Source organism: Poecilia formosa, unplaced genomic scaffold (assembly GCF_000485575.1).
Source record: "Poecilia formosa unplaced genomic scaffold, Poecilia_formosa-5.1.2 Scaffold86, whole genome shotgun sequence".
Lineage (NCBI taxonomy): Eukaryota > Metazoa > Chordata > Actinopteri > Cyprinodontiformes > Poeciliidae > Poecilia > Poecilia formosa.
The window spans coordinates 250,097-303,453 of record NW_006800025.1 but is presented as its reverse complement, the minus strand read 5'-3'; the positions used below and the strand labels follow the sequence as shown (position 1 = coordinate 303,453).

The following is a 53,357-nucleotide window of genomic DNA, read 5'->3' as shown; positions in this document are numbered from 1 at the left end:
GATGGATGGATGGATGGATGGATGGATGGATGGATGGATGGATGGATGGATGGATGGATGGATGGATGGATGGATGGATGGATGGATGGATGCAATAATTTAGCAAAATCATAATGTGGCTGTTTCAGATGGATAGAAGAAGAAAAAGTCTTTGGAATTGAAAAGTCAAAATTCGAAGGTTGGTTCAGAGGGACTCTGTGTTAGGAAAATCACAAAAGTTCCTTAGCCGCTCACATCTTTGGATGAACATTGCCACCAATTTGGAATCCATTACATGCTACAGGACCCCTTAAATAAAACCCAGAACTATTAATTACCCAAGTATGGGATCATGCTAAAGGTGAATGTGCAATTATAGAATTGAATCAAGGCCCTGTTGGGCTTGTCATTCCTGACAGAAATAATTTGGCTGAATTATTAAAGGCTTTACAGCCCTCAGCATCTTCATTGTTAGTATTTAGGAGCTGCTGCAGAGATCCAAGCTTTGCTTGTTTATCTCCCAAGTAAGACTGTGAACTGCACTTATTTAAAAGATGTCTTTGAAAAACAAAGTTAAAATAATACTGAAGTATGCTGCGTTGTTCTTTGAACCATGAAATGAAGGAGGTCAAACTTAATGAGATCATTTTACGTTGTTACAGTTATGATAATCATGCAGAAAATGTCACTTTCATTTTGTGGGGGCTAGAAAGTTTAATAAGCTACCTGCTTTTGCAGTGTAAAGATCTGATGAGATGTTTCACGGTCACAGAATCATATACAAGTTCAACATTAAAGATTTATTTTTCAAACTAAAACATGAAAACTGTTGTTGCACTGTGTGGAAAGTTACCAGAATGAACAAATATTAAGGCTTAATGTTTGTTTCCGACCATTTTGCTGACACTTTACTCAAAATGACTAAAATGAAAATATCTTTTTTGTGTTGAATTCTGATTTGTTGTTTGTTTTGAGCTAATTTCCTGTGATGAAGCAGGTTTCCCTTGTCTGACTGGTTGGCTTCAGGCTGCCATGATTAGCAGCTGTCTATAATTACCAAATCAAGCCGTGGTTTGGGTTTTAGTCTTCTGATCGGCTGCAAAAACAACTCAACAGTGAAGAGGGAGTCAGCAGAATTCTGCTGTCATGGAGATTACGATGACAGTCCAGAAATGTGTGCTCCTCCGGTGGCTTCTCTGGTATGATTTGTTTTAATTTGAAACAATCATAGCTTCTCACAGCTGTGCTTTTTACCTTCAACATTTTGTTTTATTTATTTATTTTTGTCATTTCCAGCACTGCTGTACTTCACTCTGTATCAGCTGGAGGGGCATATTGTGCTAAAACAGCGAGAGGTATGTAATTTGCTTTAATTGCTGTCACTGATTACTAATAATTGCCAATTAGTGGGTATATTTGACATTTTAAAATGACGCAGCTAACAGAATAAGCATTGTTGCCACATGGTTGCTCAGAATGAGGGAATTCTATAAAGTAAATGGCAAAATGCAGTTAGCTTACCTTCCTTGGACATCTTTCTACCAATTAGCAAAACATCATCTGACTATATTGTGTACATTAAAGTTGGCTGATATTTTTTATTTAAATCACAGCATACACTTCAGTAGATTAGAAAATAATTTAGTTTAGAGTAACTCGACTCAAGTTATTTTATACTAATTATCATTAAACACGGTAATGTATACTTGAATTATTTGTTAATTTTTATTGTCTTGCAGTAAATTGAAACCTAAAATGCACTTCTGAGAATTAATGTTACAGAATATTCTTTAAAAAAATCTAATTGATGCAGATATGTTGGCTTGCTGAAACGTGTGCCTGTGTACTGTACAGTAATGCACTTAATTGGTTAGGGCTCCTCTTGAATTAATGACTGCTTCAAAGCAATGTGGCTCAACCTGTTCAACCTCTGTTAAAGTCCAGCTTGCTTTATCGGCAGTCTTCAGCTCAAGACCTCATAGCCCATCTATGCCAACCAGTTAAGCGAGTCAAGCATAGTCGTACCCTAATTTACTTTTGGCCCAAATCTTTTTCTCTTATCTAGGTAAATCACTTCTGACAGTATCCCAGCTTAAGGAATAGCAGAAGACAAGGAATGCAGTAGTTGTGAACATTAAATAATCCAGTCACTGTCCAGGCCTGAGGAATCTCTCAAATGTTTGAATAGACTTTCACAACCCTCTCCATGCTGTAATTATCCACATTATCTGTGACACTTTTTTTACCCCCTGTCAAAATGAGACCTTCCACTCTTGACTTCATTACTACTGGAAATTGCAACCTGAAAACCCAGCTTGCTTAGCAAAGACCTTTTGTGTATTGCCCTCGCCGTGCAGAATCAGTGACTGCATGCTTGATGAATGTCAAAGCAACAGTCTGCCCCCATGACTGCAGATGTTATAAAAATTCTGTGTATTTTTTAAAAAATATAATATGAAAGGTTTCTGAAAAACTGAATTTTGGGTTTTCATTAGCTATAAGCCATTATCATACATTACTCTTTGTATGATGAAGCTGAGTTCTGCTTTTTTCATTATTTAAATTACTGTTCCATTTCACTGAGATGCAACTGTATGATAGTGGAGTGAATTAGCTTTGGTTTGACTGTGAACTAAATGGTCTGGTTTGTCTCGTCCTTTAAGAAGAACTTGGCCTGTATTGACTTTGTGCTCTTCCAGCTCGTGCAGCCGCCTTGGGTTTGGCGTATCCTGGAGTCCATGGAGCCCCTGCTCTCTCCTCACCAGCTATTGGTTTGTGGCATCCTTCAACTTTTAGTTTTGATGACCTGCCTCCAACTGAATCTAATATGAACTCTTATGAAGATGATCATAATGAAGCCCCATCAGATAAACCTCGGTATATAGGAACTCGCGCCAGGTTCCCGTTTAGCCATGGCCCATTCCCAGAAGCCTCAAGGGGACAGATGGCTGACCAAATACTTGGCGTTCCTCGAGGTCTGTTGGACAGAAGGCCTGAGTCCAGCTTGGAGGAGGTCAACCATGTTGCCCCACCGACACTCGTCAAAGCCCCCAGCCGTCCTGACCCGATGAATCTGCACCCTCAAGGTCGCAGAAAGCCGTTTCTGTTCAGTCGCAGCAAAAACAACCCTGCCGGTGACGAGTTTGCCCCAAATAGACGTGGCATGCCTTTGACTGGACATGCCCCGCCACTGACCTTGGGTCATGCCGCTTACCAAAGTGGAATTAACCCTGAAGTCCCCCTTTTGCATTCTGCTCGCTTCTTCCAGAGACGGCATGGCTGGGCTCCGGTGCGCGGCTTTTGGAAAGTGGTCAAGCGCCCTGGCCATCTTGCTAAGAATCCACGCAGGAGACTTGGTGTGAGGCCTCTTATTCAAGGTAGAGCCATCTTACAAGGCTTGAGAAAAACAAAGTAAGGTGCTCTTGAAATGAGTGTGAAGGAAAGGGCCTGACATGTAGCACAGCTGTCTTGTCGGATAGTGTCACTGTGACATGAGTTAACAGGCATTTTAAGGGCTGTATGTGTGGGTGGTGGGGTAACGTAACTTATTCTGCAAGTGTTTAGGCACTACTGCAACTTTATGTGCAGCCATATATCTGTACAAGTTCATGTGCTGTTGCTTTCTCATCTGTAACTCCAAAACAAGTCATGTCACACCTTCTCTCGAATATAAAATTGTTCCAAATTGTCAATGCTTCTTTTCTTTTTTTTTCTTTTATTTATTTTTTTTTCCCTCATTTGAGTCAATGAGGTCTATATGCTACCAGAGTGCCATCTATTGGTTCTAATGGGTACAAATCATTTTGGCTCACAATGTTTTAAACAGGTGTTGCTTAACAGAGGGCTGGTCTTTGACAAATCCTGTAGCCTAACAATCTGTGAGTACTAATGGTACATATCCCAATTTCTCTAAATAGTCCAAGTGGCATTTTTCATTCATCTGGCTTTATTTAAAGCAAGTCAGAAGATAAGAAATGGATCTTTCTACTTTATTTTTAGTGCAGACCAATATTGGCTTTAAATATTCCCTACACAGGATTAATGGAAAACAAGTCCACTCATTAGCTTTTGTCTTTAATTGCCTACAGAGTTTGAGCATGTGAGGTGGCAGGTGGGTAAGGTTATCACTGATCGACCCCCATAAATCAATCAATCAGGCGCTAAGGGAGGGAGTCGGGTCTATGAGCAGTCATTTGGAACGGGGAGTGAGGAAATGAGCGGCAGAACAAAGTAAAGCAATCAACTGTGCATGAGCAGCAGGAAGGCAGGCAGTCGACAAGAGCAGCAATACATCACAAAGGACACTGGGTTGGGCAGGGAGAACGAGAGGACCACTTGGCAGCAGAGGACATAGAGTTTGAAGCAGTGATGTGATGTTGGATTTAATTTAAAGAAGAGAAAAGCTCACATGAAATATTTTGAACAAGGGTTCTAAAAGAATTGGGGAGGGGCAGAACCTCTGTTTGGCGCAGATGTGCTTTGAGATCCGGCGCCACCTTAACCTTGATCAATAATGGTTTGTAATGTGTTCAAAAGGTTTTTGTTTTTTGCTTTTAATGATGGCTGGCACACTAAAATGCTTAGAGAGGGTAAAGAAAAGCAAGCTGCAGCAAGGACTATATTTAGTACAGCAACCAGCTCATTTGTTGAAACGTGAAGTGCATGGTAAACTGGATCTGTACCAAAAGCAGTTTCCTGACATGCAGCTCGACTTTTTAGATGTGATTTTTTACGTACCGGTACAAGTTCTGGAATCTTGGGATCGTTTCATCTTTTTTTTTTTTTCTTTTTTTTCTTATCTAGTTTAAGCATGTAGTTCATGGCAGGAGATTCTCTACAGGAAACTTACAGACACTCTGAATTATTAGGGAAATGATTCTGTCTCTGGGGTCCAGCAGGAGATGATGCATTCTTTTAGACAAAACATTTTACGTGAATAAAAACCACAATTATGTGAATTTCACTTCTATATAAAGTTGACTAGAAGACAACATGCACGTCTTTCAGTTTTTGTTCCTCAGAAGTTGGGTGTATTTTTGAAAAACGGGGTTTTCTTCTCTGACAAAACTGAAATGTGGTTAGCATTTTATTCAGAGTCAAAACTTTAGAGTCTCCTTTTGCAGCATTACAACTTTAAGAATTTTGCATATTCCCACTTTCTCTGTGCAATTATAGGCTGAGGTGTCTGCTAATCCTAAGAAAAATGCTGAAGTTCAGTTGGATTAAATGCAGAAGATCTGAACATCAGTGTTCAAATGAAATGCAGGCCTGGATCTAAGACATTTTACTATAGCTCTGGCTGTATGTTTAGGGTGGCTGTCCTGGGGGGCATGAATCTCAAACCCAGTGCGCCAGACTTGTAATAAGAATTTCTCTGTGGGGACTAATAAAGTATTTCTAATCTAATTACTGGCATCTTCAGATTAATGCTGCTCTTGCCCAACCTTCTGGTTTCAGTGGATGGCCATAACTTATTCTGTTGTGAGATGATGGATTGAACAGTTCTCTTCATGATGTTTAAAGCTTAGGATATTGTTTTATAAAGTAATCCAACCATAAAATTCTTAAGGCTTTTGTTCCTTATCAGTTTGCTGTATTTCTTGATTTTGGTGACAATATTTGTTCAGTAATGTTCTGTAACATTGCCTCTTTGGGCTTCAAATAAGTGGCTGTATTTATTAGAATACATGCAGGTGGACTTTAGTTCCTAATAAAGTGATCTGAGAAGGTATTTGGGTGCACTGGATTTTATTTAGGGCCACTGGTGTGAAGGTGGTTGAATCCAAATGATCACCAAACCTCAACTCTATTCCAGTAGAATCAAAATGCATACGGCATGCCGAGCTTTGTGGAGTTTATGTGAAAAAAAAATGTGAATAAAGTTGAGAAGATATTTATTTTTTCATAACTCACTCCAAGTGTAGCTGCATCTACGCTCTTGCTTATTTTCAGAAAATACTTTAGATTTTCACATTCCCTTTATTATCACCACCTGCAGATGAGCTGTTTCTCTCCTCAAAACACTTCTGTGTTGTTACCTTTTTTTCTCTCTCCAGATTTAAAGTTTTACAGATGCTGTAATTATCTATTTAGAGCCTATTGTACACTGTTCTCCACCAGTTTTTTTTTTTTACTTTTTTTGTGCTGGAGGATTTGTCTGTAAGCCAGGCTAGCATATAGCTTGGGAAAGGACAGGGCTGTTTATCATGTCTGTTGTATAAAGCAGCGTGTCTGTCTGCAAAGTGTGAATGCACAAGAACTGCATTTCCTCAAACCATCCTAAATAATGGTTGCTATTGTGGTTTTTTGAAAGTAGTAAATGAGATGAATTTCTACATAGTTCTGCACTAAAGCCTTGTTGGCAGCTGCACTTGGCACATTTAGCAATGAGCGGCTGAAAATAATGAATATCGCTGCAGACCACACAAACGCAAGCAGCACCAGCAGTAGCAGCCCCCTGGCTCCTTTTGGTTGTTTAATTTATTATTTGAATGAAGCAATCGTTTCTCGCCTGATGGCAAATTTTGGTAATTCAATGTTGACTCTGTGTCGAAGAGAGGGAATTTTAGTTTAAGCAGGAAAAAATAATTGCCGATCAATATTTTTATCTTAGAGTTCAAAATGCGGCTCTGAGTTCAGCATGAATTGTGGGCAATTTTGATTATTAAAATGTCAGCAATAAATCAGCACTAATGTTTTTGTGTGCATCTGCTTCTCCAGCAGTGAACTGAGTGAGGCCATATAGGAGGGTATATGTTGTGCTTTAAGGATATAATTATGCTCTTAATACTGAAGTCATGGAGTTCTGGTGTGAAATGTTCATAAACTCATAATGGGCATGAATGTAATAGTAAATCTGGGGATTGTAATGACGTGTTTGAACCTTTTTTTGTTTGTTTTTTCAGAGTTAAATGATTTGTGCATCAAAACAACCAAGTGTGAAAGTTTTAATTAACTGTTGACTATTTTTTATCCAAACTATATGTAAAAAAAACCCCAAAAAACAACAAAAAAAAAAAAACCCTGTCCCTCAGCATTTTATGTGCAACATGCTGAGGGACATTTATTCAAACATTTGTGGGGGTGTATGCATAACTGTCAATAAGAGAACATCCCCACAGGGAGAATAATTGATGCAAACATTACAAAAACAAACAAAAATGACATTTAGTTGAGATAAATGACTTGTCAGTGCAGTGGTGTTTCTAGAACAAATTTACTGGGGGGGCAGTGTGGGGCCAGAGTTTGTTTTTTTTTTTCCTCATGGGGGCACAGAACAAAAAATAAAACGAATTAAAAAAACCAGTGCTATAGTTCCTCTTTTAATATATTAAGTGAGCCACAGCAGAGACCCATCAGTTAGCAGCTAAAAGCTGTGATCTTATCTCAATATAGCTAAAAGTGCAACCCCATCATTTTTAATTTATTGTTGAAGTGAAACTGTGAATATAATAGTTGAAATCGCTCCGATTAATCAAGTTTGTTTGCATATGTTATGGTCCTCTGAAGGACATGCAGTCTCTTTTTGTTTATGCAGGTTCAGGTGTGGGAGCGCACTCTGCTGATTGATTGCTGGAGCCTGGAGAGTTTTTAGTCTTGATTTAAAGGAACTCAGTGTTGCGGTTTCGGTGCCAACTCGTATCACAATAACAAATTAATTTAGTATTATCTTTTAAGTACGGGGCCTGTAAGAGGGGACAGAAACAGATCTTCAAGGGTGCAGGTTCCTTTTAGCCCCTTTGTAAAACCGCCCATGTTACATTTCACACAATATGTATATCACATGATGTGCAAAATGGCTATCATCATATATGCTATTACAACAGGAACACAAAAATGTTGTGCATAATGCAACTTGCCAAACTATCTGCAAAAACTTTTAAATTAAAGAGTTATGTAAAAAAAAAAAAAAAGCTTTGTGCTACTTAAAGACTTTTCCCTGCTGGTATTGAAATATTAAACTGCTTTTAAATTAAGGGCCATTAGAAAGGACTGGATAGGATTGTGCTTTAATATGCATCAACTCTGGTAATATAAAGTTTTTTTAGTATTCAGCTTCTGTTAACAAACACAGACAACAATATCTCTAACAGCACAACAGGGGCAGCAATCAAATTAGTGTTATCCACACAGGTGTGCTATTAGATTCGTTTATTAAATTATTTCTGGGTTTTTTGAGAGTGAATTATGTTTTGTTTCTAATTTGTTTTTGTCTTTTTTTTTTTTTAGCTGCAGCTCATCAGCTATAATATTATTCACCCTCACCTATTAAGACTCCAAGTTGATGCATCATGGTATTAAAAATACAGATTGCTAACATTGCAAGAGTTGTGTTAGTTAGCAAAACTAAATCAGAGCTCATTTTATGGTGTTTTACTTTAAAGCTTGTTTTTAGTTTGTTGCATTCTGGCAATGTTTTTGTTTGTTTTGTTTTGGTTTTTTGTTTAGTTTTGATCTCAAGTTCACCAATCCATAGCTAATTTCCACCGCTCTTCCAAATGAACTCCAATTTTATCAAGGCTGTACCCAGTCCTGTGTGTGTGCGTGTGTAGGTGTGTGTGTATCTGTGTGAGTTTGTGTATTTAATAACACACAGCTCTTTTAAAGCAATGCTGACTGCTGCCCTTCACACACATTCAGTGAATGAGGTGGTTAGCAACAATAAGTACATGTCCTTGTGTGATTTGTCGTGTGTGTATTTCCTCCTGCAATATCTGCTGCCCTCCTCTTGTTGTCCCACTCGAGGCCCTCGGCGAGCCAGCTTTGGCCTGCCAGCGCAACTGACCTGTGGTAAGGGGGAAATCAATAGTCAATTCCATTTTGCAGCCAGTCTGACAGGTACTAGATAGGAGTGGATTGGGTGCATGTAGGGAGCAGGATCGTGAGTCTGAGCTTGTTTGACCCTCTCCTGCAAGTACACAGTGTCTCATGTGGTCACTGTACAGTGGACACAGCCGTTAAAGCTCAAGAACGTGCTCTACTCCCTGGCAACTTAGGAAACGATGACAAGTGGAGCTCTGTGCTTGCTTTGTGTTACTAAGGGTAAGAAGAAGCAGGAACTAGCACGACTAACGCGTAAGGAGCAGCAGTGTGCAACAATCTGAATTTTGAATATTTACAGCAAAAAACTGTGTACATGTGGTGCTGATATGACAAACGCAGCTTTTTTTAAACTATGGATTTCTACCGCTTGTCATGGCAATTAAATTAAAGGAGAAGAGTGACTAACCTGGTCCTTCACCACCTCCAGGTTTTACAGATGTTAGACATTATTAGGAGTCCAAGCTTACAGAAGCAAAGTCATTTGGCAGAGCACTTTTTTCTTTTTTTTTTTTGTCTTGTTTGACAAAGCCAAAATAGCAGCTTAAACCGGAGTACAACTGGAGCCTTTCCATTAGACTTAAGCATATGTGTGCACAGTTACTCGCATGCAGTAGTACAACGTGCCTCACCAAGTCATGGACACTAAAGTCGACATGTTTTGGGTTAAGACTGTTATAAATTCTAAATCACAACTTCAAAACCATATATATATATATGTGTGTGTGTGTGTATTAAATCCATGAATGATTTTGTATCACATGAGGTAGGTCCCACATATCTCTGCCTTATTGATTGATTTGCCACATTGCAAAAAAAAATGCTGAACGATCTTGAAATGTCTAAGGTAGAGTGTGCGCCTGAATGACTGCTACTCAAATTTGACTGGATGATATTGTTCTGGTCTGTCAGTGGTCTTGATTTCAGTTTTACTGAAACCTAAAGAAGAGAAATCCAGTAAAACGCTCATTTTATGTAGAGAAAAACATGTCATTAGTCACAAGTAGTGGGTTTTGAGTGTGTTGCAATTGTTTTGTATCCAAGTTTCCAGTGTGGGGATCCATTGCAACACTGCAACTTCCTCCATTTAAGCACCACAAAGAAAAACATGCCGAATATCATAATATTTTTATGCATCATGTGTATCGATAATAAAAACCACATTTTATCATTTAAATAAAAGCTAGTGAATTGGACAAAGTCTCTTTTCAAAGATATATCTCCTTTATAATTACCACAATGAAAGCGGTATTTTATATACCTGGCATAAAGTTAGTTGACAAAATGTTAATCCAATATAAATTTTCTTAAGAACAAATTCTAAATTGCTAAGAACAATCTCCTAATGCTTTAAAAAATTTTGTGCGTGAATTAGTCAGTACTTTTCTCTGTCAATAGTCAGTTTTCTTTTTTGCGTGTGGTTCATTTTAAACTGCATCATAATCCCTTTTTTTTAAACTTAACATTAAAAACAGTTTAGTTAAATGACATTTAAACCCAAAAATGACCCTCTGTGACTAGCAGCAGCAATGACAACAGCAGCTGTGATTAAAGTTAACAGGAGTAAGTCTCTGTACAGCATGAAAGGAAAAAGACATAAAATTATGTTTTTAGAAATGACTAATTTTGGGATAGCAACATGTCAAATGTGAGCAAGAATCAAAAGACGAGACAGTATTCTGTTAAGCACAGTACAAGAACTGCAATCAAACCAAGCCGAGCTTCGTCGATTCAGCTTAGCTCCGGGACCCTCTGCTAATTTTACTGCTCACTGAAACGTTGCATGTAATACCCAGTGGATGGAGAACACTTTGTTCATTAGTGCTGATTAGGAAATAAGATCAAGCAAAATATGTCAACTCATGATAACCAGTTAATGTGTTTTTAATTAGGGCCTGCTTTTCTCCTCTCCCAATAATTCCTGCTCCGAAACCCACCGCCGCTTGCATTTATTTCCTCCTCTGGAGGCCTCTTGATTAAGAGTTAGCCCCTATTATGATTTTAAGGGCAGCTTAGTGACGGAGCAGAGATGCAGCTGTTAGATTAAAAGTTTAGTGGTTGAGCTCACTGGCGCGTCTCGCTCACCGTTTGAAATGACTTCTCATCAATGAGATCATTTTAGGACTTAACAAGCTAATAAATGGGATATGGCAACCAGTTTCGAAGCGCCCTTGGGAGGGTTAAGCCACGGCTTGCAATCCCATTTAAAAGCTTGTTCTATTACCATGCAGACAAAAGTGTCAACCTGCTGAGAGAGGGAGACGGTGGCATTTTGAAGCAGCCTCGGTGATACAGCAGATCTGCAGCTTCAAAGGTCACCCTCAACATTGGGGGTCTTCTTGATGCAGAACGATCTCATCCTTTCAGGAAAAAAAAAACACTTCCTGGACTCACAAGGTAGAATAATGATTAATATGCTTTTTGTGAAAGGTACTACGCTAAGTACTACCATATTGCCAACACAACATAAGTACACTTTTTGTAACAAGACAATAACAACAAAGAAATCTGATTTATTGTATTTATATGTCATTTTTGAAGCAAAATTGACAAAATGCCATGTTGGAAAATGAACAGAAAGGCTCTTTGGAATCAAGAGGTAGAGAGAAAGGTCTCCAGCTTCAATAACAATTTCTTTTGGCAATTTGTGTGTGAATAAATCTTTCAGACACCCAATGTAATGTACCACCTCCATGTCTCTTTAATGTTTAAGACACGTACTTACCAGCATCTTTGTTAGCTCGTCAAGCTAATTGACTTCATACTTAGTTTGCAAATAGTTGAGATATTGTAGTTTCTTATGAGAACTGCTAAAAGTACCACCACTAGCAGCTGCAGAGAATTTCATGCATTTCATATCAGCGTCTTGTTAAAAAAATTTTAAAAAAAAACCTGTAGTGATCAATAAAACACCAAGGAGATTTATTGGACATAAGTTGATGGATAATTTTTAGGTTGTGCTATTTTTTGGCAATCGCAGTACATGGTGCAAAAATGGAAAATATTCAAAAGCCATCTGCAAAATGTCCTTTCTTCCATATTTGTATTTATTTATTTTTTTCAGAACCAGCTATCTCCTTTCTTTTGAAACTATGCTGGTAATTTAAACACCCCACTTTTCCTTCCCAGAATAGGGCCCCATCAGTCATTCGTTTCTTCCTGGAAAATAGTGAAGTTTCACAAATCAAATTCAAAACAAGGATGTTAGTGTTGCTGCCTCTGCAGCTTGGCTTACACACACATACGTCCTCCAATCTGAGCCGCTTTGAGTCACACTATTTCATCTGGTGCTATCAGGGTTGATGAGAGCCTCTTGTCTTTCTCGGTCGGCTGCAGCTGCTGTGTGGTGAGTGGCAAGCCTCTCTGATGGCTCTCCTTTATCTTCGCATCAAGCAATTTGCTGCTCCTTTCATTATGATCCTTGTGCCAGATTGAAAATGAAAACTTCACAAAACTTGTGTTTTAAGTGACTCAAGTACAAGCGGTAACGCTGAAAAGACATTTTTAATTTCATTTTGAGGTTGCTCAAATTTTTGTGTCCAGTCTGGACACAAAAATTGTGTCCAAGTGCTTTTGTACATTAAAGATCACAAAAGCACCTTTAATACTTTTGTGACTGTAAAGCAGGTACAAGAAACATCAAGAAATGTTTTATTTTAACAATTGTTTTTGACAGTTTGGTCAGTTTGTTTATCTTTGTGAAAACCGTAAAATTCTCGATTCAAAGCAATGGGATACGTAGTTGAGTGTTGTGGTATGGAAAGCACATTCTTCTTCTTCTTTCATTAAAAAAAGAGGATGTGAAACTGATTGTTTCTTTTCTAGGAATGTGGGACTTTAGAGAATGCTGATGCAAAATCTTAGATTGAATTCAACTAAACTGTGTTTTAACTCATCATTGTTCGGATATAGAGACAACATTTTAAAAATAAATTCTCTATTCAACAAACCAAACCTGTCGTGAGAAATAAGTCCACAAAAGAGGAACTACTAGAGTGAAGGATATTGCCAAATCCTGTGAGTGGGCGTTGTGTAACTAACCCCTGAAAGCAACAGGAAAGGAAATGTACAGAGACAAGAGGACAACATTTCTTTACACATTGCACCATGTCTCTGTGAAACAAAAGGAAAATGCCAAACGTGTATTTGCATTTTCGAATCAGGAGCAACTCATGTTTGTTTGTTTGACAGAATACACTCAAGGTTTAATACTCTGTCCGTCTCTGACTATTTCTTTTTCTGTCTTTTTCTCGCTTGTCTTTTGTTATAACTGCAGGCAATTATCCATTAGTGGAGAGCAGGAATTTTTAAAAAGGCAAGAAGGGAAAGTGGAGGCCTTTTTGCAAAGAGCTGATAAGAAAAATGGGAGAAATTCCATTTCGCTCTCATTGCAAAACAAACATCAAATATTCAGTTATGGACAAAGAGGAGAAATCTCAGTTTGAATGATAGCTGCAAATGACTTAAATTATGAGTCACATTTCTGCAACTTTTACATAAACAAACCATGTTTATGTAAAGTTTTTTTTTTTTTAGCCCAAATGCCTTTAAATAAATCAACATCTTTTAGCTCAGCTCATTCCAAGGTGTTTCCAGACCAGAAGGGACAAATAGGTACTCCAGCATATTCTGGGTCTGCTCGGGTGTTTCCAAAGGGAAATATCTGGGAGGCATCCCGATCAGATGACTCCTTTTAAATCAGACGACAAGCGGCTCTTCAAGCTCTCACTGGATGATCCTAGTATTCAGGATCTCATTCTGTTGGTCATGATTCATGGTTCAAGACCATAGGTGAAGGGTGAAATATTGACAGATCACTAGATCACTATAGGCTGGAGCAGCGCCCACATTACTGCAGACAATGTCCCTCTTGGTCTGTCCAGCTGCCTCTCCATCCGATCAAACATTTGAACTCCTCTGCTTCAGACCGACCCCCAAGGCTAAGAGGGAGAGATGAACACAGCTCTTCAAAACTACACCATGAACTCCACAAACAGTGTCCTGGTCTGGACAAAAGGCATCCCGATGGAGATCAGCCCCTAGGGAGGAAACGAGCTCAATTCTGTGCCTTTAAAAGCAATTCACTTGCTTTGTATCCCTTCACCTGGAAACAGATGAATTATTTAGAGAATGTCTCTGAGAAAAAGGAGTTCTGGGTTTAACTCTTAGACATGTTTCCCCACAACCCAGTCTCAGCTAATTGGAAGCGGCACACTTAGGAACTTGTTTACTGCTGTGGTCTCACATATTGGTATGGATTTCTCACACAAGTATGTCATAATGTCTGTCTCAAACGTCTGATGGTGAAATCACAAAGAGTCATGAGACACCCCTGACGTGAGAACGTTTGTCTCTGCTATTAGCATTGGATCAATTATTGGTTACTACGTATTATAAAAATATTATCCTAACTTTCTGCCTTGAAAGCATTAAATTGGTCATGCAGATAAATTAAGTCAACACACTCAAGTATTTGGCAGATAACTACGATTATAGCTCTAATTAACAAAATGTCAACTTTTCAACTCACAAGGATCTTGACATTTACTTTTACACACATTACATCAGCCGTGATGGTACCAGTTTTATTTTGCTTTGTTTATGTCTGTTTGCATATTTTTGCTCCAATCCTCAAGGACCAGTGTCCTTCATGTGTTACACGATTCCCTCATTAAACTCACCTTGAATCAAAAGATGGAGCCTCTGCAGAACTTGATGAGATGACTAGAAGGTAATTTAACCAACGCTAAAAGGTCATTCTAGAACAAACGAATAAAAAACCAGCAGGACAATCTTGAAGACTGGAGTTGAGCACCACTGCTGAAAACAAGCCATTTTGTGCATAATGGACTGTAGTGTCCCAACATACTCATCCATGAAGTTGTACTTTGCATCATGTATGTTTCTTTAAATGTTCCCACAATCAAACTAACCTCAAATTGTTTTATTGTTAACTTCTCTGGAGTTAACATGAGTTCAGCAGTGTGCTCCATAAATCCCCCAGGAAATATATTTGCATGTTTTTCCCTTTTTTGGTTCTCTTTTCGATTGTGGCTTATGCTAAGACACTACATTCTTCTACTTTTTCTCACCAGATAAAAATAAGTGTTCTAGAACACAACAGGACACTGATATTTATTGCAAATAATTTGTTAATATTGTTAATCATATTCCATATTTTGAGCCATTTGTTTAATTTATCTTTGTGGTAAAGTATTTTCATAACTTGTGGTGATCATGAAAAGGCTCAAATCTCATGAAAAAAATATTTTTTAAATTATCACTACTTTATGTAGACTTGATATTGCACCTCTAACAAATGGGTTATTTTTGACTAGTTCACTTGAACCTTGGGCAAGCAAAAATGATTTTGCACCAACAGATGGTAGATATTATTTTTTGGAGTCTCATAACATTTTTTTTAGAGCAGACTTAAAAAAGTCTGCTCTAAAAGACTTTTTTAGAGCAGACTTTCCTAAATGACTTTAGGAAATGACCTAAAGTCATTTCCTAAAGGAAATGACTTTATTGTTTGTCAAGTAGGTACAACATATACCCAAGATGAACATAGGCCTGATGGACCCCAAGATGTCATGAACAAGAATGGAAAAAACAGAATTGCAAAATAAGCGCCTGTAGATTCTCACTGTTTTTGCTAAGACAGAACCTTAGTCACTACCCAGAAACAGATACAAATCTGTATCTGTTTCTGTTAGTCATTGTTAGTAACAATTGTCAGTCATTGTTACTAACAATGACTAAGTTAGTAACAATAACTTAGTCATTGTTACTAATGACTAAGTAACAAGTGGCAGTTACTAGAAAAACACACGTTATGTTATGACATCATATGTTGATATGCATCTGTATATGTTGAATAATTTAAAAAAATAAAATAAAATAAAACCATTTTACATGCAACATGTACTGCATGTCTTGAATTGATAACCACAGCTGTGTTAAATATGGAAAAAAAAAAATCTCTTTTCCTTTTTGGAATTATTCTTTTCACACCTTTAATTTTTTTGTTTCTGTTTTCACACACAGAAACACAACAATGCTGTAAAGGCAGGATTTTTCTGTTGGTGCTTTGTGAGTTGGTAATCAGATTTTCTTCACATCTGAACATCTTTGCTTGTGTAATGGTGAGTATTTCGAGATCAATGTTCTCCCTCACCTATGTTGTAACAGATTTAGTTTGTTGATCCACTGTTAAGTTTTTATTAAGATAGATTTTTTTATAATAATGACGATGAACTCAGGTCCACACTTATCATTATTATGTAAAAAAAAAACACCAAACAAGGATAGCTGCCTGTAACAAGTGGCAGTTACTAGAAGAACACACGTTATGTTATATCATTTTATTCACAATGATGTAAATGTTAAATTTTCTGCATTATTGATGTTTCAAGCATTTTAATCTAAGACGGTATGATTGCAGATAAGCTCAAACTGTATGATTTGTTGCTGCAGCTATATCCTCTCAAAAAGATACTGGTTTAATGATGATGGGGCACCAACTATGGGGTGTTTACGCTCTTATTACAAACTAAATCTGTCAGGCTTTAAAATGAGGTAGAGAAAATAAAGACTGGCAGACAGCTGTGGAAGCACTTATGGCTGGGCAAAGGAGGGCAATAATTATCAGTCACTGGTAGAAGCAGCCAGACTGCAGGATTTTCTCACAAAACTTTGATCACTGCTATAAATTTGTCCTTGTCATATTCAGCTTTGAGTGTTTTAAACCAGCTTGAAGTGAACACATCTCACTAAAAAACATCAGACCTTAGACTTTTGTTTTACGTGTCACCGTACATGTGGTGCAGAAAATCATTATGGCTCTCCCTGATGTGAAAACCTCAAATAACCTCCAGTTTTTAGTATAAATACATAAAACTAAAGCAATAAAGCAGAAATGCACAAGGTTTTCACACACCGTAAACTGGACTTTCAGGTAATGTGTAGAACTGTGGGGCTGTTTGTCTCACAAGGCCATTGAACCCCTTTTAGAGTAAATTATATTATGAACTCTGAAATACCAGAAGGATCTAAATTGAGTGGATATCACTGATAAATAGAAAATGGGCCAATTTGGTGTCTATGGTTCAACAGACCTTCTTCCATTGCCATTTTAGACCCCAAACTGAAATCCTATGGAAAACCTACAGTGTGAGCTGATGGTTGGATTACTCCTAAAAAATTCTGTGAGCTATTATTATTCTGCTGCTTCTTGCAGAAAAAAAGCTTTTGATTTTCTAGATTTCAAAGGCAATGAATGCAAGCTGTTTACACAAAAACACTGGGCATACTGCGAAACCCAGTGAAACATACAAAACACCATGCCTGCGATTCATTTTTAACCAAAACATGTTATCGCCGTAATTCTTCTTTTACTGCATCACTTGGAAAGAAATGGCATGTTGCGATATGGCATGCAAAGCTTGCAATTTTTAGTTGATGCCTTTCAACGTGTCTGCTCGACAGGTTATGTCATGATGACATACACATGGACGTTGGTGATTGCCGTGCTGGTAGACTCTGCAAACGGAGCAGGAAGTCGTGAGTGTTGTTTTTGAAAATCAGAAATTGAAATGTAAACACCTAACCACCAGTTAGAAAGACAATTTCAAACATCTTATTTTTGAGGCACTTTCCCATAAAATGCAATGTTTGATATTAGAGAGACGAGGAAATAAAAAATGTTTTCTGCCTTCTAATCTTCAAACATGTTTTTATTTATTTCATTTTCTCAAGAGGGTGACATCCAACCATGTGCAAGGATCCACACATCAAGTTCGGTGGTGCCTCTGGGATCACCTGTCACAGCCACCTGTGTCATCAGAGAAGACTGCCCTCTAGTTATTGGACAAGCTGTTCATATCGAGTGGCGTCTTGGCAGTGAGCTTATTCTCAACAGCCTTGCAGCCAATGAGAGCAACAGGGTTTCCAGGATTGTTGTACCGAGCTTCAATCGCACCGAGGCACTACTTGTCTGCTGCATCCAGAATTGTTCTCAAGTTGTCACCGGAGTCGAGATCCGAGCTGGATGTAAGAAAAATTTTATAGCATTTTCAGAAAGGAACTTCTATAAACAGATTCTGCAAGGAAACTCTGCAGAGTCCTGCTTTACACCTCTTTTCATACACTGTAAGTAGGGATGTAAATAAATTTGAGAGAAAGTCTTAAAACTTAATGTTCACACATTTTCAACCAGTACAACTAAGCTATTTAGAAAGAGAATTGCCAAGCACTTGAGTTTCTTTGCAAAGCTGACAAACTCAACCAAAGACACTTACAGCTGTTTACAGCTGAGTGTCTGCAAAGTGTTGACTCTTATGTACACTGTACTGCAAAAAAACTGAAAACAATTACACATTTCTGTCCACTTCACAGCTTTGTGCTGCTTTATGTTTGTCTTTTACACAAAATCAATATAAAATACATTGAAGTTTGTGGTTTCCACGTCACATCTGAAGCATTCAGGTGTCTATGAAAACATTTGGAAGGCACCAGAAGTAATGTTCTACACATAAAAGAATGTTGAATTTTAGTTTACACAAATTTAAATTCATGCCTGAAATACAAACATTCAGAGGGCATACTTTCATTTTCTGTATCATTTGAAATAGGATAGACAAGAACAAGAATGGGATAGACTGCCAGGGTCTGTGTTTTTCTGTTTTTAGTCTTTTTTGTTTTTTGGTTTGATTTTCATTTTTTCCTGGAGCACTTGCCATTTCCCATGGCATCCATCAGATGCCGCCAGTTTTTCTGAGCCCCTGGGAAGCTGCGAGGGCGTACGCACCCCTGCAGCTCGTTTGGAGGGCGTGGGCTGAGGATATAAGCAGCGGCTGAACGACTTCTCATCGCCTGAGTGTTTGCTTACCTTGGTGATCCTGTTGCCTCTTCGTGTTCCCGTGTGTGCCGTCTGCCCCGGATTCAGTTTTAGTGCCGCAAGAGGGAGAGATGCCTCTACGGGGTGTTTATCCTTCTGGTGGCCTTTGCTATGCACGGCAATCTCAGCAGACAAAAGGCTGACAGAATTATCAATGAGCTGAGGCCATTGATGCCGGTCGTGACACAGATGTTTAGGTACGAAGACATAGCGCTCACGTACCAAAACTTCGGGCGTTATATCAATGACACAAATGCCCATGTGGTGCTAGCACGATGGCTGAGGCAAGTCCCTCAGGCTGCAATCCGCCTGAGAATTCTGTTGGCGCAGGCGGCTGGATCCGGAGTGACATCTCTGGACTTGGTGGCTCGGGCAATCCATGCCCACCCCAAGTTCCCATGGCCAGTGGTGGCATGTCTATACCCCGTAGAATGGAAAATCGTCCTCCGTGCACTCAGGGCAATAGATGGGCGCATATACTACGGGTTCCGAAACGACCTGGGCGTTGTGCGTGCGACGTTGTTCAGTTCCATTACCTGGATTGCGCACTCACTCCTTCTGGCGCTGGGAGACAAACCTCTCACAAACTACCGCGGGATTGTCCCAGACCAGAGGAATCGGGAGTTTGTGGATCGAATCATCTCGGAGTATATAAAATCTCTGAGCGAGTACAACGAACATTTATTTGATGAGTTCACCGAGGAAGAACTCTTGGTTTATGCCAGAATACAAGCTGCGGTGGCAAAACATCCCAGCGTGGCAACAGCACTCGCCCGTATGGATGGACACCGCCGAGCGAGGGTGAGACTTGGGGACAGATACGATGAAGACGGGGATGATCGAAGTGATTACAGTGAATTCGGTGAAGAGGACACACAAGAGGAAGGTGGCTCGGTGGATGATGAGGCTGGAGCCTTACATGTCCTCTGTAATACGAACATCTCAAACATTGGCCTTGCTTCAATGGCAAGGCCATCGGTGGATGATGAGGCTCCAGCCTCATCATCCACCGATGATGGAGCTGGTCCAGAGGACATGTAAGGCGACTGTAGGCATTGTGGTGTTGTAAATGGTGCAGTTAATCGAAGTTGTGTGATACTATGCGTGTGCAGTGTCATTTAAATACATATACATAGTGTAAATGTTGCAATATGACCACCATGTGGGAGTGGTCTTTCCTTTCAGTAATGGCGCAGAGCGCTGATGTTTGAAGTTAGACTGGTTGGTAGTCATGTGGACAGTCCATTGAGCTCGGCTCTGGATGTCACTTTTGAGTTTTATATTGAAGCAAGGCCAATGTTTGAGATGTTCTTATTGTGTTTAAAAATTACAAATTAAAAAAACTAAACCCGGGGCAGACGGCACACACGGGAACACGAAGAAGCAACAGGATCACCAAGGTAAGCAAACACTCAAGCGATGAGAAGTCGTTCAGCCGCTGCTTATATCCTTAGTCCACGCCATCAAAACGAGCTGCAGGTGTGCGTACGGGGTCGCCCTCGCAGCTTCCCAGGGGCTCAGAAAAACTGGCGGCATCTGGTGGATGCCATGGGAAATGGCAAGTGCTCCAGGAAAAAAATGAAAATCAAACGAAAAAACAAAAAAGACTAAAAACAGAAAAACACAGACCCTGACATACAGTGAAATTGATCATCCTTTAAATATAAAACATAACTTGATAAACTTACCATCAATAACCAAACTGTAACATTGATTTCAAAACGGGAGTAGTCAACTGATTGTCATAACCCTGGAATTAATACTTTTTTTTTTTTTTTTTATCATTAGACCCACCAGAAGAGCCACGAAACCTGACCTGTCAGACAAAGTTCAGCTCCCCTAGTTCCTTGAACTGTGAATGGGAGCCTGGGCAGCGGGACACCCACCTCCCTACAAAGTACTCCCTGCACACTGAAATAAGGTACATTTCTGCCTGAAACTATAAATATGTTGAATTATTTTCAATGGAGGAATAAAGTTCAAGGAGTCAAGTTTGATGTCAAGGATCTTTGATTCATCGAATTCTGTAAGTACTTCTGGTTGAACCAACATTTATTTTCTCACTTTGTATTTTATTTCAGAGACATAAATGAGAACTATACGTACAAATTGCCACCAGACGTCCATCACTATTCGATTCCTCGTAATGAATTTGTTCTGTTCAATGACATCAAGATCTACGTAAAGGCAGAGAATGACCTTGGAGTGGCAACTTCAGCACCCCTAGTTTTTGATCCTGTACAGGCAGGTAAATATCAACTGAGAATAATAAAATGAAAATAAAAACCCCTGGTAAACGGTGATTAGGATAAGCACAAATCTAAATGGGAAAAATAAAAACATAACAGAACTAGCTCACATATCAACATATAAAACAAATGTTGTTCATGTCATTTAAATAAAATGTACTGAATGTTTTAAAGTTTCCAGCAGCAGTATTATTTCTCATATTCTTGTAACATTGTCTTTGTTTTGTACCAAACAAGATCATTTCTGTCATCCAGATGGCTTGGGAATTCAGTGAGGATTAAAGAAATAAATTTAGCAGTAGTGTTGCTCTGGGTTGTTTTTAAAGGTCAGCTTCTATTTTTATACAAGCTAAATTCTTATCACAGCATTAATCATAATGATGCACAAACTCTTGGTTTTTCATTTAAACCGTGCTTCATGTAGAAAAAAACGACAAAAAAAAACCCCACTAAAAATCTAATCTTTGTTTTTCTGTCAGCTAAGTTTGACCAACCCAGTATTGAAACGCTTGGTGTGGAGCCTAAAAGGTTAGGTTGCCTCAAGCTGAAGTGGAGAATGTCCCAGCAGCAGAGTTGGTTTTCTCACAACCAACTAAGCCTCGAAGTCCGACTTTGGACTGCTGACAGCGACCAAATGAGTGGCCCACCAGTGAGTTCAGTTAAAACTGTTGAAATAAAAGCACCACCATGAATTTGTGTTGCGTCAGACTTGATCTTGTTGCTGGAAGCCCACCTAAAACTTACAGTGTATTTGATGTCATGCCCGTATGATCTTTTGTCTCAGATTCTTGTAAGCCAAGTGAGGCCATCCAAAGCGGTCACGGAATGCTGTCGTCTCCTTCATGGAACTCGATATTTGGCTCAAATTAGAGTCAGATACTACATGCGGGGCCCCTGGAGCGAGTGGAGCAGCAGCAAATCCGGAGTCACCTTGGAGACCGGTAGGGCTCGGATCAATTCAGAATGACACAACCAGCCACTCTTAACATTTTCCAATCTGATGCCTTTTCTCTCCATTTTTTCCTCATCTGTTCGGTGTATGCAAATGTCATGTTGTGCATCTCTCACTGCTTCGCTCTGCGGCACATGCTGAATTGAAGTATTGAGTTTTGTCGCATATGCAGACAGTGAATCCATAGACCTGTCTTGTAGGGAGAAGTTTTATTTTCTACAGAGTTAGAGTGGAAGTTCAGAGTTTTGACAAGTTGCCACACTGACAGCTGTCTCTTCCTTTTCAGCTCCAACTGGACGTTTAGACTCGTGGATGAAGGTATCAAAGAATCACACAAGCAAAAACCTAGACATACAGTTGTTCTGGAAGGTACCTATATGATTTCTTGATGCCTGTCAAAAATGAGTATTTTCTTCAAAACCTCTACAGGGTTGTATAAAGTCTCCCATTTTTATTGTTTCAGCCATCAAAACAGTTCCGTGCAAATGGCCAAAATTTGACATACGTTGTCTTAAAACCAAATCGTCGTGACAAGAGAGAGAGAATGTGCTCTACAAATGAGAAATGGTGCACTTTTCAAGTTTCTAGGAGAGTAAGGAAAGTGTATCTGAGCGCTGTGAATAGTGTGGGGGAATCTCCCCTCACTGAAATCAGGATTTACCAGCCTAAAGGTAACTCATATCATTTAAATAAAATATACTGGATGCTGCAAGAGTCATATTCCTCAAGCTTTTCCACATTTTGTCGCATTACAACCACAAACTAGAATGTATTTTTGGAGGATATCTGAATCCCCATTATGAAACATGAGGGTGGCAACGTAATGCTGCAAGAATGCCTTTCTTCAGCAAGGACAAGGAAGCTGGTCTCTGTTAAATAACAGTACTAAAGGGGAACTGAGGGCTAAAGAAAATACTGAAATTCCCACCAGGTTAATAACATCAGAGTGTAATCACATCCTCAATGACTTTAAATGATTCTGCAGACTGGGTTGCAACTGAGACTCTTGCTGTGTCCGATTAAAACATATGCACTCCTTTCTCGTTTGTGGTTACAATGTGACAAAATGAATAATTTTGCAAGACAATGTATATAGAGTGTCATGGTACATCATTTTTTTTGTAAACCTGAGATGTTTTCATGTCTTCAGCTCACACGGCAATCATGGATGTCACAGCTGTTCCTCATGATGACAGATCGTTTCTGGTCCAGTGGAGAGCTGAGGTGACTTTAGGTCTCACTGATTACGTGGTGGAATGGAAACCTTTACTAAATCTAGACCTCAGCCACATTCGTTTTGAGATTGTGAATAAAAACCTGTCTAGTCTCATCATAAACGGTATGTCAATAAGAATTTGCTGAACATCTTTCCATAAGCCATGTTGCAATTGCACTTTCATCTCTCACGACATGAACTCAAATAGTCACTTTTGAGCAAGAGTCTTATTTTCTCCTTTCCTGAACCTACCTGTAAACACTGTAATTAGCTTGTGACACTGATCCACTCTGCCCTCTACACTCATCCATAGGCAGCTTTGAGCCTTACAAGCCCTATGGAATCTCTGTATATCCCCGGTTTAAGGATGGGATGGGGCCTCCTCAGACTGTTAATGCCTACTTGAGACAAAAGGGTAAGTCACCAAAGACAAACGGGGGATCACACAAAGAGCATGCAGAGGTGTAAGAGTCAAGTTGCCTCAACTTTAAACAAGTAGAAAGCCTTTCACATTATTCAGATTACAGTGACGGTGTGAGCTCTCAGGGAACAGATCATTTCTTATGGAACGTTGCCCTCTTGTGGAAAGACAATGATCAATTTCCTCATTCAAATCCAGATGCACTCTAATGTAAACTGCATCTTTCTTTTTGAAGCTCCATCAGTGGTTCCTAAAATTCAAATTAAAAAGACCTGGTGGTCAGATATAGAGGTTTCATGGGATGAAATCCCTTTGCAGCAAAGGAATGGATTTATTAAGAGCTACCAAGTCTTCTACTGGGAAGAGAACGGATCTGTTCAAGGTAGGTTAAAAGGTTTGAATTGTTCTGAATGTAAAATGAAGTTTTTTTAACCTTGGGACATTTTTCCAGTTGAGAGAGCCAATGCAGAAGACAGAAAAGTGATCCTGAAGCACCTCAACACTCCATCTACATATGAAGCTTTCATGATGGTTAGCACATTTGGTGGGAGCCTGAACGGATCAACAATTTATGTTAAAATGAACTCCTTTGGTTGGTACCATATTCTAATTTACCATTTAGAGAGTCAATGAGCAGAATATGGATTTATCTATTAGATTTCATATTGCAACATGATTTCCTTTTCCAAGATGCTTTGACTGTTGTGATCACTGTAACTGCATTTGGAGTTGGACTGGCATTGCTGATCATTTCCACCATCTGGACCTGCTTCTCCAAACAGAAAAAGTAAGCCCACCAAAAAACATATACTCTAGAGATCTATGATGCAGTGCTGTGAATAGATTTTTACTTACTTACAGATTTTTTCCATTTTTCCCACGTGCATATGTTTTCGTTCACAGCACAAGTTTAAATATGTTAATATCATTTATTTACTGGGTTATAATGAAATTCAATTGAATTCAGTTTATTTCTATAGGATGAATTCAAAATATGTCGTCTCAAGGCACTTTACAAAAAAAGTAAATTCAATCAAATCCTACAGACAGATTCATAGACGATCCTAGTGATCAAAGACCCAGCAGGTTACATCAGGCTACTGGCCTGCAGTATTTAGCTTTGTGGATGAGTATTTAGGAGCAATGGACTGTCGCTTGCATTCTGTAATTGACTTTGGAGGAATCTCTCACACTGAGCATGCAAGTAGAGATGGTGGAAAGGAAAATTCCCCTTTAACAGGAAGAAACCTCCAGCAGATTCTGACCTCCATGTCTTACAATGGGTTTGAGAAGACTATACCTAATAAGTGATTGGTTATTTTTGGTCAGCTGTGGTTTTCACCTTACATGCTTTGTTTGCCAATTCTTATGTGCCGTTGTTGAATCGTGAATCCTGACCTTACTTTAAGCAAAAGAGGCCTGCAGTGGTTTTGACCTTTTTCTGGGTTCTTTTGTGAAATCCTGGATAATTCTTTGATTGTGTGCAATTGGAAGGGTTTGGTAGGTCAACCTCTCCTGGAATATCTTTTCAGTCTACAGGTATGACAGTGACTGATCAGTTAAATCATGATTCATGAAAGGAGGACAGTACTTTTTCAAAATAGGATTATGTTGATTTAGGTATCTTTTTTTTCCCCTTTAATTAGTGAAAATATTTTGTTTTCCACAGGTAATCTGTATTATATTGAAACTTGTTTAATGATTTGAAACAATTAACTATAGTGAAAAAGACAAGCAAAAGAATTGCATAAAGAGGAAAACACTTTTTCACTTCACTGTGTTATATTTTTTACATGCTTTGTTTGTTTGACCTTAAGGCTGAATGGTTACATGTGGCCAGTAGTTCCAGATCCGGCTAACAGCAGCATTAAAAAATGGTCATCAGAATCAACACAGGTAATGAACATTAGCAGCTGTCACAGATGTTAACTTAATGTGATAACAATGAATACATACGTGTGACATGAACTACCACAATTCTAAAGTGTTATAGGATTACAAGCATTTTGGACTTATATTCGTTTTTCCTACAAATTAAATCTATTTGTTAAATCTTTATTTGGAATATATGGACATCAAAGGATCCATGCAAGTCTAACTGTAAGATTAGATTATGTAGCAAAAAAACAGTAGTGATAAAAACATAAATCGATAAATAATCCAGTGTATATTTCCAGTTTTAGCTGTCAGTGTTGTCCCTTTCTCATATACATTCATTGTTTGCCTCTGCAGTTCACCCATCCATCCTGGGACAACGAGGAGCCAAATCCAATATGCTTGTCCCATCTCAGCTTCCTGGACCTTCCAACCAAACTTAGCAAAGAAGAGGATGATATCTGGTTGAACAGCTCAGAAGACACCAGCGATCTTGGCGAGTCGATTTGTGGCTCACCGTTTATTCCTACATACTCTGGCTCAAACAGCGAGTCTGTTCCTTATGCGACTGTACTGTTGTCCTCTTGCAACGACCCAGTGCCTGATGAGCCTCATGTCTACCTGCGCTCTGAATCTACACAACCCCTCTTGGAAACTGAGGAGTCTTTCACTCCAAAATGCTACCAGAATGTTGCAAATGATAGGATGTCGAAAGAGCAGTGTTTCTTTGGGCCATGTGACGATGATATCCCCGAAGGAGAGGAAGGCCCAGCTATTGTTTGGGATGACTTTCCCTTTCTGCGTGCCTTGGCCATGAATGAGAGTGAAAATGACTAAATTTAATTTGCTGGTCATTAGCGTATGCTTGCTTTGAATGTGTTTTTTGTTTGTTTCTTTGTTTTTGTTTTTTTGTAAATGAACCTACCCAGCGTTACACCTCATCATGATTATTTTGTTTCTGTGCTGCTTTTTACATTTATAGAAATACACTTTTTTAAATATATGTTTTACTTTTCATGAGGTGGTTAAAGGTTAAATGAACAGATTTAAGTTGTAATTTTGTTACATTTCACAAAAGTTAAAACGGATACTACCGTCAAAAGCTGTAATGTTTGAGGCTTTGTGTACAGGTGAAGGTAAATACAGAATTCTTTAATTATATTATTGCTTTAGACCAGTTAATGCCAGGATACCCGGCTTAGATGCAGTTCTGTAATACAATTGAGATTTATTTTTACCGCCTGAATTGTCTTCTCGTTGTGTAGGTAGCCTTTGTTTATTTGTAGCTGTTTACTTTGATCTAAATTTTACCACGAATATGACCAAGTTTAGGCAAATAATTGTGTACTTGTTGCTATTTTTGTCACCAAATGTTTGAACATCTGTCAATTTTATGGAATGTTCTCTTACCATTTTGAACAGAAGCTAATAGAAATAAACCTTTTTGTTATGTCATATATTAACCACAGGGAAATAAAAAAAAATAATTAGGAATTGCTAATTAACATTCCTATGCAAAGTTAAAAAAATATTTTTAGAAAATCTTAATTCTGTTTATTATATATATATATATATATATATATATTAGCTTCTGTTCTTTTAGGGAGTTGTTTAAACAATAGCTGATTTGGCAATAGGTTAAAATGTCTAACAATCTTTTCTAAAACTATACTGTTGACCTCAAGATTCAATACATATTGCATATTGTGAGAAAACATGAATACCTCATTCACTGACTGCTTAAACTCAGCTGTAATCCAAAGAAAGTAGCTTCACGAATGTATATATGATGTGCCTATATTGTGATGGCCCATGTGAGAGGCAGATTCTTATATTCTTTAGCTGGATGATCACGGTGCTGCACTCTGATAAATATGTAAATAAAAAATTATTTTTGATTTCCATAGCCTCTTTCACCTGTGCAAGTGAAAATTGCAATGTTTTTTTCACCTTCTACTTTATTACTGTGTTGTATAACAACCATCCAAAATAGATCTGCGGCAAGTTGTCCTTTCTAATTCTTTTAATCATAAACAGTTTTACTCATCCATCCAACCTTGCAGAGGAAGGGCAACAGGGGATCCGGTGCCCACCTCCAGTGGTCATTAGGCGTGGACTAATGCATAATAGATGTTGTTATGCATACATGGTCCAAACAAAAGTAAACAATTAGAGCAGAGTAGCACTTACAGATGACTGTAAATTAATTATTTCACTTATTTCTTAGTAAATTGTTAAAGGTACTAAACCTAAGCAATACCTTGCTAAAGTATACACAACTTTTGCATTTCTTGTGCTAAGAACTAAAGAGCAATGCATTTTAATAGGATTTTCTGTGGCAGTGCCTCATTGCACGGAAGAAAAATGGTACATGTAATTTAACAAATTAGAAGCCTAAATTTTAAGTGTGTACTTGGTAAAATCACCTTATGGTCTTTGCTTTTACCATGTTTATGTTGGACAAAAAATGAAGAACATAAAGAAGGAAAGATACAAGAAAGTCACAAGGAAGGGAGTAAGAACACAAAAAATACAGGGCAGTGATTCTTGAGAATAGGGACAAAACAGGTCCTATGGATAAAGCACAAAATTTGAATAAAATATACACAAAATATATATATTTTTTTCAAATATCTGACTAAACTAACCTGGGTCATGTGAGCACAACAATGTATATTTTCCTGGTGTTTTCTGAATATTTTTTTTATTTTAAACATTGTAGTCGGTGGATGATGCCTGTAAAATTCCTTGTCCCTGAGCAGAACTCAGTACATTATAATAGTTTAAAACAATTAAAGAAATACTAAAATTATATATTATGACAATTAAGTATAAGTAGTCATATAAATAATTATAAAAGTATCAATAAATTGAATTAAAAATTATTTTTACATATTTTCCAACTCCATTGAAATTTGTCCCTAGTTTTTGTCAACACTGTCAGACATAAAAAGTGTAAAAAAAAATCAGGCATTATTGGGGGGCACCAGAACTTCTGAGGACCCCAGGACCACTTCCTTTACCTTCCTTTGCTAAGAAGGCTAGTTAGCTCTGGTTAGCTTATGTCTTTAGTTTTTTCTTCTGTTTTATTCTGTTTTATTCCTAAGTTGTAATTTAACTTAGTTATGATGTGTCAACACCATAACTGACAATTTACAAAACTTTGATGAAATTTTGTGAAATAAAAATTTAATTTTGGTTTACTGTAAAGATTTCATGAACCTGATGAGCTACAATATGGCCTCCTTCAGAATAGCATCATATAAATTGAGGTAGTTTGGTATTTTGTCTACTCCAGATGTCAGATGTCAACTCCATCAGAGTTTTTGTGACTCTTTCAGTGAAATTGTTGACAAAACTCACTTAAATGTGCAATTAATTCATTTTAATGTGTTTTACATAAATTGCATTACTTCACATGTATCAAGTATTTCTTTTTACTCACTAGTTCGTCACCACCTTCAGTTCTGCGTCAACTCCGTCATGCTCTGTCAACTCCATCAGATGGAGTTTTTGTTTTTTGTTTTAAATATTTTTTTGTTGTTTCTTGAGAAACATTTACGGAAGCACATTGATAGCAATGCACTTCCGTAATAAATTAACATTGCTAATAAAACAAAAACAATATTTTAACCTTTTTTCCCCATGTATTTTAAAGTGAAGGTAATTCTATCGATGTTATCTGGGATTGTTAGTTCAGCCTACTTGTCCAATCCTTTTCTCACACTCCGCTAGTAGAGTCTATCTAAAATGGCGGACCTCTTGTAGCGGTCGAGTGTGATTACATGTCACACTTCAAACATTTTCAGCGGAGTTATTTTATGTGTATTTATCTATAATCTAAATCATGTTTTCCAGTTTTGGCCTGCGGACCATTCTGAAGTCCTCTGTGGGTGTTTTGTGTGAAAGTTCCGCTCTGTTCCCCACGGTGTCGGTCAGACCTTGGAGCTGCTGCGCTTCGGCTCTATTATCAGGACCTGAAGTTAGCAAAGGTGGGTAAAATAAATTAAAACCCAGAGGAAGTAAACACTCCTTCAATATCCACCATAAATGTTAGAAAACTGCGGATAGAGCCTTGCTGTCATTTGTACCGTCACCAGCAGTCGGCGCTGTTGACGAATTGACGTATGTCACCTTTTTAGATTTTGAGATATTTGTTTACAGAGTATATTGCTTTAATTATGTTTGTTTGCCCAGGAATGCTTGGTTCTTTGTTCTTCTTATTCAGACCGAACAATATAATTATTTTACGAAATGTTTACATATTATAAAAAAGAATGTGCACCCCCTTTCAAGCTCTTGATATTTAATCTAACCATCTCAAAGTCAAATAATCTGATCTTTGCAGGTTCTAATATCACTTGAACCTGACCTCAAGTGTACACAAGCACAGCTGAAGTAGAATAGAAAACGTTCTGTATGTGGAAAAGTAAGTACACCCCACCTACCTCTGTAGGATTTAGAAGGGAAAGTTGCAGCAAGGTGCCACTTATCATGCACTTGATAAACTGGTAAAGAGAAAATTTGGTCACCTTTATTAAATACAGAGTTTTGGAAGTTTGCTCGTGTGCTAACACAATGCCAGGGTGGAAAGACACCAGCAGTGGTCTTAAAAATGCCACACATGCTTGTTATGGGTCTGGGAAGGTTTCATAAATTACTTTCAAACTATTAACAATCTATATTGTCGCAGACTGAGACATTTACAGCTAAGAAGGGCTCAGTTACTGGTACCAAACAAGGTTTTAACAAGTTCTTGTTTCAAATTTAAATGAGTAAATTTGCAAAAAAAAATACCGAACAATGTAAAGTTCTTTAAATTACAGACCAAAGAAAGTGTTCCAATTACTATTGTGGTAATTAATGGAACGGCACCTTTTACAATCCTGAATTAAGGGTTGTTACCTAAGCATGTAGCCTGACTACTTTACCAGCTGTTCTAACAACAAAACAACAACTTGGGTCACAATTTAAAATGATTTTATTTTAGACATAACTACAGTCATAAATAAAGCTGGATATCAAGTCTAAAAACAAATGCCCAAGTTAAAAAAAAAAAAAAAAACATAATTTGTTTTACGTTATCTGTCCAGTTCACAGCCATTGATAGAAGCAAAACTTTTACCATCATAAAACCTTAATAATCTCCATCCAGCAGACTTCTTTTCAAGCACTTAGTGTCTCCACACAATAAGAAAAGACACATATGTTAATAATAATGTTATGGATACATTTTCCCTAATATCCTAAGGATAGATTATTTAGGAAAAACTTGATCATGGAGACAAAGATGCTATGTGGACAGAAAGAAAGTAACATTTTTATGCCATTTTTTGAAAAGTTTTCATAAGGCCTGACTAACAACGTATGCCATCTCCACTGCAATTCTTTATCCAACTTCTCACTGCAACGTCTTTCATCATTATCATATCTGTACCATCTAGAGAAGCTTTGCCTTCATTTCCCCCTTTTAATCTGCCTTATCATCATCATATGCAATCTGACAAAAGTACTATGTGGACTTTTTCACTTTTGTGCATGTTACAGCTGCAAAATTTAATGAGTGTTAGGATTTTGTGTTATGGACCACAGGCAAAATGATAAATTGTTTTCCTCCCTTAAGTAGAAATCCAATAAGTGTATGCATTTTTATACACTTATTGTATAAAAATGCATACACTTTTATATGCATTTTAAAAGTGTATGCATTTTAAAATGCATACACTTTTGCATTGTAAAGCTAGGTTTTTTTCTGCATGACATAGAAACGGAACCTGAGAATCAATTGCACATGTGGTTGCATTTCTAATGAAAACTAATCAGAATTTCAGGAAGCCACTTCATTGATGGTTGTGATATAGAAAACCACAATCTCATCACTATCAGTTGTATGCGTAGTTGTGCTATCTGACATGCAGGATAGACGTGTTATGTTGCTTATCTTGGTTATATTTTGAAAAAAAAAAAATCATCAGGCAGTTGCGCAATTATTTTCACGTTGACCAGTTTCTTCATCGTCATCCTTTATTATACAAAAAAAGAAATCTTGTTCTTAATGCTTCAACAAGAAAATGCTTAAGGTGTTTTGTTTTGTCAAGGTGAAACAGTTTGAAACTGCGAGGTCACACAACGGCTGTTTTGTTTGTAGACACATGCTTCTTCCTGCATGAGAATTTTGCATTTCTTGTGTTCACAATAAAAATCTAAAATCTCCCAGTCCTCACAATTTTAGATTCCTTGAGCTTTTTTCTTTGTCTTTTGGTTTCAGGAGTCTTTGCAGTCCCACCACCTGTGAGACATTATGCCCGGGTTGCAAAGCGAAAGACAACAGGTGTGCATTAAGAACCAAATGTGCATATTTTGGGATCAAAGAAAGTCTTCTCATGTGAGCAATTGGTTTCTTCCAGGCCCAGAAAGCCAACTCAGTGATCTTGCTCCAACAATGCTGAAGATGGAGTACGCACCTGTCCCACTTGCTCAGACGTAAGACAAAACATTTCGGTCGACCCTGCGAGCAATTAAAGATGGAAAAAAAATATATCTTGCAAAAGTATTCACATATCTGAACACATTGTATCACTATAAATAAAAGAGGCAGAAAGTGTATTTATATACTGTCACATTTTATTGAGCCTCTGCTACTTTGATACCCCTTAGTAAAATTTGTTGCAACAAATTACCTTAAAAAAACACGTTATTAGTGATTAGATTCCACCTGTTTTGAATGTTGATTCCAGCTGCAGTTGCAATGAACCTTTCGATCTCGTTCAGCTTTTTATAGTAGCTCAAGGTCAGGCAGATTGGGCAGCAGTATACACAACTAATAGTTTTTCCACTGATTGATTCTCCCACCTGAGCTCTTGATCTCTACAGCTCCTCTAAAGTTACGAGAGAGAGACCCCTTTGCTACTCTTTTGATTGAAGCTCTTTTTACCTGGTCTGTTAGTGTAGGAGGACAGCTATGACTTACTAGGTTTTCTTCTGTTTCATCTTCACATAAGGGACTGAACAGTTCTCTTTAAGGTGGGGTATTGTTTTATAGCCTGACCCTGATTTGACCTCTGATAAATTTATTAATATTTATAGTGAGTTTGCATTGTACTGAGGTTAACTTCTGAAGTCACAATTTGGTTTAGGGGATTTACAGGCTTGCTTTAAACCTTTACTGTCAAGTAATTACGTTTTAAATGCAGATGCATGCAACACTTTTCAGATAGAACATTAAAATCATTGTCTTTTAGCTGTTATGCTCAGTTACACGGTTATTCTGTACTTTGTGCTGGTCCATTGGATAATGTCTCAGTAAAATACATTGCACACTTTAGTTGCAGACCTTTTATTCACACAATTTGAAAAGGTTCAACAGATGGCGATACTTTTGCAATATTTCTGTTGCAACACGTTTGCAACAGAAATATTGTATACTTCTGTTTCAGAATGAATTTATGTTAATTAAACATGGCTCTATTTGTGTTTACAGGACAGACGATCTCGTCAAACGTCTTCTTTCACTGGAACTGGCAAGTCATGTAAGAACTCATGGTTTAAAATAACAGTATGGTTTCACTGTGTGTTTTGTTTTTAAAACTTGGACTGATGGAAGCTTATATTTTATTTACATGCAGTAGAAGTTAACAATACCTGATGCTACACAGAAAACATATGGCATAAATAGCAACTTTTCAGTTCATTTTATTTCAAAATTGAAGTCAATTTCCGTCAAATTGTTGTCATTTTTTCACACGCACTGCAGCACTGAGATGTTTTAATGTCTGACATCTAAGAACAAAACATAGCATTTGGTCAGAATTACATTTTCCACAATAATTAGCAGGTATTGTACAGATAAGACGTAATTCAGTGAAGTGTAACAGGGGCTTTCTCATTCATTTCACAACTGAATATATCCAAATAGATGTTGTAATTGGGGTGCTGTGGTGGAGCAGGAGTAAAGCACAACCCACATATGGAGGCCATAGTCCTCATTGCGGCCGTCACAGGTTTGAGTCCTACCCTTGCCACATGTCTTCCACCTCTCATTACTCACTTTCCTGTCGATTCACTATCAAATGAAGGCCACTAGAGCAAATAAAACCTTAAAAAGATGTTGTAATGAGCAGAAAACCAAAAGTTATGATCAAAGAACCAAAACTAAAGTTTGATTTTTTTGCTTGACCTGGAACTGAATTCTTTATGATCTGAAACACTCTCTGGAATAGACCCGTATTAAGCTTTACTCATCTCACCAGCTTCCCTGTCCCCGCTGGAGAAAAGCACGTTTTCCCCCTTAAGGGGATAGCCACCTATTTTAAATTCAGTAACGATTGTAGCTTTGTTATCTATGTCCTCAGAAGGAAAAGCTCCAGTTGAAAAAGGAACAACTGATTGCAAAAGTTCAAAGAGATGAGAACGATCGCAATTCAGTCGAAGTACAGGGTGAGAAGCCATTAATGTTGCATGTGATGTCTCTACTGAAATTTAAAGATGAGGACAACCTTATCTTAATCAAATCAGGTTTGAATTCCCTTTCTGATGTTTCTCATCGCAGTGGCTGTTTTGACCGCAAGAATTCGAAACTATCAGGAGCATTTGCAAAAACACCACAAGGTGAGTGAAATGAAGTCGTCACACCTTGTTTGCTAAACTGTTTTTTGTGCATTCTTTATGAAAATAAAATGGCATGATTCAGAGTCTTGTCTTGGCAACTTTCATGTGTCAGCTTCACCTCATTTTAGCTTCCTTTGGTGTGAAGTGTATATGTGCTACAGGATTTCCTGTGTACTAAGCTCACATAAAATAAAATGTGTACAAGCACAGCCGCGGTCGGAAGTTTCCATCTTACGTCACACTTAGAACATTTTAATCATTAAAACTGAGGACAGAGGTTGCAAATTTAAATACCATCTCTGTGACATCAACGAGTTGCATTTGTTTTCATGAGCAAAACAAGCAGGTGGTGTCTCATTTTGAGTTTTTTAGATGGTACTTATGGTTTGTTTTAATATATTGTTTCATGCTAGGACAAAGCTAACAAGAGGCGCATGCTAATGGCCATAGATCGCAGGAAAAAGCTTCTAAAAAACCTCAGGCTGGTTCGTTTTGACACCTTTGAGAGAGTGTGTGAGCAGCTCGGCATTGTCTACACCTTCCCTCCAGAATACTACAGACGGGCAACTCGCCGCTGGCTGGCCAAGAAAGAGTTTTGTATTAAGGTAATAATCAAATAAACCCAATTTTTTGAGGACATTGAGATTTTTTCTTATGTATTCCACTGTTCTTTGTTTTTGTAATAATTTATTAATGATTGCATTGCTTCACAGCACAGCATCAATGTTTTTTTCACACCCAAAGCAACGCTTGTCCTGTGTTTTTTGTTTTTTTTTTCTCAGGTTTTCAAGGCGGTGCAGAAGCAAAAAGCAGAGCAGAAGATGAAGCAGCAAATATCCACCACAGAGACAAAGGAAGCCAAGGCACCAGAAGCCCAAACATAATGAAACAAACTAATCTGTACAGCTGGCTGCTCTCAATACTTGGGGCTTATGTTTGATTGTTTCATCTCAGACTTTCACGTTCCATCTTCTGTGTTTCCAACCTAATGTTCTTTTATTTGTCTTACATTGTCAGCTTTTTGGAAATAAAATTTCAAAGAAGTCTTTGTTTTGGCATGTGCAACTCATAACACCAGAGGGTGATTTTGGTTTAGACAAAAAGACAGAGAATCTAGATTACTAAAAAAAATTGAAATTCTGAGAAAACAAAGTGGGGTTCAATTTAACAAGAAAACCCCCGCCTGCAGATTATGCCTTCTATCTAAGCTTTCAATCATGCAGTTTTAGCTCAGTCAACAATATTTCACTCTGTCATTCTATGTCAACCGATTTCCCAGTTTAAAGTCTGTTTTATGCAATGTTTTAAATCCAAATAAGTTTGACACTTCCTTGTGCAGAAGATATAGCTTTTCATTATGTGTTTCCCTCCATTTTAAAGTCTAGTGATTTCTAATAAAACATTATCTTTCGCACGTATCCACATTACTAACTAAAGCTAATGACTAAGCACTCGCACTCACCAGCTGTTTTTCGGTTAGGCAAATAAAGTACATGTAATTTGTGAAAAACACAAGAAGCTTTCTATAAAGGCAGTCTGCAACATTCCCAACAAAAACTAGAAGAGTTACGTTTACTGTGTGAAGCTTGTCGAATGAATAGGAGAGCTAAACTGCTGAAAAAGCTGTTGAAGTATATAAATTAGCCAAGATTTTAGAAGAGACATGTTGAGTGATAAATATAACAAAACAAACATGGGGTGTCAGTGAGTTTGGCACTGTGACTTCTCAGTTTGGTCAGAACTATGTTGGGGCAGTCGGGAAGGGAATGTTGCCAGGGATACAGACGTGCAGGCATCATGAGAGTCAGTACGGAAGCGCATTGCTATCATGCAGGAAAAAAAAAAATTAGATCGCTATCTCGTTATTACGGAAGCGCATTGCTATCATGCAGGAAAAAAAAAAATTGCCGTCTAAAGCGCATGTGTGCTTTCCACATGGCTGGACAGAGGGATAGGACTGAGTAGGGCTCCCTAAATCCAAGTAACTTCATCCTAGCAACAGAAATGACTTATAGGTTTTTCCATCAATCTTTTTTCTGCAAAAAAATGTAAAAACACGAAAAGCTGCAGTAAATGTGCATTGAATTATAAAAAGGTGTTAATTGACAAGAATGGAGAATGAACCTTTGTGACAAAAAAGTAAATAAAAAAAAATCCAGTTACATTCAGATATGACGTTACAATTTTTGCCCACATGCATCAGCCTTCAGTTTCCTCCAATGAATACCTTCAGACTACGTCATATTAGAGCCATGCAGTGTAAGGTCTCATGTTTCTGCTAATAATCAGTTGGTAATTCTGAGGGTGTAACTTCACTACAGTTGTGTCAAACATTATGTGAAGACAATATTTGTCACACCAGTCAAACTCAAAAAGTCTAACATGGTTTTTATAAGAGACTGTTTTTGGTGGGTCAGGGGAAATCCTTTCTTCCTATTTTCACAGAGCATAAATAACTTTTTTGGCACAAGTAGTCTATCTCAGTCTTTTTTTTTTCTTCTCCCAGTCAGCAAAAATAAATTCATTCTAATTCATAATCTGTCTACAGTCATAGAAGAATTTACTGTATTTAGACCATGAACAACAACTGAGTTCTCTTGAATAAAACTCGCCATTTGATTTGGAGTCAATACAATTTACAGGGTATTTCGTGCATTGAAAGCCTAAAATAAGCCAAAAAAAAGTGTTTTAAAATCATTTTATGTGCCTGAATCTCATGGCATCCAGATAACTGTACAATAATATCACAGTGATTCTGTCCGCTGGCTTTCAACAGTGTAATAAAAAAGATTTATGTAATATAAGACCAAAAGCTTGTAACCTCCGCTTGCCTCCTGCTGCTGTCCCCTTGTAAATCCTACATCCTTAAGTAATGGGCAACTGTGCTACTTTTCTAATTTCTTAAAGACGTTTCAACTCTTATCCAAAAGGCTTCTTCAGTTCTGAACATTGTTGAAAGTAACAGGCATAATTTGAAGTTGGAACAGGGCTAATTAGGAAACTAATGGGGGAAATAAGACATGTGAGTTATTAGTCCTACCCTCATTTGACAGAATCCTTACAAATGAGGCCATTTGAACACCTTATGTGTGATAAACAGTGTTTGGTTCCTCTATTAAAAAAAAGGAATTAAAAACCGAAATGCAACTCCTCCCTCCTGCACCCCTGCAGGTAAGTGCATGTCGCCGATTGTATTGCATTCCTCATCAAACACCGACTGAAACCAAAACAAATACTTGCCTCAGCTGTCCTCAGGTATGTTAAAGCAGGAAGACAGGCCTACTCAAAGTCACCGCCCCAGTTATAGACTCTCCCCCCACTGAAAAAGATCTGTATGTCTCACTAACGTCTCTGTATCTAAACTGTGTTCTCTCGACAGTTCTCACAAGTGCATTAATTTACTGAATGGTGCTTTTATGGGGGGAAAAAAGCTTTTAAAATTATTGTCTTAACTGAGCTCATCTTCTAGTGAGCCGCAAAAGCCTTAGAAAAGCATCAGTTGAAGTTAACTGTCCTAGTTTGCATTCCCCGCAGATCTTTGTCATCCTCAGAAAACAGCAGCTTGTTGGCAAACCAGCGTTTCACAGCCCATGATCGTCACAGTTTCCTGTGTGGTGTGAAGCTTGTCAGTTTGATCAAACGGAGTTCAGACTTCTGGTAAGTGACATGTTTGCTCTCTCTGTCAGCAAATTAACTTAACCATTCTCTAGTGATTTGATGAAACTATTTATTCTGGGACTTGCAAATCAATTTGGGACATTTTTGTTTGCAGACTAAAACTTTCATATTTAATTTAATGTAACTATATACTTTTTTTTCTCTCACTTCCTCGTGGTTGTACCTCCTAATTATGATCACATTTACGTGTTTGGTTACAAAAGCATAGCTACATAAACCAGGGTTAAGGTTATGCGTTCTTCTGGAACTACTGAACATAAAATATACAACAACGTATATTTTAAGGGCATATCTGTCATAAGAAAAAGAACAACTCTGGTGTTTCTAGAAGGATTGCCTGAAACTGTACGGTAAGCCTATGTCAACATAAGAAAAATTAGCTTAACTGTATAATTGTGGAAAAAGCAAATTATTTCTTTGCTCATATAGTCAGAGCTACTCCACTGCACAGATTAGTTTCTTTGGCATTTAGAAAATATGTGAAAACTTTGTTGAACAACTCTAATTTGCTGAAAGATTAATAAATTCTGATTCCTTAAACACATGGCCTATAACTAACATTTGCTGTATTTTATTGAGTAGTAAAATGCTTAACTGGAACAGTTTTCTACAAATAGCCCAACTCTGACGATATTTAAATGTTTCATAAGGATGTTGTGTCTTGTGATGCATGGTCACCTCTTATTTCACCCTTCATGTTTACAGGGTGAAATAAAACATTCCTCTCCAGCAGCTCAAATGTCAAACCCAGTGGTCACCAACCAACCTGGTGCAGGAGGCTATGGGACGAATGTCCAGACTGGCGAGTGGAGCACTGGCTTGTGTTCCTGCTTCAGTGACTGCTTAATCTGTGAGTGCAATCGGGTCATTTATTTATGTCCTATGCAAATGGTTTTAAAGAGTGAGAAAGATATAGTTCTGTCGGTCAAACTGTCTCAATATATGTTTTCAGGTGTTTTTGGTTGCTTCTGTCCAATCGGTCTGAGTTGCTACACTGCAAATAAGTATGGTGAAAACTGCTGCCTGGGTTGTGTGCCAGGAGGCATGACTGCCATGAGGACTCATATGAGACTGACGTATGGCATCCAGGTACAAAATCGATCAATTCCTGTCTCATGTGAAGTTAGGGAGATTTGTTGCAAAACTTTAGATCTTATGAAAGGCAGAGATTTCACAAACAAACGAAATACTGTGCTTTCCCTAAGATTATGAGAACTTAACTTGCATGCATTTCTTCATTCAAGTTCCCTATTGTGAATTTTACTTGTCTTTATTTAACCATAGGGGACGGTATGCAACGACGCCCTCATGACTTTTTTCTGCGGACTTTGTGAACTGTGCAGGATGGCCCGAGAAATTCGCATCAGGAATGGAGACGTTACAAATTAACATGATGATTTCATAAGCCCTGCACTTATTGTTCAGTATAATAAGTGTAATTCTGCTCACATTGAAAACATTTTTTTGTATATAACATGCTTTTACTAAAAACATGTTATGGGCATGTGTTAATCTCTAAAATGATTTAAGCATTTCACATCCTTGTCATGTTTGTGTAAAATTAGAGAAAGAGTCAAAATGTACAATGTATATGAATATTTTATTAAAAATCAAACTGCTTATGTGGAGTTCTATTTCTGATTTGCTTCCAAAATGTCAAATGAAGCTACTTAATCCCTTAATATACAACCACAAGGAAGAAGGCTTAATGAGCTGGACAATGATATTGTTTCTCCTTTAGTAATTCTATATCAGGAATTTCCATACCCTGTTCTGAAATACATATGGGCAGCTTAATTTGACTTGATAACAACACTGAATACAATAATCAATTCTGCGTTTTAATGTTTTACATTTTAAAGGCAACATGAACTTGTTTGTATTTACTTTTAATTCCTTGTAAACCTTTCTCTTGCAGAGTGTTGATAAAGATAAAGTTTGTCTCTGTTTGTTAGTGTGTGGACCACAGATCTGAAATCATGATTAGAATGCAGCACACTGTCACCTAAATCATCTGCAGCCTGTCAATAGGCTTGGGTTCAGCTAGGGTGATTTGTTGATGTCTGACGATGAAACTGCTTGTTTAAAGAAGGTTTTAGATCATTCTTTTTATGGTGTTTTACAACCATAAGATGAAACATAGACCATGGAAATTGACAAGGTAAGTATCTGTATAGATCTATCTCTTGCTTTGGTCATTTTATTGTATTCTCTATTCACACACATGATTATTTTAATCACATTTTGTGATCTCCAAGCTATAGTTGCACAACAATTCAATTAATATTTAATTATATACAGAATTGGATAAAAATGTATTTCTCCCTTACAGATGTCCTTCTGTTTTTGCTTTTTAGTCTCAGAATCATAGAGCTCATTTAAATATGTCAAAATAACCAGATAAAATTTGAAAAGCATTGTTGAAATGATGAGTCCATAAATACCCCACTCAGACTGTGTTTTGTTGAATCAGTGCATAATTACACATTACAGCTAATGTCGGCTATTTTAGGATCTAAGAAAAAGGAACACTTATAGTTTGACACGTACCCCCTTTGGTTTATTCAGTTTAACAAAGTAAGAAAATAACTTAATTACTATCAAAGGACAATTACATTTTTGGAGTACTTCAAACTATCCAAGTTTGAAATACTTTACACATTTTTAAGTGGGGGTTCAGCTTTACACATATAGGGACTGGTCCTTTATTTTAATTTCTGAAAGGAGGCAATCCTACTCCAAATGGTACAAGTTTAGCAGATGAACTGAAGTAAAAGTAAAAAGTCTGCTCCAATACAATTATTCCTAGAAGATTTTTTTTTGTTTCTAAAAGCTACTCAAATGTAACTAGCACTGACCTCTGCACACGAATGTGCTTTGATGCAGACAATACTTTAGTTCTGGCTTTATTGGGTTTTCATATGCCATATCCTCATGGTGTAATTTCTTTGTGTTAACAACGGCTTTTATTTTTACCAGGTTTGAATGCCTGGCAAAGTTTAGTCATGTCTACAGATTTTCCCATCTGAGCTGAAGGTCATTGCAGGAATTTAGGAGTTACCAGTAGAAATGCACTGTGAGGCATTCAAAGCTTGAGACATTGTTTAAAACCCAGCCCTGATGTAAACTCCTTTACAAGCCTATCATTGAAATATCTGGTGCAGTTTTTGGTCTTTATTGTGCTGCTTGTTCACAGATGTTCTCTCATAAACCTCGAGGCTTTCAGAGAGAAGTTGTATTCATACTGAGATTAAATAGCACACAGATGGGCTCTGTTTAATGATTAGGCGAGACCTGGAAGCAATTGGCTTCACAGGATTTTGTTTAGAAATTTAAGAGTAAAGAGGTCTTTATAGAAACAAATGCCTCACTTTACAGACTTCTATTTGTGACGTTTTCTATGTACGACACAATTATATAATGTTCAGTACTTGGATACTTGGATGATGAGATAAAAATACATCGTATGTAGTTTGTAATGTAACGTGTCTGTATTTAATTTTTGGAAACGCATTCAGTTGAGTTTATTTTATATTTTAGGAAAGCCCCATAAGTAAATTAATTAAATTAATTTACATTATTTCGTAATATCATAATTACCTCTACTATAAACAAAAGGTGTGCTAACTTTTCTTTTCTCATTAAAGTTGCATCAAAAATATATATACCCCCCCTCCTCCCCCGCCTCCTCTTAGTTCAACGAGGGTCTTACGCATACGCGCTTTCGTCACTGCTCTGTGATTGGCTCTTTTGTTCGTGGCCTGGCAACCAGAAGCGGCTTTACCAAACACACAGACCCCTTCATAGCAACTAGTTAGAGGTGTCTTGCAATTAGCTTGATAGGGAGATTCAAGTCGTCAAATTCAGACATGTCTACGAGGACTCTCCCGCTGCTCTTTATCAACCTCGGCGGAGAAATGCTGTACATCCTGGACCAGCGGCTTCGAGCTCAGAATATACCCGCTGACAAAGCTAAGAAAGGTAGCGAGCTTAGCAGCTATTCAGCTAACAACACAAATGTCACTGTTCTCCAAAAAAAAAAAAAAAAAAAAAACACAGATGATGCAATAAGAGGAGGTCATTTGCCTGTTCATCAAATGGTCAGTGTGCCTTTAAATTGAGGTGATACAAAAAATATATCTATTGATTATCAGACAGTGAGCAGTTAACGTTATAGGATCAAATAGTTGGATTAGTTTGCTCCCCCTTAGAGTAACTTTTAAAAACTGGGGGTTCAGAACAGATTTTACTGTCTTCTGTTGGCTATAACTAAATGTTGTTACATTACGTCAGAAAAATTATACTTCATTAGAGATAAATTAAATTATATTTTTAAAATCATAAAGTTTTTTTAATGCATTTTCTCTTGATTCATAAAGTTTCCACTGTACCTGCCTGGATAGAGGAAGACAGAAAGAGAGGTATTCAGTGTAAACATGCACTTCTGCATTAGATGCTCTGCTCTGCTTTGGCCTAGCTGGACTTTATGCGCTGTTTAAACTACAGGATATGTCAAACAATAAATGTGCATCATGATAAATCAAAATATCATCAACAAATTGATTTATTTCAGTATTTAGACTCAGAAATGGGAACTTGTTCATTACATAGTGTTGTGTTTAAAATTGTCAGAAAAACAGAATTAAAATCAATAAAAAGAAACACTTGAAATAAATCACACTGTGTGTAAAGAATCCATAGAAGAGCTTCAGTTTTTGAATTAAATTACAAGAATATATTATTGTCTCATTTCAGAAATTCCCAATGATTATTAGTCACATAAGTGGCCGAGTCACTCAAATTGCATACTTGGTACAAACTTAACATTATATGAGCTTGCAATGTGTAGCTAAAATACGTGTTTTATCCTATTACTGTAATTTAAAGTGCTTATAAGTTACAAAGTTCCATGTTGACTTTTATATTCCAATTTACTACATATAACAATGTATTTATTTAATCCAAAAACTACTCCTTTTGCTTTCTGCGGATGTCATGGTGGTTGTGTCTATCTTTGTTTTCAGCAGGACAAGGCGAGGGTTCATATCAGATTCTCATGAAGACCTTGATTAATAATCCCACAGTATCTAAATATTTACACAAAACTAAACTGTTTAATAGAATAGAATTGATCACTGTAGACTTGAACAATGAGATTAACGTCAGCTCCAACAGTGCAAACAATGTAGGAAATGTGCAGAATACAATATGGTGATATTTACAATTATACATCAGTTATATGTACATACACATATAACCAAAGTATAATTAGTGTATGTTAGCATTCAGAGTGTTAATTGCTTTTGATAAATTCATAAATCATCTAACATAACAACAGTTATTCCTACTAATGTCAATATAACATCGATACAGTTGTTGAAATCCTATTTCAATCATCATTTCTATTTTTTTTTTTGCATCCATAACTTTAAGTAAATATATAGATCTAGATATTGACTGAATTTAGTTATCATTAGTGCATACTGCACAGAAAATTCTACCGTTTTTATCTCTTCATGTAGTAACAGAAGTTTGCTTGTTATCTGTTTAACAAGCAGATATATCATCTGCTCAGGCAGGCGGCCTGCTGTCAAGTGCGTAACAGATTGCAACTCACCACCAAATGTTTCAAAACAGCTTTACTGCATTAAGTGTGATGGGGCTGCTGATTCAGTTTCACCCTATAAACGTCTGCGCTTTTCATGATCAGTCACAATAGAGAGGGAAGACAATTGGATGCTTTTGTTTCCAGCTTACCAGCATAGTGGAGGTTTTTCACTCCTTTACCTCCACGAAGTCAGCGTTTGTTATTCTAGCACCTTCTGTGATATGTCATTAAAAGCACTTCAAGCCACTGCATTATACGATTTGAAAAAAATTAAGCTATTTTGATACTTTAACTTTTTACACTTACCTGGATACCGATTAATGACCTAAACTTGACCAATTTTTAGCAAGTGTTTATGTACATTTAAAAAAAATAAAATAAAATTTGATTTGGATCGTTTAGTTTGATTGTGCTGCTGTATGGTTGTTAAATACAGAGCTGTTTGATAAAATTGTTAATGTCACATTAGATTAGTGTTCTTCACTCACTGGTGAAAAGAGGAAGTTATTGGAGAAATTGGGTACACTCTAGCTTTTTTATGTGATCTTGTACAGAAAGCACCAACCCAGTGCTCCTTATTATGCATTTGATTAATTGATCATCATCAGAAAAATGTTGCGTCTTTTACTAACGGAAATTTTTAGATAGTTTTCCTAATAGTGGACAATCCAGCAGATTAACCTCAACACCAGGCCTTGCAGGGCTCTGAGGGGGAAAACGAGCTAAAATCAAACACAACGTAGCAACATACATATGTGATACCGCCTATCAAACATAATTATTATACTGCTGCTGCTTTCTTAGGTCCTGCTGGATAAAATCATATTGACCAACCTTTAGCTTAGCGTGCAAAAATGCCTGCTTCTCAGCTTCCACTGTTGAAAGTTCTCTCCAAAATATGTTTATAGTGTTTGAACTTTCTGTTGTATTTCTTTGCTTGATCAGTTATGAATGACATCATCACCACCATGTTCAACAAAAAGTTTCTGGAAGAGCTTTTTAAGCCACAGGAGCTTTATTCCAAGAAGGCTCTACGAACTGTGTTCGACAGGCTGGCCCATGCGTCCATAATGAGACTCAATCAAGCTAGCATGGACAAGGTAATACTTCCCTGTACGGTTATGTTTATTCACGCATGACCTAGCATGGACAAGGTAATACTTCCCTGTACGGTTATGTTTATTCACGCATGACCTTGAAATTAATCATATTAATCTAATTTACGATGACAACATGTAGTGCCTAATACTAATGCACCCGGAACCTTTCTGCTTGTTTTTACTTTACATCTACAAACTTCAATACATTTTATTGTGAATTTATATGATAAATCAAATTGAAGTAGATCATGATCTTGATTTGGAAGTAAAATGATTAATGGTTTCCAGGCTTATGAGAGATGTTTTGCAGCTTAAAATCTAAAAGGTCTGGTGTGCATTAATATTCAAACCCCTTTACTCTTAAGTCCTTTAGATTCTCAGGTTACTAACATCTGTTCTGCAAAGGCATCATAAGTTTGTTAGTGTAAGTTATTCTCCGAATAATTACAGCTGTTGAGGCCTGTAGAGGTTTGTTAGAGAAAATCGGTGAGCAAACAGCATCATGGTGACAAAGGAAAGCATCACACAGGTCAGCAAAAGTTGAGAAGTTTGAGTTGAGGTTAGGTTTCAAAACAATATCAAAATATTTAAGCATTTCACACATAGTGGGTTGTTTAAATTTTGGGATTTTAACGCATCAACTGAAATGGAAAAAGAATGTCATAACTGCAAACCCACCAAGACATAACTGCCCACCTAAATCGAGAAGCCAAATGAGGAATGTGTTAATTAAAGGAGCAGCCAAGAGGCCTTTTGTATCTATGCAGGAGCTGCAGGGAGCCGCTGCTTAAGTGGGAGAATATGTTGACATTTTCCACTATGACTGCTTGTCTCCCACTCTATGAATCTGGCCTTGATGAAAGAGTGGGAGGAAGAGAGCAAAAAGAACCCAGAAGCTTCTTAGGAACGCATAAAACATATTGAAGCATTCGCTCTGGTCACATGATGCCAAAGCTAAATGTTTTGGTCCTAATGCTAAATGCTATGTGTTCTGGGAACCAAAAACTGCACTACAAAGCATCTTCATGGATATGAAACATGGTGGTGGCAGCATCATGTGGTGGAATGTTTTGTTTTCCATCAGGGACAGAAAAGCAGGACATGGGGTTTGGCTTACTTTATAGCTGCTTATTTGTAATATATTTTTCAAATTTTATAATTTTCTTCTAAATTCACCTAAAAACCGAGTGAAATTCCATTTAACTTTATGGTTGCAATATGAAAAAGTTCAGGGAGTGTGAGTACTTTTCCAAGGCTCTGTATGCATCACATCATCTTCAGATTAAAACTCCAGTCAGACGTTTATGCTAGAGTACTACTGTTGTATTTGTATTTTATTGGCACTAGACTGAATCACACGACTAATATGTGGCTCCCCCTGCTGTTTATTATGCAACAACAGATTTTTTTTTCAAGGAGACAGTGATGTTGTCCTGTGTGTCCTCCTCCACAGCTCTATGACCTGATGACAATGGCTTTCAAATACCAGGTTCTTCTCTGTCCCCGACCAAAGGACATCCTGCTTGTCTCCTTAAACCACATGGATGCGATCAAAGACTTTGTGAAAGATACTCCTAGCATTTTGAGCCAGGTCGACGAAACTTACCAGCAGCTCATAGAGGTACAGGAGATGAGTGTGCCACAAATGGTGTATTAATTATTATTAATAAAAGGAGATAAAGTACTGGATATGCTCTACTGGCCAGCAGATTTAGCTCTTTAGCATGAACTGAAGTTAATCTCACAGAGCTTGTCATGCATTAAGGTTCACTGCTTCTCCTCATGCAGGATTTTAGAAACTCTGCAATGCAGTTATATGGCTAACACAATGTGGTCCTTCAAGGATTAGAAAGCATAATTTATTAAACAGCTTTATAGTAGAATAGTGGCTATAAGACATAATTAAATGCAAAAAAGATACCATACTAACAAAAAGGGCTTTCTGTTTTGGCCTTTTAATTTAAAGCACAAGAAAGAGATTTTAGCTGTGAACTGGAGATTTATGTGTTGTGCATATGTTTATGTTGTTAAAACAAGCATCTAGATTTTTTTAAATGGAAAAATATATACATACAAATATGTACAGTTAAAAGCAAATGTTTTTGTATGAAAAGACACATAACTTTCTTGTCACTGTCTTAGCTATTACTCCAAAACCAAAATAAAAAACTGGATTGCAGTTTGCAAGTGAACTTGGGAACAAATACTTAATTAATTAGACACTTCTTCAGATGTCTTTTTAAACTGAAATTTGTCCATAGTAACAACTACACTGGTCAAAAAAATAAAGGGAACACTCAAATAACACATCCTAAATCTGAATGAATGAAATATTCTCATTGAATACTTTGTTCTGTACAAAGTTGAATGTGCTGACAACAAAATCACACAAAAATCATCAATGGAAATCAAATTTATTAACCAATGGAGGCCTGGATTTGGAGCCACACACAAAATTAAAGTGAAATGTTCCCTTTATTTTTTTGAGCAGTATATTACATTTGGTGGAAGTAGAGGAGCTTTAGGGGCTGAGAATGGCAAGCCTGCTTTACAGTAAAGGGAAAGCATCATCCGGTTTTATGGGTTTTTTGCTGCGGATGTTCCAAGCCCAATCTCAGTGTCATTTAAAATTTATCTGAAGAGTTGAAAAACCTCTATGTTTGACAAATATTTGTATTTTGTATATTTTTTTAGTTATTCTTCAAAAATGATTGCATGTATTCTTTTCTTTTCAGATGTATACGCCCTTGTCTAATGGTGAATTCCAACTGATGAGACAAACCCTTCTCATTTTCTTCCAAGACATGCATATTAGGGTAATTCTTTGTTCATGTTTCCTAAATCTTAGACACTTCTTCAGTGTGATTTTTGAGTCATTTTCGCCAGCATGTTCTGCTGCTGTGTTTTTTGCCAGGTGTCTATTTTCCTAAAGGACAAAGTGCAGAACTCAAATGGCCGCTTTGTGCTTCCTACTAATGGCCCTGTGCCTCGTGGGACCCAAATTCCTGGAATGATTAGGTGCTTAAGTACTTTTGTCTTATCTTTGTGTTCCTTGGGTTGGAATGTGGACTTTATTAACTAAACACTGCTAAACACTGTAATCCACTGGTAATTCTCCATATGCATATCTAGCATTATTGTTTTGGGTCAATTTTCTGAAGGACTGTTATTGTGAGTTATTAATGTTAAGTACTCTTATAATTTTGACATGTAAAATCAAAAGCTACTTTTGATTTTGTCAGAGGAAGAAACACACACACACACACACACACACACACACATATATATATATATAACTAAAGGCCTTCTTGCTAATGTTGATATGTTTTCTATCTTATTTTCAGGATTTTTAGCTGTTCTGGCGAAGAGTTGACCAGATTACAGTTCAATAACGGAGGGAACTATAGTTCTGCATTACGGGAAGGATCTTTTGAAATGTTTGGCAATAGAGTCACAAAGCTTGGGACAAACATGTAAGATCCCTTATTTTCAAGTTAATGATGGAGAAGAAACATTGAGCTGTATTGCAGGTGAAAATAATTACTTAAAATTTAGAGCCTCCTGACTGAAACTAATTTCCAGTTTTCCTTGAGATTTTCTCTCTGGTTGTTTTGGAAGCAGTTCAAGTATGAACAGTTTTTTTTTTATGATGCTTATTTCCATAGTGTGATTTTACTTGTTTAAACCTTATCTACATTCTGTTGGTACATTTATTTCTAAACCAAGTCTCTTAAAAATGTGATCAATTAAATGTACAAATTTATTTTAAATGAAAGTTTAGTTGGGACATTTTCTGCTTTTGGAAATAAAAAATTTGGGAGTTGTTTTACACTTGCATGCTCTGCTATCAACTAACATGGACTTGTGCGTAAATACTATCATTTTCTTGTTTTTGTTCAGGTACAGTGTAAGTCGCCCTGTTGAAACACACATGTCTGGCACATCTAAAAGTTCTGCTCAGCACACAAAGGTTAAATGTTGATTTTTGTTAACACTGAAATAGTTTAAATAACTTGTGGTAGATGTTGTCTCTATGCAATGTTTAGAGTACATACATCATGTGGTTGAAAGTTTTCATGTGCTGTGCTTACTATCACCAAGAGGCATGCTGAAATGAGAAAACTATTGTGTGTCTACAGGTCAATGCCGCCCCAAACCCTCTGGCCAAAGAGGAACTGAATCTGTTGGCCAGATTAATGGGAGGTCTAGAAGTCCAGAAACCAGGAAGCGCAGACACTGGTTTCCGGGTGAATCTCTTTGCCACGGATGAAGAAGAAGAGTTAGTGTCATATCACAGAATTAAGCTCAACAGTTTTTTTCTGCCTGAAACAAACAAAATCATAATAATTCAACCCATTAAAAAAAAATCTTTCTCTTTATGTCATCTTTCTGACAGAGAAGCATTAATATCAAGACCCAATGAGCTTTCATATGGAGTCGTAAGCATCCAAGCAACAAAGGTAAACAACTCATCTGTCCGCACTAATTAGTTATGTAGAAAGGGATCTGTCCAGTACTTTAACAATCTATATTCTGCAACACATTTTATGGCAGACAAAGAATACTTTGTCTGAGTGACAACACAGGACAGTTTGTATTTGTCATCAGTAAATGAAGTCAGCATAGAAAGAACATCTTGAAGTACCTTCAGCTGTTGAGTTCATAGTTATCAGTGTGAGCAGAGATTTAAGATCTAAGAAGCCAAATTTAAAATAACACTTTGCCTGCTGGTCTAAAGCTTAAGTCAGCCTTATACAATATCTTACAGTTGTATTCTTAAACATTTTCACATTTTTGCTACAACTGCAATGTATTATGCATTTTATTTGACTGCATAATAAAATGCCGTCAAATAAGGGCTAATTTTCCTTTCACTTAACTTTAGTGTAAGGGAAATTAGCCAAAGTTTCTATAATGCTTTATAACTTGAAATCTGAAGAGTACTTTCTCCTTAAGCCTGATGTACTTTAATAAAATACAGTTCTGGAGTTAATTTAGCTTACATGCTAAACGCTTATATGTGGCAGAAAACTGACACTGCACATCATTCTGAGAACCCTGTTGTTATGAAGGGGCATGAGTAGAGCTAAATATAGGGCAATAGTAGAAGGCTACACAAGACCTTGTGGAGGGGATGAAGTTTACTTTCTGGCTCTCCATAAAGTGAACTTAAGCATAACCCCCATCTAAGTAGAAAGTCTTAGTCTTAGAAAGTCAAATGTCATTCGTTAGAGTGACTCAGTCAAAATTTAGACCTAAATCCAATTGAGAATATGTCAAAGCACTTTTCAGTGCACTCTGGCTGATCCTGAGCTAAACTGCAAAGAAGAATAAATCTTGATTGTTTTTTTTTTTTTTTCATTTTCCTTTTTTTCCCCCTCTTTTTTTCCACCCAACTTCACTCAAGGAATAAAAGCTACACCCACCTCAACATTTTCAAAGCTCCCAGAACACACAATATGTTAGACACCAAGGTTATATCTGGTTATGGGTATAAATGCTTGAACCAGAAACTTTAAGCCGTCTTTTACCCCTGATAAGCAGACAGAATGATTGGACTAAAGTTAACGATCAGAGACTTGAAGCTTTGCCCGTTTTAATAGGATTTACTGCTTTAGGATTCCCTGTGATTAGCACTCCAACATAATGACGACCAGATTACTGTGTCTTTTCAGGATCAACAGGCCAACGCAGAACTAACCAAGATCATGGGAGAGTTCACAGAGTCTGGTGATCCATCTTCAAGTGCCAGCAGCAAAGGAGATGACCTTTTGGCCATGATGGACGGCTTGTGATGTAATCACCTTGACAGAAATCCCCAAAGCAATGAGAAGAGTCTGCACTACTGAAGATCAACCTGCACTGTGGCTATAACATGCAAACATCCAGCAGCCAGCTCACTGTCAGCCAGAAGACGTCGTTCTTGTGGTGGCTTCAAGATGTGCATAGGAGCAAGGACTCCTATTGGTCATCAGCAGATTTTTTTATTTTTTTTTTTGCTATTAAAAACAAAGAATGAAAGGAAACCAGCAGTAAAGTCTACTAGTAAGTTTTCTGTAAAAATAGGAGGGTTAAAAAATTTCCCCCTGAAAGTACAGTAGATGTGTAACAATATTTTGAACATGTGCATGTGGTAATAGCATCATTTTTACTATCAGTACACATTCCTTTCATTTCACACAATTTAATTTAATTCTGGATGTCAGCAGCTCGTATAAGTTTATCCCATCAACACTTATCATGGAGCTAATAGCTCATAATTTCTTGATTGTTTTTGTTTTATTGAAGTTTACATACACAGGTGTTGTAATACTTTTACTCCATTTATGATTTGAGCTGTTCTTTTTTCCAGAGTGGACTGATAATACCACATGCAATTTCAGTGACTCTTAATATGACTACCTGGATAGCAAACAGCATCTCAACCACACACTGCTAAGGAACATTAATTCAAATATTAGTGGGGGGGAGTGGGATTGGTCAATTTTAGCCTATGTGCTTTATTTTGACCCTGTTTGGATTAGAGAAAATCCACGTGCAAAATCGTCTCATTTGTAAAATCATTGAAGTTGTTTGTTGTATAATCACGCCACCCTAAAAAAGGAATAGTTCAAGTCCCATTTGACTTTTACAACTGTAAAATAGATGTAGGAGTTAAATATTTAAAAACTTTTCACGCAACACATTGATGTAGATTTATGTTTAGATGCAGCTCAACAATTTGCTTCATGGTGACTATCTTGTTTTAATACAGAGCAATGCAATACAAGAAACAGTCTAAGATGTACATATTTTTATGGAGAACTATTTATTAAATTTAACTTTTCTGTTTATAGAGAGGAATTGCTACATTTCATAAGTTATTAAATGTGCAGTTTATTATTTTAAATACATTGATGAAAACATCACCAGCATGAAAGTTGACACAACACATAAATACCTGTAATGCAGGTGCATCTTAATAAATTTAAATCTAATTAAAGAGTTCATTTCAGTTTTTTAAGTCATCACCTTCATAATGCAATTTCATTAACACACAGTGACATATCTCAAGGGTTTATTTCTTCAAAGTGAGGATTATGACTTATTGCTAATCAGAACCCAAAATTCAGTTTCACAAAATCAAATCTGGTATATTACAAAGTGCTCATAACCCTCCCCCCTCCCCCCTCAAAAAGAAAAAACCAAACAAACTGACTTTTAATTTGAAAATGCTTTTATGCCCATATTATCATTAGGAGGGTGTATATTGTCCAACACAAAGACATGCTTTTACAGTGGAATTACACCTCTGTGTTAGAAACTTTATTCATTAGTGTTATGCTATATTCAGATTTTCTGATAAACTTGTTTGAGGTTTTCAATAATTGTCAGCCATAATGATCAAGATGACCAGAAATAAACTCTCGAAATGTATCACTGTGTCTAATGAGTCTAAAAAACGTTTATTTTTGTGAGCTTTTCTACTGAAATCTATTCACTTTTTGATCGTATTATTTATTGAAAGGCATATAAAATTGCCTTTCAATGACTTTCTGTCATAGGAGCATGTTGAAAATTAAATCTAACACTAGAGGGAGCTGTCGGATTTTTTTAAAGATTAAGCGAGCACATTTTTTCTTCACTGCCTCAGACTTTTACAGTGTACCACTACCAACAATTTTTTGGGTCGAGGTAACACGTTATGACTGATCTTGTTTAGCCCTTCTTTAGATCTTCTTTTTACTGGGCTACTCATTATTTTATTTAATTTACTTTATAAATTACTTTTCCTCATTTAGTTGTGAAATAGTAATTTTTCCACACCATGGTGTGACATTCAGTGCAATAAAGAAAACTGATTTATTATATTTCTGCTGACTTCTTTGGTGGTTAATACGTCAAACCAGATCATTAAAGCCAACGTCCCTTACTTTAATCCTCAGTGATGCACTACCTTTAAAGCAAACATTTCCTGAGAATTGCCATAGTAACAGCACTAACTAACAGAGATGATTTTGTGTGTGTGTGCGTGTGTGTGTGTGTGTGTGCGTGTGTGTGTGTGTGTGTGTTTGGTCCGCCTGCAGACGAGTCAAAGTGAGACTGTCTGCACTCCCCCAGTCAGCCACCCTCACACATGAACACAGTGCATTCCAGGGCGGCAAACATGCTGAGACATTTCTCTGAATTGATCCGGGGGGAGGAGGTTTCTGTTGAGGTTTTCCCATTGAGATCCCAACGTAAGAAACAAAAAACCTCAGGACCCTGAGGATACGGCCTACCTACAAAACAAACAGAGACCACAGCTTTCGTAAGTCAGTCATTCTGAAAAGCTAAGACAGTTAAACTGCTTCCCATACAATCAAGTATACATTTTTAATGTATGTGCACTCAGTCATTTTATTTATTTTTTTTTAACATGGTAGAGGTTTCTCTCTTAGTCTGTGCATTTTAGTTCTGATTCAGTTTCCTCTTTAAAGGCTGTGGGCAGGACACTGTAAAGCCACAGCCTGACGTGTTTCATGTGGCTGGGGGTAGATCGCTCTGCTGAGTCAAGACAGAAAGACTGGTGCAACTCAAATGTGGCGCTGCCATTTAACTTGCTCTCTCCTTGTCTGTCGCATCTGCCCACTGGTTGGAAACTGCTACCAGTGGGAGGAATATCAGATTAATCAGTAAGTCTAATTTAAGAGGATAGGTGGGCTCTGCAAAATGTCAGCCACTCAAATGGAGGCTTGCAGAGTAAAGGAACTTTGTAGAGCACTCAGTTGTGAATATTGTGTTGAAAGACTGCATTTCGAACACACATGAATAACACTGAGCTGATATTTTCTGTATTGTAAAGATATTTTGTATATATATCCGATAAAGAAGTGACTAAACACAACAGTTTCACTGATTCATATAGTTATCCTACATTAATAATTTTGCTGTTGACACCTCATTAAAATTCAATAATATTCTCAGTATGGTAT

At 37.3% G+C, this 53,357-nt stretch overlaps 5 protein-coding genes across 6 annotated transcripts; all 5 read left to right on the top strand.

Annotated features, from left to right (window-relative positions):
* Positions 1–1,035: 1,035 nt before the first annotated feature.
* On the top strand, positions 1,036–3,671 carry LOC103141548 (uncharacterized). The gene is made up of 3 exons (XM_007557240.2): positions 1,036–1,178; positions 1,276–1,334; positions 2,679–3,671. The coding sequence occupies exons 1-3, from the start codon at positions 1,126–1,128 to the stop codon at positions 3,392–3,394; spliced, it is 828 nt and encodes a 275-aa protein (XP_007557302.1). The 5' UTR covers positions 1,036–1,125; the 3' UTR covers positions 3,395–3,671.
* Positions 3,672–12,001: 8,330 nt separating this feature from the next.
* On the top strand, positions 12,002–27,324 carry csf3r (colony stimulating factor 3 receptor). The gene is made up of 17 exons (XM_007557239.2): positions 12,002–12,145; positions 15,847–15,944; positions 17,287–17,361; positions 17,557–17,850; positions 20,486–20,618; positions 20,779–20,945; positions 21,426–21,595; positions 21,731–21,887; positions 22,185–22,267; positions 22,362–22,569; positions 23,049–23,237; positions 23,428–23,529; positions 23,771–23,917; positions 23,987–24,127; positions 24,226–24,322; positions 25,353–25,431; positions 25,768–27,324. The coding sequence occupies exons 3-17, from the start codon at positions 17,295–17,297 to the stop codon at positions 26,245–26,247; spliced, it is 2,514 nt and encodes an 837-aa protein (XP_007557301.1). The 5' UTR covers positions 12,002–12,145; positions 15,847–15,944; positions 17,287–17,294; the 3' UTR covers positions 26,248–27,324.
* Positions 27,325–29,129: 1,805 nt separating this feature from the next.
* Positions 29,130–35,063, top strand: mrps15 (mitochondrial ribosomal protein S15). Its single transcript, XM_007557238.2, has 8 exons — positions 29,130–29,402; positions 31,679–31,741; positions 31,818–31,893; positions 32,891–32,939; positions 33,762–33,846; positions 33,959–34,017; positions 34,431–34,622; positions 34,800–35,063. Exons 1-8 carry the CDS (start codon positions 29,258–29,260, stop codon positions 34,899–34,901), a joined length of 771 nt encoding a protein of 256 aa, XP_007557300.1. The 5' UTR covers positions 29,130–29,257; the 3' UTR covers positions 34,902–35,063.
* A 2,155-nt stretch (positions 35,064–37,218) lies between these two features.
* On the top strand, positions 37,219–39,638 carry LOC103141545 (cornifelin homolog). The gene is made up of 4 exons (XM_007557237.2): positions 37,219–37,674; positions 38,401–38,545; positions 38,648–38,784; positions 38,980–39,638. Exons 2-4 carry the CDS (start codon positions 38,434–38,436, stop codon positions 39,082–39,084), a joined length of 354 nt encoding a protein of 117 aa, XP_007557299.1. The 5' UTR covers positions 37,219–37,674; positions 38,401–38,433; the 3' UTR covers positions 39,085–39,638.
* Positions 39,639–41,445: 1,807 nt separating this feature from the next.
* Positions 41,446–51,556, top strand: oscp1b (organic solute carrier partner 1b). Of its 2 annotated transcripts, XM_016673923.1 has the most exons (11): positions 41,446–41,676; positions 42,075–42,116; positions 44,249–44,403; positions 45,857–46,024; positions 47,139–47,219; positions 47,318–47,421; positions 47,748–47,876; positions 48,304–48,373; positions 48,543–48,682; positions 48,800–48,863; positions 50,079–51,556. In XM_016673923.1, the coding sequence occupies exons 1-11, from the start codon at positions 41,565–41,567 to the stop codon at positions 50,196–50,198; spliced, it is 1,185 nt and encodes a 394-aa protein (XP_016529409.1). In that variant the 5' UTR covers positions 41,446–41,564; the 3' UTR covers positions 50,199–51,556. The 2 variants fall into 2 exon arrangements, with proteins under 2 accessions (XP_016529409.1, XP_007557298.1); XM_007557236.2 differs by lacking the exon at positions 42,075–42,116 and having other exon boundaries at positions 41,447–41,676.
* Positions 51,557–53,357: the final 1,801 nt, after the last annotated feature.

What these genes read in the sequence shown, in the direction of transcription:
- LOC103141545 (XM_007557237.2), top strand. Translation starts at nt 38,434, where the DNA reads ATGTCAAACCCAGTGGTCACCAACCAACCTGGTGCAGGAGGCTATGGG. An exon ending in CTTCAGTGACTGCTTAATCT is followed by an intron (nt 38,546 to 38,647) that starts GTGAGTGCAATC and finishes ATATGTTTTCAG; the next exon opens with GTGTTTTTGGTTGCTTCTGT. An exon ending in GACTGACGTATGGCATCCAG is followed by an intron (nt 38,785 to 38,979) that starts GTACAAAATCGA and finishes ATTTAACCATAG; the next exon opens with GGGACGGTATGCAACGACGC.
- mrps15 (XM_007557238.2), top strand. Translation starts at nt 29,258, where the DNA reads ATGTTTTCCAGTTTTGGCCTGCGGACCATTCTGAAGTCCTCTGTGGGT. An exon ending in AGGACCTGAAGTTAGCAAAG is followed by an intron (nt 29,403 to 31,678) that starts GTGGGTAAAATA and finishes TTTTGGTTTCAG; the next exon opens with GAGTCTTTGCAGTCCCACCA. An exon ending in CACTGGAACTGGCAAGTCAT is followed by an intron (nt 32,940 to 33,761) that starts GTAAGAACTCAT and finishes CTATGTCCTCAG; the next exon opens with AAGGAAAAGCTCCAGTTGAA.
- oscp1b (XM_016673923.1), top strand. Translation starts at nt 41,565, where the DNA reads ATGTCTACGAGGACTCTCCCGCTGCTCTTTATCAACCTCGGCGGAGAA. An exon ending in TCCAAGACATGCATATTAGG is followed by an intron (nt 47,220 to 47,317) that starts GTAATTCTTTGT and finishes GTTTTTTGCCAG; the next exon opens with GTGTCTATTTTCCTAAAGGA. An exon ending in ACAAAGCTTGGGACAAACAT is followed by an intron (nt 47,877 to 48,303) that starts GTAAGATCCCTT and finishes GTTTTTGTTCAG; the next exon opens with GTACAGTGTAAGTCGCCCTG.
- LOC103141548 (XM_007557240.2), top strand. Translation starts at nt 1,126, where the DNA reads ATGGAGATTACGATGACAGTCCAGAAATGTGTGCTCCTCCGGTGGCTT. An exon ending in CTCCTCCGGTGGCTTCTCTG is followed by an intron (nt 1,179 to 1,275) that starts GTATGATTTGTT and finishes TGTCATTTCCAG; the next exon opens with CACTGCTGTACTTCACTCTG. An exon ending in TTGTGCTAAAACAGCGAGAG is followed by an intron (nt 1,335 to 2,678) that starts GTATGTAATTTG and finishes GTGCTCTTCCAG; the next exon opens with CTCGTGCAGCCGCCTTGGGT.
- csf3r (XM_007557239.2), top strand. Translation starts at nt 17,295, where the DNA reads ATGATGACATACACATGGACGTTGGTGATTGCCGTGCTGGTAGACTCT. An exon ending in TGCAAACGGAGCAGGAAGTC is followed by an intron (nt 17,362 to 17,556) that starts GTGAGTGTTGTT and finishes CATTTTCTCAAG; the next exon opens with AGGGTGACATCCAACCATGT. An exon ending in CGGAGTCACCTTGGAGACCG is followed by an intron (nt 21,888 to 22,184) that starts GTAGGGCTCGGA and finishes CTTCCTTTTCAG; the next exon opens with CTCCAACTGGACGTTTAGAC.